The 72,089-nt window shown below is 39.7% G+C and overlaps 1 protein-coding gene and 2 non-coding genes across 12 annotated transcripts; all 3 read right to left on the bottom strand.

Moving 5' to 3' along the window:
- Positions 1-38,920: 38,920 nt before the first annotated feature.
- On the bottom strand, positions 38,921-68,282 carry gmeb1 (glucocorticoid modulatory element binding protein 1). Of its 10 annotated transcripts, none has more exons than XM_028461784.1 (11): positions 68,221-68,282; positions 64,168-64,365; positions 62,096-62,148; positions 61,882-62,000; positions 54,453-54,556; positions 54,148-54,296; positions 53,081-53,206; positions 49,704-49,841; positions 49,407-49,544; positions 43,829-44,658; positions 38,921-40,330 (listed from the first exon to the last, which is right to left on the bottom strand). In XM_028461784.1, the coding sequence occupies exons 2-10, from the start codon at positions 64,302-64,304 to the stop codon at positions 43,853-43,855; spliced, it is 1,770 nt and encodes a 589-aa protein (XP_028317585.1). In that variant the 5' UTR covers positions 64,305-64,365; positions 68,221-68,282; the 3' UTR covers positions 38,921-40,330; positions 43,829-43,852. The 10 variants fall into 10 exon arrangements, with proteins under 10 accessions (XP_028317585.1, XP_028317587.1, XP_028317593.1 ...); XM_028461786.1 differs by having other exon boundaries at positions 38,921-40,089; XM_028461792.1 differs by having other exon boundaries at positions 49,407-49,529.
- A 2,300-nt stretch (positions 68,283-70,582) lies between these two features.
- LOC114472720 (U11 spliceosomal RNA) lies at positions 70,583-70,714 on the bottom strand. Its single transcript, XR_003675191.1, has one exon. It is a non-coding gene; the product is annotated as a U11 spliceosomal RNA (small nuclear RNA).
- Positions 70,715-71,429: 715 nt separating this feature from the next.
- LOC114472719 (U11 spliceosomal RNA) lies at positions 71,430-71,561 on the bottom strand. Its single transcript, XR_003675190.1, has one exon. It is a non-coding gene; the product is annotated as a U11 spliceosomal RNA (small nuclear RNA).
- Between the last annotated feature and the right edge of the window lie 528 nt (positions 71,562-72,089).

Below are 72,089 nucleotides of genomic sequence, written 5' to 3'. Positions count from 1 at the left end.
AAAAAGATACTCATAATACACAAGTTAGCAAAATTAGAGCATATTCAGCTTTGTAGTACAGGCCTAAAATGACCCAGAAAACAGTTTAGCTTGTAGGACTAGATAGTACAATCCCTTAGACAATCAGTACTTGGTCTAGAGGTGGGGTTAAAGGGGGGCACCCTCCTTCATTGGTGTTTCATGGAAAGGCCCACGACACCCCCAAAGGGCTCAATGGCGACACCTGGCGTCCCAGGTGTGCCCCCCTCTGCTTTTACCCTTCGATGGTCACTTTGCAGCCCAGCTGGGATCCTTTCTTTTGATCCATAGCCAGCTGCTGCTTTGTTCAGCAGCATCTGACAGTGACTTGACAGCTTGCCGGAATGCTTGTCCTCGCACTCCCATTCCCTTGAGAAGCTTGGTTGTGGACGTGGCAACAAATCCTCTACACCCAACCTCAACCGGAAGCACCTGGGCACACCAGCCATGTTGTTTTGCCTCAGTTGCTATGTCGGAGTACTTCAGTAGCTTACGCTCATATGCTTCACCAACTTCAGCTTCCCATGGTACCATTAGTTCCACGATGAAAAGCGACTTCTGAGAGGTTGACCACAAGACCAGGTCTGGCCTGAGGTTAGTTGTAATGATCTCAGGCGGAAAGGTGAGTCTCTGGTCTAAGTCAACCTGCATTCTCCAGTCCCGGGCAGTGTGTAGGAGTGTTGCTTCCACTCTTGCAGATGGCTTTGCTGTAAGTTGTCTTGCTCTTGCAAACGGGGAGGTGTTTCTGTGCCTAGGCATTGGAGGAGGGAGGGCGTTGTTGGTATTTCTCCTTCCTTCCAGGGTGATTGCCAATTGTCGTGGGACCTTGTTGTGTCCCAAGTAAAACGGCCTTGAGACAAACTGGTTTTGCAGCCAGTGAGGATGTGTCTCAGTGTTGCAGGGGTTTGACACAGCGCACAAGAAGGATCTTCTCCAAACCATTGGTTAAGGTTTGAGGGTGTGGGAAGAACATCACATGTGGCTCTGATGATGAAGCTGATTTTGTTTCCTTCCATCTCCCTTAGCTCCTTCCATTTGAGCTTATGATGCTCCAGGTTTTCCCAGCTAGTCCATTGGCCCTGTTTGGACTGCGAGACTGCCTTTCAACATCTGTCTGCCTCCTCTTGTTGGCGCACCTAGCAGCCACCAGCTTTCTCCTCTGGGTTGATGTTGCCTTGTTCCATGTGGGTCTACTTGTCCCAAGTCCGAAACCACTTCATCCATGCTGCACCTGTCCCACAATGTCTCCGTGCCTGAGAGCAGATTTTGCTTGCTGTATGGCCTCAGATAGGATCCATTTCCTCCCAATTGCCATTCTGAGAGCAGCCACTCGGATCATGTCATCTTGGGACTCGGTCATGGAGATCTTGTAGACCGTTAGGGTCACATCAGGCGGGGGAGCAAACCAAACTGCAGGCACCACAGTTTCAACTTGCCAGGAAGCAAGGTCTTGTCTATGCTGATAATACCTTTGATGGTTTCTTCCCTCAGCTGATCACACTGGTCTGCGTCTTTGAGGCTTGCATTGTACCAGCGCCCTCGGGACTTAACTGGCAGTTCTGACACCAACGGGATGGGTGTATCTTTGATGTGGAACCTCTGGTCCACCAGTTTCCCTTTCGCGATGGATAAACTCCTGGATTTACTAGGTTTAAACTTCATCCTTGCCCATGCAATGTTGGCCTGAAGCTTTCCCAGTAGATGTTTGGTGCATGCAACTGTTGAGGTCAAGGTGGTCATGTCATCCATGTAGCTACAAATAGGAGGCAGACAATGTCCAGATTGCAGACGTTCTCCTCCCACAACCCATTTGGAAGCTTAAATAATCAATTCCATTGCCATGGTGAAGGCTAGAGGGGAGATGGTACATCCAGCCACTATTCTCACCTCCAAAGATTGCCATGATGTTGTGTATTCTGTTGTTTGGATACAGAATTGCAGATCTTGGAAGCAGTTTCTCACCAGGTTTGTGATTTTTTCTGGGATGTGGAAGAAGTTGAAGGCTGTCTAGATGAGAGAATGAGGGACCGATCTGAAAGTGTTGGCAAGGTCCAAGAATAAGACGTACAGGTCTCTTCCTTCCCTTTTGGCAGATTGGATTTGGTGCCATATTATGCTGGTATGCTCCAAGCATCCTGGTATACCAGATTTCTGCACAGATGTGTCAATCAAGTTGTTTTGCTTCAAGTATGTTGTCATGCTTTTAGCCACAATGCTAAAGAAGACCTTTCCTTCCACATTCAACAGGTTGATCTGGCGGAACTGATCAATGTTTGAGGCATCCTTCTCCTTGGGGAGTACCACTCTTTCCGCTCTTTGCCAAACTTTTGGGATGGTTTGTTTCGTCCAAATCACCTTCATTTGTCTCCACAGACTGAGTAAGATGTTTGGGAGTTTTTATACAGCTGGTATGGAACTCCGTTTGGTCCTGGAGCTGAAGCTGTCCTGGCCTTCCTTAATACATCCTTGACCTCGCTCCACTTTGGGGGACTGTCGTCCAGTTGGTAACCTGGTTGAGGAATAGGTGACATGTCTGGTGGTATCTCCCTCTGTTCATATCTTTGGCTATCTGTGTATGTTGTTATCAGGTGGTCCTCTAACTCCCTCGTTGGCACCTTCAGTGACCCACTCTTCTCCTTTGTGAAGACTCCTTTCACAAATCTGAAGGGATCCTTGTAAAATGATGTTCTCGCCCTTTCCTTTATTTTGCGTGGAGTCCTGAGATTTTCAGCTCTCCACAGTCTTCCTAGGCGTCCCTTCAGGTTTATTTGCAGGAGGTCGATGCCCACTCTTTTCTCCGCTGAGGCTCTCTTCCATTGCTTACTCAGCTCCCTTCTCTCTTTGACAAGGCACTGGATTTATTGCTGCCTTCTGGACTTGGGAGGGGTTGTTGGTTTCCTGTCCTTCTTTCCTGTCTTTTTTCCAAACACATACAACAACAACAAAAAAGCTGAAAGTGCGAGAAAAAAAGGAGCATTGACCACCCCCCACCCCCATTGGTTAAAAGTATTCATTACAGTTTTTCCAAATTTGTACATAATAGACAAATATTTTAAGTGCCATAAAACACAGTGACTGTACAAAGTTAGCTCTACCTCAGGTGTGTAGTATACGTTTTCTGTGAAATGGTTTTGAGACTTTAGGTTGGTTCTTCTTCTGTTGCACAATTCTTCTTCACAATGTAAATGATGAAGTGAGACTGCACCCAGCAGTTCATGTCTGGTACTGCTGTGAAAATTAAGCAAAAAGCAGTTTTATCATGAATTTACACCACAAAATGACATGTCGATACAAATTTTTGTAGTCAACATTATCAATTGTGTTACTAATCATTTTTACATTATTGTAGATGTTACACACATTGTGGTTGGGGAGAATCTTTCATACAAAAGTTAATTCCTCTTTAAAATGGCCGTGTAAACACTTAATTCCTAATGCTAATTTAATTCCTAATTAAACTTTTAATTCCGAATTAAATAATTCCTCTATCTTGTAAACACTTAATTCCTCTTTAAGTCAATTCCGGTCATCTGGATTTCATTAGGCAGTAATGCTCCCTACCTTTGTTGCCAACTGCCGTAAAACTACACAGAAGAAGAAGAAGTAGAAGAACACGGATATTATGAAAAGAGTGGATGGATGGAGGCATAAACATTTGAACAATCACGTGGACATCATCAAATGGAGAGGCTTCATTGGGACACGAAGCACCAGAGCTTCACTTATGACGCACGAATCATTATAAAGTTTTTTTTTCACCCAACGTCCTGTGTCGTGGAGACAGAACAGCTGTTACATTAACCGCTGGCTTTGATTGGCCAAAGTATGGACTTCTATCTCCCTTCTCCTGCTCTATCTCTCACTTTCTGCTCTGCAGGTGAAAGCAAAACCTTATGCTTTTGTCGAGCTGTTGCTTCAAAACTACAATCAAAATAATAGTGAAAACAGTTCTTATTATGTGGTCTTCTATGTTGGAGCTGAAAATAAAAGGTTTGTTGTGTGTTTTTCCCGATCATCGTGAATACGTCACGTTCTCCCTCTGTCCAACCAGAGCCTTCCCAACCCCCACTCCTAAAGCGGAATAGAATAAAGGCAAATAAACCGGTTAAACCTCAATTCGGGAATTACTATTTCCATGTACACACGAAGCAGAACACTTTAATTTGGAATAATTAATTCCGAATTAAAAAACATCATGTAATTGTGGCCATGGAGAGACAGACGGGGATACACACACAATGTGTCTGTAAACACACAAAGCTTGATAAAGCCTCTGATTAGAACAGAATCAGCTCTTTATAGAAGCACGGAGTCAAAAACATCACAGCTGATCTTTCCTGAGGGATGGTTATGATGATCAAACGAGAAAAAATAAAAATAAAAAACATCACTGCAGACCAAGCTGCTCAGTGAGCATTGTCAATCAATGTGATTGAAGAAAACCCACCTCCCTCCTCCCAGCTTTTATAGGAGGGGCGGGGCCAACAGTGACAGTTGGTGATGCACAATGATCCAAATAATCTGTCTCAGCCAATAGTAAAATTCAATTCAATTATAATAGTCGGCATTCAACCCATGGAGGGCAGTCACTCTGACATTTTGCAACTAAATACGCAAAATTAAAAAACATTTACTAAAATGGTAAGAGGTACATATGTATTCAGCAGAAAAAGCGAGTTTGGGGTTTAATTACTCTTTAAATAAAAACACTGAAGGGAAAACAAAAAAAAATTGTTTTGTGCAAATTGTGCAAGAAAGAGTTTGCTGATCATAAGGGCTCTTCTAGTCTCAGCTACCACCTCAATGCTAAACATGTAGCAGCTACCACCTCAATGCTAAACATGTAGCAGCTACCACCTCAATGCTAAACATGTAGCAGCTAGCACCTCAATGCTAAGCATGTAGCAGCTAGCACCTCAATGCTAAAAGTGTAGCAGCTACCACTTCGATGCTAAGCATGTAGCAGCTAGCATGGATAGCTAGCACAGACAGTGTCTCCAATCCACACTGGACTAGATGACAGGGTTCAGAGCCAAAATGAATAAATCCATGGTTAATAAATGAACAATGTCAGTGGATAAATGATTGTAGTGGACAGTCGACCACTTTTGGTGGTAGAGGATGTGGGCGGGGCTAGAAGTGCTGCTACAGATAGCATTGTCTGACCCAACTTATCAACTGCTATGTAGAAAGACTATTTTAAACTAAATTCATCAGCTTCATCAGTTGCTCTGTTTATTTCATGCCACAGATATTCTAACTATTTTACACTGTTCAGTTTCCACTTCTCTGGAATGTTCTGGACTAAGTGCTTTTTTCTGTAAATAATTAGTCGTAATTAACGCGTTTGCTGAAGCTTGTAATTAAAAGTCATTACAGGTACCATTTAACACATTTTTTTCATAACTTTTGTGATAAACAGGGATGTCCATACTGTCATTATTTTTCCATTTGTCCTCATGCTTTAGGTTTGACAAGTGCACAAGCACACGCACACACGCAAAAAGTGGGGGAAAAAAATGTGTTTGATGGAAATCTGTTTGGTAACTCACTGAAAAAGACATTGTCTGGTGACCAACAAACTGTTGGTCCTTGACCCGATGTGGGTGAGAAAAGCTGTATTGAACTGAGCTGTAGCGTTCTTCCCAGCGAGGACATCCTTCTCCTCAATAAACTGTCTGGAGGCTGTGATGTACAGACGCTTTGGAAAGAACACCTTGTGTTACAGTGTCGATCAGAAAAGCACTGAGTGCTACTCAAAGTGTTTTTAATAAATAGGTCAATCCATTACAGCAGCTCAAGAGGACCGTACTTCATGTAAGTGTTTACGCAGCTACAGAGAAGTTTCTTAATTATAAACTCAAATGCTCTGTAGGAGAAAAATCGAAGCACAGTATTCAACTGGCATTTATTTTCTAATTATTGTTAGAATTGGAAGGGTTTCAAATTCATTATTTAGTTGAAATGTTTCTTACACAACCTGTTGAATCACACTGTATTTGAATAGAAATTGCAATAAAAGGAAGGACACAAGAGGACAAAGCATTAATACACGGAAAATCCAAAATATGTGACATTAGGCACTAAAGCTTGGAGGATAATGAAAATAAATCAATTGTACAGAATATATATTATATGCAAGAGGATAATCCTTGACATTTAGTGGAAGCTGCTGTAGCAAGAGCAGACTGTGAATTCTCCTCATTCAGTCACACAGTCCCCATTAAGGCCCTGATTACACCTTTTGCTTCTGTTTCCGGTTTAGTTTGCGAAAAGTATTGCATTCACACGGCTACATTTTTAAAATGATCTCTGTTTACATGAGAACATAAAAAACGATGTAGTAAACATGCCAGGGCAATAGATGGAGGTGTGGTTTCTGAATGAACCAAAATAAGCACAGAGACGCTTCCTCTGAACACAAGTAAGAGTAGAGCTTTAATCTGACCTACAGAATACGATCTGAACCAGAATAAAGAATTGATATTTGCCTGAACCTGGGGTTGAGGTTAATTTCTATCTTTTTAACACAGACTGGTTGGGTTTAGAAGCTACATGGTGAATGGAGACTGTCCTCTGGTACATGAATAAATAATGGTAAAAAATGCATAAACGACTCGTTCTTGACTCGTTGTGGAGCTGTGTGTGTCACACATGTAGAAGCAGGTTGCTGAGTTGTGTGTGTTACAGCAGTGTTAGCACAGTAAACTGCTATGTAGCATCTATAGCGTCACATGAAGCTGTCATGCTTATAGTTGGATGCAGTACGAGTGACTACTAAATAAAGCTGTTTAAAGTTGTTCAAGACATATTATTGCATTGGTAACTTACATGATCTCAGTCCCTCGTCGGTCATCGTGAGTTTCTGTAAGCGTGGTGTGTGTGTCCCTTTAAATGTTGTCGCCGAAAGGAATTGTGGGTCAGCATTATGTGGTCTCCTTTGGTAAAAGATGCATCAGTGTTTCCTAGGCTAAAGGAGGTTATAAAGGAATCATTGAGCCTCCTTTCCTGAGCTTTAAGAGAATTGGAACATTCATTATCACTTAAACACTTCCGGGGTCAAGGAAAAGTGGCGTGTGAATGCAGAACTTTTTGGAAACAAAAACAGAAACAGAAGCAAAATGTTGTCGTGTAAACAGGTCTTCAGACTCCTTCAAATAAGAAATAAACTATATTCAAACTGTATTCAAATATTCCTCTCAGCTTCCTGCACTTCCACTTCTCCCTACTAAGCCATAAATCTTTCCTTCGCAGTCTGCAGCACACATCATTCAGTCCCCATCCAAAGGCTTTCAAACAAAACTCATTCGCTGTGGCAGAAATCCCGCTCAATTGTCTGTTGCATCATCGATCCATCACTCTAATTGCGGTGCTTTGGGTGGACAATGTTTTATTCCCACGCATCCATTTACCAATACATTTGGGCGGGATTTGCAGAGGAATTAGAGACATGTGGAACAATAAAAAATATAGAATGTGGGACCAAAAGGTTTATCTATGGAATATTATAGGCTGTGAATCAAAGTCTGCTAATGCTTTTATACAGTAGGTGTGAAAAGGACAGAATCACAAACAAGCCAATATCCACCAGTGATACTTTAATTTGTTTTTTGACATTTGACACACAAAATAAAAAGATACTTTTGTTCTCTAAACCCAAACCCAAACCGTGGCCCAAAAACCGATGTATGGACCGTCCCGTGGGTTACCTGTCCCGTTGCACTCCTAATATACAGTATAATGTAACCTAAAATTAGGTTGCGGAAAGGAGGGTGTGTCGGTTAAAATCGGAAACGGAAATTTTTATTTTGGGCATTTCGGATATTGGCCAAAAGATAATATAGAACACTTCTAATAATAACCAATGAACTCCTCATTAGGAGAGAGATCAAACCTTGAAAAGCCATTTATTCAGGCGGCCTGTAATACTTTTCTGTAATAGAATGACCTATCTACTGTGTTTCTGCATAATGTGAGAGATGGCTATAGTTTTAGCAGGACTATATTTGTATAGGGAGGTGAATTAATTCAGTTCTTATACCACTGATGCCGAGCCAGCCACTATTTATGGATATATGTGGCCAAAATATGCCCGAGAGGAGTCGGATTTCTGACCCTAATGCTTTTTCAGTCCTCCACAGAGGACACTTTTCTACTGAAAGTCAAAATAAAGACATCTTCTCTCACTGCAACATAGTTTTAGGACCAAACCAGTAGACAGTTAGAACAAGATCACCATGACAAAAATACTCATGGAATTCTACTAAGATTCTTAAAAAGAAAAAAACATTTTCAAAGACAGACATAAAGTGAAAATTAGGTAAATGTGTTTAAAAAAGTAACATGAACCACATTAGATCTTAAACAAATCAATGGCTGATGCTTTTCTCTCTAAATGTGTTTCCTGTATGCGTATCCGCATTGAATCCAACACAAGCCACGTGATCAATGTCTAAAGAACAGTGAGAAATACTGCTGCCTTTATTTTTAGTTGGATGTTCTACAAGGACACAAGGCACTGGTTGTACCCTTTAAATCACACGATACTGCTGTAATTTGCCAATGTAACACCTCTAGTCATCACTATTAATGAAGTGAACAATGTGACGCAAACTCAGCAGGGTTGTGATTCTTTCTGAAATCAGGGAAGTAAATCCTCTGCAAACATTAATATTTAGTTACAAGTCATACGTTGACTTACATGTTACACCAATGTACACAAAATGTTCTCTAACCCAGTGGTTCTCAAACTTTTTTGGCTTTCGTACCCCTTTTCTCTTATTTCTGAATCCAAGTCCCCCTTTTGTCCGACTACAACATTTTGCTCAGAATTCTATTAAAAAACATCTATAGAGCATAATGATGGAATAAATGAGTGATAACACACATTTTGAAGGAACACATTTTGTAAATAAGTGGAATGAAACAGTATTTAGTGGCTCCTGAATAAATGTATTTCTCTCGTTTTTATAATTTCTGGTCATCTCCCGACTGGTGTTGGACAAAGACTGACCCTTCTATTTTCAGTTCATTTTATAATGGAGATGATTTCTATCATCATTTTGTGTTTTGGTGTCATTTTACATGTTTCTCTGTTATTTTCGTGTATTTTCTAGTGATCTTGTGTATTTTTCTTTCATTTAGTGTGTCTTTGTTGTCGCTTTGTGTGTTTCTGATAATATTCAGTGTGATTATCATTTTTAACTAAAAATAAACATTATAAAACCCCATATTTTTGATGCTTTCAATCGTTATTGTTCCTCTCTGTCTCTGAAGTACTCCCTGTAGTGCCATTGGTCAAATAATAAAGCTCCACCTACTCTCTCAGAATAAACAAAAACATCTCCTATACATCATATCTAGTGGACATGCAGCTCCTCAAAATTGGAAAAAAGTGAGTGTGTGTTTGGGTCTGGAACATGTTTGGGTCTTCAGTAAACAACTTAGCATATGTCTCAGCTCCATGTCATTTATTCAGCTTTGAGCTATGAACATAGACTGTTCACATCACTAATGATTAGTTACATATATGCATTGGTTCTTGGGTGAAACGCTCTGGAAATAAAAAAAGAAAAAAACTATTTTCATTGGCCCATAACTGCATGTGGGAATATAAGAAAAAATCTGATCTCTGTTTTAATTTAAAGTATAAAGATTACTCTTTTTTGGGATATAAAACAATTTTTCTTCATGCAACTTATTTTGGACACCAAGTCTGGGTCATTTAACCACTCGTGAATATTGAAAATCTTGTTTATGAAATTAGTTTTTCACTAGTAACATAAAAATATATATAAAAACCATTGCATTTGAAAACCTTTTCATTTCTTAAAACCTAATGATAATTATTACGAATAAATTTCTCATGTTCTACATTTTCTCTTTTTTGGAGGGGGTTTTTCCTTCAGAATACATTAATGTATATCATCATCATTATTACAACAGTAATTGGAGCCCAAAATGCACGGGCCGATTTGATTTTATCACAATACTGATGTAGTGTGATTCTATAGTAACCATTATTGTGATTTTTAATGTTTTTTCCTTCTCCCAAAAAATAAAGTTGAAACACACAAGTCATAAAATACTAAATCACTGTCACAAAACAAAATTTGCAATTCATTGTAAATCAATACTTATTCCGACCCCTAAAATCTACAATAAAAATGTACGAATAAATATATCAGACGCAGAGAAACGATGCATGGAGCGACAACAAGGCTAAGCTGCATCTATGTTTCTCAAAAGTCATTATTGACCAATGACAGGTGTTCCCAATATGTTGCTAATGATGGACCAGTTGATGGCCACCCTCCTTAGTGTTCATTTACACCACAACTTCTGTGCTTTGCATTAAAAAAAAAAAAAAAAAAAACATCTATGCTTTGTGTAGCAATCTGCTATCTACAAACGACCCGCTTTAAGAGCCAATTCTGTGCAATCATCATAGATCAAACTAGAAGTTTTGTCTGGGTATGTTCTTCAAAAGTCCTTGTTCGAGCAGCCAGGAGGACTTAAAACAGTTTATTTGACAGACACAATGGCCGCCAAATAAATACTGTAGCGTTCCAGCTGTTTGAGGTTATTTTCCATTTCACGGGTCCAGCCGTTCACGCCCACTTGTCACCGTTCAGCCAATGATCACACACTGCCAACCCGTGGAGCGCTAGTAAAAACACCCACAAGCATCCACGTTGGATAACTGCTGAGAGACAGACATGCCAGCAACAGCGTGGATCTCTTACCTGCTGCTGAACTGCTAGTTATTTTTCGATCGTCGCCTTGGTAAGAGCCAACAATGTTAGCACCGGTAGCATGCCAGCGTTCTCTGTTGCCCTGCGACGAACTTATGATTTTATAATTCCGCAGAGTACCGAGCCGTGACTACCGTGGCATTCCCCAACTGAACCCAGACTCTACTGACGGGAGGTACAGTGACTGAAACTTTAGTTAGTGAAGAGTTTTCTTGTGTTTTGTTTTTCTTATTGTGTCTTCCGGGTTGTTTATAGGGTGGGATCCGTGGTAAAACCCGGAGTGGAGTTTCCTTTTCATTCGAGTGTGAGCAATAAGGGAACGGATTTACGAAACCGATGGTGGCGTAAAATACGAACTGGATTTTCATGGAATGGACTGATTATGTAAACTACCTGTGAAATACACAAACTGAATTGAACTTGATTTCTGGTGTATTTTGTGGAAATGTGTATTGATTGTTCATTATACTATTTCTGTTTTGTACGGGTTATAGTCATTTTGTTTTGAGTTGAATTTATTTTTATTTGTCAGACCTGACGCTGACTGGCACCCTTTCCTTTATGACATCCCTTTACAAAAATGGCACCCACTGTGTCACTCCTCAGATCATGAGAACCATTCTTCAGTGAACACTGTGACCCATTCAGAACAATCAACGTCATGCGTCTCCTCACCTCTCTTTGTGCAGGGCCCAAAAAAACTCAACATCTCCGGAGGATGCATGGATACTGCCCTTCCACGACAGCTGAAAGTGCCCTTGACTGTAAAGAACTGGACAGGTAAAGCGGTTGTTGATACAGGTTCCACATATACACTACTAAATGAACATGTCTGGAACAATGCAAAAACTACAGATGATAAGCTTGCCCCATGGATTGGTGACCCACTTTACCTTGCTGATGGTCAACCCAGGAAACCCCTGGGGTGGGTAGAGCTGGAGGTGAGCCTGCAGGATAAGACCTGGTTTATAGCTGTGGTGGTCCTAGACACCAGAACTCTGGCTTTTCCTGCCCTGCTTGGTTTGGATTTCGTGTTTTTTACTGGTATGCAAATTGATGTTGCAGGTGGTATGTACTGGTTCCGAGATAATGTGGAAAAGAAATTCTACTTTTGTGTAGGGTCTTTTTCTGGGGAGTGGGAGACTGGCGCCTCCATTTCCTTCTTTTCTGTGGTAGCTCCATCAGCCACTGTACTGTTGCCTACACACAGGCCTTTGGAAGACTCAGACCTGATGCTAAAGGCAGTTGAGGAGTCTCACCTGGAGGAGCATGTAAAACCTCAATTACACAACCTGTTACGTAACAATAAAGATGTGTGTACAACCAAAGTAGGACGTACTGGGATACTGAAGCATCAGCTCTTTCTCACCAGTCCTGTACCAATTCGACAGAAACCCGATCGAGTCTCCCCCCCAAAACAAAAGGTGATGAAGGAACTCATCGAGGACATGCTGAAAGATGATGTCATTGAACCTTCTTGCTCTGCATGGGCCTCGCCTGTGGTCCTGATTCCCAAAAAAGTAGGGAAACCCAGGTTTTGTGTCGATTACAGAAAAGTGAATGACAACACAGTCACGGATGCTTATCCCATTCCCACAATCCAGGAGATATTGGATAGCCTCTCGGGTGCTGCTGTTTTCTCTTCACTAGACCTAAATAGTGGCTACTGGCAAGTGGAGATGGATCCAGAGGTGAGGGAAATCACAGCCTTTATATGCCCTCATGGACTGTTCCAATTTAAGGTTATGCCATTTGGACTTAAGAATGCCCCTGCCACCTTCCAGAGACTCATGGAGAGAGCCCTGGGAGAGCTGAAGGGAATGATCTGTTTCGTCTACTTAGATGATATTATCATCTTCTCGTCGTCGTGGGAACAGCATTACTATGATGTCCAAGCTGTCCTAGACAAACTCCAAATTGCAGGCCTCTCTGTGAACATGAAAAAAAGTAAACTGTTCAGAAACTCTTTGAAATTCCTGGGCCATATTGTCTCTGCTAAAGGAGTCCATGTTGACCCAGAAAAGATTGAGGCGGTGCAGAATTTCCCTGCACCCACCAATCTCAAAGCCCTACAAAGGTTCCTGGGCATGGCTGGGTGGAATCACCGATTTGTCCCCAACTTTTCCCAGATTTCTGAACTACTCAATGCGCTAAAGAAAAAAGGTGCACGATTCAGCTGGTCACATGCATGCCAAACAGCATTTAATACCCTAAAACATCACTTGGTTAAACCGCCTGTTCTTGGCCATCCAAATTTCAACGCTCCCTTTGTGGTATACACCAACGCCAGTGAGATTGGACTTGGGGCTGTGCTTGTCCAGATATCTAACTATGGAACAGAAGAAGTTCTTGCTTTTGCCAGCCGCAGTCTAATCCCTGCAGAGACAAACTATGCTGCCACTGAGCTGGAATGTTTGGCAGTAGTGTGGGCAGTGGAGAAGTGGAGAACTTACCTGGAAGGTAGACTGTTCACAGTCGTTACAGATCATGCTTCTCTTCTTTGGGTCTTCAAAACCACCAAACCCAGCACACGACTTATCAGGTGGGCTCTCCGGCTTCAAGAATTCACATTCACTGTCCAATACAGAAAGGGAAAGTACAACACTGTACCGGATGCCCTTTCCCGAGCTCCTACAGAAATCATCCATACAACCATACCTGTGTGCTACCATCACATCTGCTCATCCAAAACCAGCAACAGATCTTCCTGTCTCAATTGAGGCCCTGTGGAAGGCACAACAGGAAGATCCAGAATGTCAGGTTCTGTATCAAAAAGTAGTAGAAACTGGACAAGTCATTAAATCCGACCCTTCATATACAATCATGGATGATCTCCTCTACCGTCTCGTCACTCTCCCATACAAAACCATCTACCAACTCTACATACCTCCCGGCTTCCGCTCACAGTTACTGGACTACTTCCACCAAGATCCCCTCTCTGGACATTTTGGAAGGCACAAAACCTATTGAAGGCTACAACATCTTGTCTACTGGCCAAAAATGAGCTGGGATGTCAGAGAACATGTAAAAAACTGTTTCACATGTTACCATTAACGTTACAAGCCAGAGAACAGAAAACTAGCAGGAAAACTACAACAAACCCAAATTCGCCGTCCCTGGGAAATGCTGGGAGTGGATTTGATGGGACCCTTTCCCAAAAGCTCCAACCAAAATGTTTATCTCCTTGTGTTTGTTGATTATTTCTCCCGGTGGGTTGAACTGTTTCCCATCAGGAAGGCCATAGCTGAAGCCATCTCTCGGGTCATGGTTAAAGACATCTTGACCAGATGGGGCATTCCTGACTACATCCTGTCGGATCAGGGGACACAGTTTGTTTCATCAGTTTTCCAAACTGTATGCAAGACCTGGAATGTGGGACACAAGTTAACGTCTGCGTACCATCCACAAACTAACCTTACAGAGAGGGTGAACCATACTCTAAAATCAATGATAGCATCCTATGTTGGTGACAATCATAAACATTGGGACAAACACTTGGCTGAGTTCCGGTTCGCGATTAACTCTGCAGTCCAGGAGTCAACAGGAGTTTCTCCTGCAGAGCTTAATCTTGGTCGCTCCCTCAGAGGACCTCTGGATGTAATGTTACAACCTCAAGATACTGCTCCCGACACGCCTCCATACACAAAAATCACACAGCTAACAGATCTCTCTTCCTTTGTTGGAAAAAATCTGGACTCTGCACGTCAACAACAGAAAAGAAACTACGACAAAAACCGACGTCATCTTGAGTTTCAGGAGCAAGACAGAGTCTGGTTGAGAGCCCATCCTCTATCCAAGTCTGAAAAATCATTTGCCGCTAAATTAGCCCCAAAATAGCAAGGGCCATATCGAGTAGTGGAACAAACTGGACCTGTGAATTATGAAGTTGTTTTAGAAGATTCCGGCAAAGACTTAAAAGTTGTCCACATTTCTCGTCTCAAGCCTTGTTATCCGACCGCTCGGGACCTACAGGAGCAGGAGACAAAACGCCTTCTTGAAATCTTCAATGAGGAGTCGGATGAAGAGGAATTCCTTGGGTTTACAGACAGCCCCTATTCTCCTTCTAATAAAGGATGGAGGAATGGATCTGCAGTGAAACTACAAAATCACAATTCTGACAATGCCTCTGATTCTGACGGTGACAATTGTTACAAACTCAGCATTCAGTAAACAAATAACAGAATGTGATTAAGTGTAAACGCACACTATGACAACTACTGCGCCTTCCCTTTGGTCGGCTTTTGCGACGGGGGGAAGCGTGTAGTGTTCCAGCTGTTTGAGGTTATTTTCCATTTCACGGGTCCAGCCGTTCACGCCCACTTGTCACCGTTCAGCCAATGATCACACACTGCCAACCCGTGGAGCGCTATTAAAAACACCCACAAGCATCCACGTTGGATAACTGCTGAGAGACAGACATGCCAGCAACAGCGTGGATCTCTTACCTGCTGCTGAACTGCTAGTTATCTTTCGATCATCGCCTTGGTAAGAGCCAACAATGTTAGCACCGGTAGCATGCCAGCGTTCTCTGTTGCCCTGCGACGAACTTATGATTTTATAATTCCGCAGAGTACCGAGCCGTGACTACCGTGGCATTCCCCAACTGAACCCAGACTCTACTGACGGGAGGTACAGTGACTGAAACTTTAGTTAGTGAAGAGTTTTCTTGTGTTTTTTTCTTATTGTGTCTTCCGGGTTGTTTATAGGGTGGGATCCGTGGTAAATCCCGGAGTGGAGTTTCCGTTTCATTCGAGTGTGAGCAATAAGGGAACGGATTTACAAAACCGATGGTGGCGTAAAATACGAACTGGAGTTTCATGGAATGGACTGATCATGTAAACTACCTGTGAAATACACAAACTGAATTGAACTTGATTTCTGGTGTATTTTGTGGAAATGTGTATTGATTGTTCATTATACTATTTCTGTTTTGTATGGGTTATAGTCATTTTGTTTTGAGTTGAATTTATTTTTATTTGTCAGACCTGACGCTGACTGGCACCCTTTCCTTTATGACATCCCGTTACAATACATAAAACAGGACAAATAAAGAAACAGAAATACAAGTCATGTTTGTTTTGTGCATACGTCAAAGCTGTTTCATTGGCTACACTTTTTTTCTTCCCATGTCACTCCATAGGTTTAAGACGTTTCTTGTGGTTTCAACTTTTTAAAAGTTGTAAACAGTTAAAATTGGTGTCATTCAGTACATTTCTGATAGCAGACACACATCATGGATCAGCTTCATAAATGCTCCAGTTGCTGTGGTTTCACTCCTGTCAGCGTTCAACGAAACATGAGCATGCAGTAATTCTCTATTAAACATTAAATCATTGTTTAATACGTGCGTGTTTTGATGAATAGTCTTTGAAATTCATGTGGACGGAGGGAACGCGAACGTTACTGTTGATAAGGAACAAGATATTTGTATTAAATGTACTTTTCATACACACATCTGTGCAGCTGCTCACTGGACTTCTCTAAATCCAGACTGATATGGGTTTAGAACTTAATGAGCAGAAGGAAATAGTGAAAATGAAACAAATATTATTTAGACAAGTGGTTCTCAACTTTTTCAGCCCTCGACCCCCAAAATAAAAGTTCCAGAGAGCGGGGACCCCCACTGTAGCTGAAGGTGGTTGAGCACAGATAAAAAAAAAAACAGGGTAATGTATAAGAGGGAATAAAGGGGGAGCTTTTTGTGGCCCATCCATAAAGTCTCTGATCAGCAGAGGTGGCAAACGTACTAGTCTTCAGTACTCAAGTAAAAGTATAGATACTTGAATAAAAATTACTCTGTAAAAGTATTGAAGTTGCTCCCTTACTTGAGTAAAAGTAAGAAAGTACATGCTACTAAATGTATAATGGTAAGTGATGATAAGACAGGGTTTTTAAACCAGCAAATTCCATATCTTTTATTTTTTTAGAAAACTGGTACATAGAAACAAGATAAATATGTTACCTTTCAACACATGGAGAATTGTGCACTCATTATAGATCAAATTTGTAAAAAAAAAAAAAAAGTGAAAATGTCTAAAAAAAAATGCAAATACTCAATTAAACCCAGATGAGCTTTGAGTTTAACAATTTGAAAAACTTGAAAATGTTAACCATAATGGCGGGTTCACACCAAACGCGTAGAAAGCAACAAAAGCGGCAGGTTTACGTTCACAATACAGGGTGGGCGCGCTTCTAGGGAGCGTCGGAGGCCCTGTTGTGCGTCCCATGCCTCCTGTGCGGCGTGTTTTGAAGTTGGGATTGTTGAACTTTTGGGGCGTATCGCGGCGCATCGACCAATCAGGAGCGTTCTCCAAACGTTACGTATTCAGTACAATGAGAGGAAAAAAACACTACCTAAGGCAGAGACAGATGGACAGGCTCCTCTGCTGGCATAGAGCACCTGTCGTTGGGGTCCTGGTAGGAGATGAGAGCGCCGATGCCGGTCAGCAGGTCGTCAAACTGGGCACTGGAAACACGGAAGTAGCGCTCGTACGAGCACAGCTTTGGTAATTCCAGAAACGGCGCAGAGGCGCAAATAAAGCCAAGCCACTCTCTCGGTAATGTAGAGCCGATGGACAGGAGTCAGAGGCGGCGTGTTCAGCAAGGAACTCCAAACTTTATTCTCCATTCACCACACTTCTCTATAACCCTCTGACATCACAGTGCACACACTGAGTCACACCAAAACACATCAGACCGGAAACACAGCCTTATCATTATGGTACGTTCACACCAAACACGTTTTTGGACTCATTGAATACAGGCGCTTGTCACCGCGTGCAGCGCGTCGAGGGGAGGGGCTTCTCTGTTGCCCGTGGTGTTCATACAAAGGATGATATTGTGGTGATCAGTTACGTTGATAATTCACCCAGTGACTGTAAAGTGGTGGCGAACAGTATGTTGAGAGGGCAGTGTTTCCGACGTCCTTTCAGAAACTCCGGACAGCAGCTTTAAGTACAATAACAAAGTATTTGTACTTTGTTACTTGTCGCCTCTGCTGATCAGTTCCAACTAGGATCTTCTAACACAGTGGTTCCTAAACAGGGGTACAGGAGAACGATGCAGAGATTTAACAATAACTTTTAAAATAATCAGGAAATGTTTGTAGTTCCTGTGTGGCAATTGTTTGGACAAACTCACCACAAATTTACAGCACTATTGCTCAATAAAATACTATATTTTCTTGTAATCTATTGAGACAGGATTATTTTATGCTGTAGAGGCCATTTTATTACACTTCTGACAATAGGAGACAATAATAAGCTACATTTTGCAAAGTAGACCGTATTGAACTTAATACTGAAGTAATCACATAAAAGTTGGCATCATGGTTACGTGCAGCTTTTTCTGCCAATGTGTGTCTTTGTTTACATTTGTTCTGAGTGTTGATTGGCTGGGAGGCTGGGGAAAGGGCGGGCGTAAGCGGGAAAAGAGGGAACAATTCTGTTCCCATGGTAGTGAGTGTATGTCGGTGTAAGACGGTTCTTTGTGTGTTTGTTTATTTTTGGCGTATTACTACGACCTCCATTAAAGCCTGTAAAACTGTGATAACGACTCGAGTCACGTCATTAAAATACCTTTTGGGCTGCGGTGAGTGTGTGCGCACCCCCCTACCCCCGAGGCACCATGATACTAATCTACTGGCTGCAATACGTTCAACAAAATAATAATTTACGTCGGGTTTGCTTTGGGCTTGGGCCTACAATTTACGTTTATGTGTCGCGCTCGGGTCGGGCTGGATTTTTTGGGCCTGATCCAAACTCTAAACCACTGTTCTAACAATGGGCAGCTCAATTTCCAAGAGAAGTGATTGGTCAGGAAATTTGACTTTAGTACTCGCTCAGATCTGATCCACTTCATAATCTTAGTTACCATGGTGATTTAGCCCCGTAAGAAGTTAGCCAGCGTTGTAGTACAGCACACAGAATACATTTCTGAAGTTAGCGCAATAAGAGGAAATCCAGCTTCTGAGTACAGGCCCTTTGTGGTCGTTTTGTGTGTTTTGGGGGTAGTTTTGTGTATTTTTGTTGTCGTTAGGTGTGTTCGGAGTCATTTTGATTACTTTTTATTGTTTTATACATTTTCCTGTTACTTTTACTTTTGAACATTTGCATTTGTTTTGTATATTTTTGGATGTATTAATTTGGGGCTGAACAAAGTTAGACCGAGGCAGACCAATTGTCCATTTACGGATTAAATCACTTTCTATGTCCTGAATGATTTAGTTTCAGGTTTGACCTTTACAACCATTTCTTTGTGGCAAAGTATCCAAAGGAGCATCCTCTGATTATTTCTATGCTTTGTGGTAAAAGAACCTTGAAAGGAAGAGACCAAACCTTGAGCATCTGTCCTCTCTGTCTGAGCTGTACGCTGAATGATTGAGCTCGACAGTCTGCTGTGCTGCATTTCTGAACACAATTGAATTCACCCTCGTCATTGCAGAAAGCTGGAAAATGGAGTCATTGAAAAGCAGAAAGAAAATCCTACATTTTCTGGAGCTGTTAGGGCAGCAACTCATAAAAATTTCATCTAGTGCAGTTTTATTGGGAGCGATATGAGTAACTAATGGAGCAGCTTGGGAAAAAGGGCCACTCTATAGAGAAACCAGAGTGTAAAAGCAAAACAATAAAAGCGTTTGGAGAAGTGACAAAGCAGGGAGTAATGGTCGAAGTAGATTGGAAAAGCTTGATAAATAATGCTTCCCCTGAATCTACAGGTCACACTGTTATTCCTGCATTATTAGTCAATGCAGTGATAGACTTATGAGCCAGTTTATGGCGTGAACAGCCTTCCTTCCTCTCTAATACTGCATTTTATCTCTAATCTATTTGTGAGATAAAGAATACTGTTGTTTGGTGCTATTAAATAATCATATTTCATCTCGCCCCTTGAATCCAACACCGATCCATGTCAATGCACAACAAAGCAGTGTTGTCTGTGTGGGCAGGAAGTGAAGACGGACACGTTTCTTCATAGTTCAGTTACTGGGTCATTGATTTTGTTGGTCGGAGCAAATATTGCTAAACTTGTGCAAGAGGTTTAGACTTTTCTAAATACATATCTTATTAATAATTTGTTGAATGGGTAAGCAAAAAAAAAAATGGAATAAATAAAAACACATGTAAAAAAATAGCAGAATAACGACGCCAACTTAGACTCTCAAATTAAACTATGTAAACAATAGATTCAATAATACAATTTCTAGAGCCTCTGATTATCCCTGATCCGGGAAAATTGAACACATTACAAGGACTTTTTAAAATGATTTTATACCTTGGGGTATAAGAGCTGCTATTTTGGTCAGTATATGACACACGTTCGTTGATCAGCATACAGTAGCCCATAGCATCGCCTGTAAGCAGAAACGTTGTTGTCCTCTGAGCAAGTACGTTTACAAGCTGCATTGAAGGACTTTCTGTGAAGGAATTCTGTTGGAACCGCGTCTGGTTTCAGACGTAACTTTGGCTTTCTGCCCATTAGCTTAGAACATTAGCCCAGGGGTGCACAATACGTCAATCGTGATCTAGCGGTCAATCGCTGAGGGATTTTGTGTCGATCGCGCACGTGGGCTGCAAGACCTCATAATTGAATGAGAACGGCACAGTCATGTATACCAGAAATGAAACGGAACACTTCAGCTTTTGACTTCAGTTTGAGGGGGCGCTATAACGGACTAATGTGTTCAATTACAACTTCTAATAATCAGGGCTTTCACCTTTATTGGTCATTAATGTTTTTTACATCTATGAAATTTGTCCTCTGCATTTAACCCATCCCTGAAGAGGTCTTTACACTCCGCCATTGTTCATGAACTGTAGACCAACGAAACACTGTTGCCTAGCAACAGTTAACGAGAATCAATGAACGTGCATCATATCCTGACCAAAATGTCAGTTCTTTATAGTTTATGCCTCAATGTATAAAATCATTCTGAAAAGTATTTTTAACGTGTTTTTTATAAAGAAAAAGCACATAATTTGTTTATTGATAATACATTAAACACATTTTTTGGTAAATACATTTCCACTATAGGTACCCTTTAAAATATGTCCCCAATATCATACAAAAATGCATTTTTTGCATGTTTTAAGACAATATCATGCCTTTACACACTATTTTTTGTCTGAAAACGTGTGACTGAATGTCAAACAACTGTAGTAAACTCACCATCCTGTTCAAAATCTAGCGCTACGTGTAACAGTTCAACTAGTGAATAACCCGTCAGGATTCGATCGGCCGACTTCATTTTGATTGTTATACCATTGGATTGTGCCGGGTTTGGACGCTGCGTGGTAAATCATGTGATGTGTTTCTATTAGCGTGAGAAAGACACACAAATGGATGCTGACTCATCGATATGCGCATGCACAAATGTGAATAGTGTCTGGTCGAAATGGGTCCAAAGAGACATCAGCTTCATTCAGGCCAGGTCGAGTCTTCTTTCCTTCCTTCTTTTACCGCCACCTTCACGGTCTCTCCCTGAACAAGTGTCACTAAAACAGCCACAGCACCCCCTATTGTTTAAGTAGAGTATTGAAGCACTTACTGTGCTGTAGCCATTTTAATCCCCTCTTATTTGTTTCAATTTTCAGCCAATTTAGAATAAATTCCTTCTATCCCTAGTTGTGACTGTCCAGATGGGAGATGGGAGTTGACGGCTTATGAATTAGTTGCACAACAGGCTTTGTTTTGCAGGAAATGAGCTAATATTAGCTCTTTAAGGATGACTGGGTCCAAAGGGGCTGGCAGAAGGCCACTTCAAATATTCAGCAACAGTCAGCAGCTGAGAGTCAGGTGCAAAGAGACAAACATGTTCTCATGCTACAACAGGCAGAGAAGCCAAGCTGCAGATGTCAGAAGGAAAGTGACAGCGACGTGACATCAGCACCTGTCACAGATCAAAAGGACAACAGACAGACTTTATCTCAATGCAGAGCAGGCGCTCCATCACGTGTAAAGAGTACTGATACTGTATATCCTACTCAAGGAGAAAAATTGTTACTTGATTGAAATGTTACTCAAGTACAAGTACAAGTAAATAATATATAAAATGCTCATTTACAAGTAAAAAGTAAGAAAACAGTACTAAAAGTAATAGTTACTAGTTACTTTCACCCCCCACGTTTATTGTTGGTAAAATGCAGTGACGTGCAGTCATGTGTTTGCACATGCGTAGAGAGCTTTTTCTCCGTGTCTCTGTGTTTCCAACACAAACAACAGATGTGCTGCCATGTCATGAGAAACATCTTGTTGGGAGAGTATGGAGGCTATATTTTATTTAATTATTTATTCAGTTTATTTCCGACATGGTTGCATTCACAGAAGTTTTGTTATTTCTTTTTGTTTTGTTTTGTACATGTCGAAAAAGGAGACGAGAGAAGCAGTTGCTTATCTAGGTCCCGTTCCCTGTATTTAATAATTGTTTATGTTTCTTTAATGGTGTTTATGATGTTGATTTTGTTAGATGGCTAAATGCTTGTTCATGTGGAGCTTGTTGGGTTTTTTTATTTCTTACTATGAATTTTATATTTTGATAAGCGCATTGAGATGACTTTGTTGTAAATTGCTTTATACAAATAAAGTTGATTTGAATTGAATTAACATTTGACAGCAGAAACATATGAAATTGTCATTGGTGGTCTCTATTTGCAACGTGTCTACCCAACCCTAGTGGTCACGCCACGTCACTGGTAATATGGTAATAAATCTTGCCACGGTTCCCTTACATACAGTAAACATCTCATGTATAAGCTTAAAAAGGAAGAGACCAAATCTACCACACTTGGAACTAAATTTATCTTCCACAAACGCATCTATATAAAATAAAAAGTTTGTAGAAATGTACAATTATTTTTTAAATAAAATAACACCAATGAATGTATATCTAAATTTATAAACTCTAAAACAGTGCCATGCCAAAAGTTCCATGTGGGTAACAACATAATTGGTAGAAACCCAAACATGAACCATAGAAAGTTGGGTTGATCAGAAATGGCATGACTAAGAACATATGGATTATGTTCATTGTGCCTTAATGTACTGCAGAGCTCAGGACTATGAAACGGAAATAAAAAAAATAATCATAAAAAATAATAATGTACTCAGTAACGGTTGGGTGTAAATGTAACAAATTACTTCTTTTAAAACATACTTAAAGAAGCATAGGGCAGGACCTAGAAATCAGACTCTACAGTAACACCATGGTGGTTAGTGTAACTGCAGTCATCAGCCAAGCCACTGCAGGGCACACATCAACTGTTTAGTACCAGAGCACAGCTGATTAGATACTATAACTAGAGAATGGATACCCAACAGAAGCCCGACGGGAACCGATGGCACCAGACTGCTCGGGTTCAGACAGATTTTCAGAACTGGTCGTTTGCGTGCAGCGTTCTTCCTTTCCTGCTGCAGCTTTAACTGTAACAGTGAGAACAGGATCCCAGTGGATGGAGAATGGAGCAAAAGAGAACAATTGATAATTATAAAATCACACCGTTGAAACATACATTTTTCTGCACAACAACATAGATTATCCTTGTCTTTGAAAATAAATCTGATGGGTCTCATGCGTGCACTGCGTCCCTGTTTGTGTATCACTTTCGCTGGTTACCCGTGTGCTGATCTTATGCTGACATTAACAAACATAAATATGAGGTTTTCACTGTCGGGTCGGACTCGGACGAGAATTTGTGGCCCGATCCGCAATCCAACCGTGACACGGTTATTTATTTACTAATGTGACTGTTTACTGCAAGACCTGTGCACATGCCTCTGTGGAACCAAGCAGTAGTTTAGTCCACTGTGCCTGTCTTCTTGGAGTGAGACTTGGAGACCTGTCTCAGTCTCCAAGCTGTCTTCTTCTCATTCTTCTTTATTTTCGGACGCCTCTCCAAGCCATCGAGAATGCGCACGTCACCATCAGTGTCATTTGACTTCACGTCGGCAGAATTGAGCGGGAAATTTGTAGCCAGAACAGCAAAATGCATCACACAATCTACTAGAAATGGGTAGAAATGTGTGTGGGCTCATTATCATTAAAAGACTTAAAATCCAAGTTTATTTTTTCTCAAATCCTGCCCTAGGCTGCTTTCAGTACAACTAAAATTACTAATTTACAAATACACTCAAAAAACTACAAGTACCCATAAAAGCAACTCAATTACAGTAACGTGAGTACTTGTAATCCATTACTTTCACTTCTTCCTCCACACTCAGTCTCATCCTATTTTCCCGGAGCAGCAGGATTCACCACCAGCTTTTTTCCAGTTTTGTGCAAAGGACACTTTCAGATCATCTCTGAACACCTTCCTCATCCTGAGCTTTGAAAACTTTACCATAAAAGGCTTCAAATGTCAGATTTTCACTTCAATCGCCCACAGACGGAGGATTACCTGCTTAAAAAGTCAGCCATCCCCAAGGTAATGGCTGACTTTTAGTCCTCCAATAGCCCACCGTGCCCCAGCCAGGAGAGGCAAGGCCGCAGTCTTTCACCTGCTGCACCCTGCTCCCCCTCCCCCCCACTCCTTCTGCACGGACGTAATAGAGCTACAAGATGGAGCTTTGAGCCGGAGCTGTTCTCATCAGCAGAGAGCAATTCCACGTGGCCCCCAGGGTGCTGATAAACGCACGGATGAACTCTGCACAGTCAGGTGATGGTGGTGAGGCTACAGCAGACCCCACATTAAACAGAGACAGTCAGATTAACACACACACACACACACACACACACACACACACACACACACACACACACACACACACACACTGTTGTGACCTGCAAATTGCTTTTACAAATAGCCAAGTAGTTTGCAACTTCTAGCCCAGTACCAGTTTTGACATCTTATTTTATATATATATATATATATATATAAATACATATAATTAATTAGAGACTTTGTAATTAATTAATTTTGATTAATCTAAATTACTGGACCAACAATATTTGACACGAGAAGCACATTTTTTCCAATTTAAAGGGATTTGGTATATGACTGAATAAATGAAAACAATAAATGATCTTAAACAACAAAATAGTGTTCATTATTTCCATCAGAATGCTAACACATTGTGTTGTATATTCATGTTATTCTGAATTTTTTTGTAAACTTCCTAAAACAGCACTTAGCGCAGAACATTCCAGAGAAACGGACACAGTGTAAAAGAGTTGAAAATTCAGTGGATATCATGAAATAAACAGAGCAACTGATGAAGATGATGAATTTAGTTTGAAATAGTTTTTCTACATAACAGTTGATAAGTTGGGTCAGACAATGCTATCTGTAGCAGCGCTTCTAGCCCCGCCCACATCCTCTACCACAGAGAGTGGTCGACTGTCCACTACAATCATTTATCACTGACTTTGTTCATTTGTCACTCATGGATTTATTCATTTTGGTCCTGAACCCTGTCTGAGTGTCAGTGTGGATTGGAGACACTGTCTGTTCTACTAGGACCATTGTCCCTGCTAGCTGCTACATGTTAGCATTAAGGTGCTAGCTGCTACATGTTTAGCATTGAGGTGCTAGCCGCTACATGTTTAGCATTGAGGTGCAAGCTACTATATGTTTCATTTTAAGGTGCTAACTATTACATGTTTAGCATTGAGGTGCTAGCCGCTACATGTTTAGCATTGAGGTGCTAGCCGCTACATGTTTAGCATTGAGGCGCTAACTATGACATGTTTAGCATTGAGGTGCTAGCCGCTACATGTTTAGCATTGAGGCGCTAGCTGCTGCATGTTTAGCATTGATGTACTTGATGCTACATATTTAGCATTGAGGCGCTAGCTGCTGCATGTTTAGCATTAAGGTGCTAGCCGCTACATGTTTAGCATTGAGGTGCAAGCTGCTGCATGTTTAGCATTGACGTGCTAGCTGCTGCATGTTTAGCATTGAGGTGCTAGCTACTATATGTTTCATTTTAAGGTGCTAACTATTACATGTTTAGCATTGAGGTGCTAGCCGCTATATGTTTAGCATTGAGGCGCTAACTATGACATGTTTAGCATTGAGGTGCTAGCCGCTACATGTTTAGCATTGAGGCGCTAGCTGCTGCATGTTTAGCATTGATGTACTTGATGCTATATATTTAGCATTGAGGTGCTAGCCGCTACATGTTTAGCATTAAGGTGCTAGCCGCTACATGTTTAGCATTGAGGTGCTAGCCGCTACATATTTAAGGTTAGTTAGAATAATTGTATTTTGTAAAAATTCTTGTTAGTTTTTATTTCTAATTTCTGGTTAATTAAAACTAGCATTAGGAGGCCACAGTGCAAGGAGAGCCGCTGGCATGGAGGACAAGTATGTCACTCTGCAGAAGGAAAGCGACACACTCAAAGAAAAGGTAGCGGAGCTAGAGGTACGAAGTAGGTGCCACAACGTCCGGATAGTGGGCTTACTTGAAACTTTCGGAGGTTCCCGCCCATCTGTCTTCTTTTCTGAGCTTTTGGTTGAAGTGTTTGGTCAAGACACATTCTCCTCGCCTCCAGAAATAGATCAGGCCCATTGGACGCTGACCACCAAGCTTGCCCCAGGAAAGAAACCGCATCCTGTTCCCCTATGTCTACATCGATACCAAATTAAGGACCTGATGATCCATGAAGCCCGCAAAAAAAAAACCTGTCTTACAAAGGCCATCCGATCCGCGTCTACAAGGACTAAAATCTGGACGTGATGAAGCTATGAAGTGAAAACCGAGCCCCCATGGCAGAGCTGTACAAACGACGATTCCGCCCTGCGCTGCTCTTCCTGGCCAAGCTGCGCATCAGTAACTGATGTGATATCGGACCACAATGAGCGCTACATTATTGTTTTAGGCAAAATAGGTGCTAACAAGGTAGCTCTAATAAATGTGTATGGGCCAAACTGGGATAATGATGATTTTTTTTTTAAGAAGTTGTTTTTCTCACTTCCTGATCTGAATAGTAGCCAGTTTATCCTGAGTGGCGATTTTAATCGCTGCCTCAACCCACTAATGGACCGCACTTCAACCAAAACCACAATCGATTTCTAAATTGGCAAAAGTTATTCAACTGTTTATGCAGCAATATTAAGTCTTAGATGTTTGGCGTTATTTAAATCCCACCACCAAGCAGTTTTTCTTTTTTTCTCCAGTATGTAACACGTTTTCACAAATTGATTTTTTTCTACTTCATAAAAAACTTCTCCTTTTGATTAGTTCTTGCAATTATGCTCCCATAGTCAAATCCGATCATGCGCCTGTTGTTTTGGATATCTCATTTTCGGGTAATTCCTCCATGGTGCTTTAAGTCAATATTACTCAATGACACAGACTTTGTTGAACACATGAACAATTGTATAGATCTCTACATATGTTACGCCTGATGTAACAGCCACAATCTGGGATGTTTGTAAAACCTTTTTGCAGGGTGAGATAATAGCTTATACAGCCTACAAGACAGCTTCCCAAAAAAGCCAGGCATTCTATGATTCTATGGCCACTGATGTAGCTGTCCAGTCAATAACCAGGAACAGACATAGACCAAGCAAAGTTCTTGCCCACCAGATTCGTCAATCAACTTCAGCTCAACACATCACTGAAATCTATGCCTCTGATAGGCTTTCCGTTAACCCTCAAAATATTAACATTTAGTTTAAGGACTTCTATTCATTTTTATACTCATCCAAAAATGTAGCTGATGAAAGCCATTATGAACATTTCTTTAAATCTTTTACAATCTCTCCAATTGAACCAGGTGTTGCAGCTGATGTAGATAAACCATTTACTGTGACTGAATTTAAGAACGCTGTGATGTCAATGCAAAATGGAAAAAGCCCTGGGCCTGACAGTTTTCCGTCAGAATTCTATAAGGTTTTTATTGATAAATGATCTCCCCTTATGCTCAACATGCTCAAAGAGGCTTCTGAATTTGGTGTTTTACCACTCACCCCACGACAAGCTACAATTTCCTTCATTTTAAAAAAAGATAAAGATCCACGTGTTTGCAGCAATTACCGTCCCATTTCTCTGCTGTGTGCGGATGTTAAAGTCTTGGCGAAAAAACTGGCAAAATGTCTGGAGCGCATAATGTCTACAATAATTAGCCCTGATCAGAAGGGTTTCATAAAGACCAGACACTCATACTACAATGTTAGACGTTTGCTGAATATTTTACATTCACCCTCATCATCAGACACTCCGGAAATGGTCATATCCTTGGATGCCGAAAAGGCTTTTGATAGGGTGGAGTGGCCCTACCTATTTTATACCCTACAGCATTTCGGTTTCCGCTGCACATTTATATCTTGGATCAAATTGTTATATTCCTCGCCATTGGCACGTGTCCGTACAAATAACAATTATTCTCAATAATTTTCCTTAGGTCGTGGAACCCGGCAAGGCTGCCCTCTTTCCCCCCTTTTATTTGCAGTAGCCATAGAGCTGCTGGCAGCAGCCCTCAGGTCTAACAGTATGCGTGGCATTTCAAGGAGCAGTTCGGTCCATAAAAAATTCTTATACGCTGATGATCTGTTGCTTTTTGTCTCAGATCCAGATAATTCCATACCCCCAATTTTATCTTTGTTGAAGAGCTTTGAGCAAATATCCGGTTATAAACCTAATTTTGATAAAAGTGAAACTCTCCCCATTAATCCTGCGGCAGTAGCCCACCCGCCTGCCAGTCTACCTTTTAAAGCTGCTTTGCAAAGTTTCAAATACCTGGGAATTCATTTAACTATGGAGTTTTTGAAGCTCTTCAAAACCAACTTCAACCCTTTGCTCGAATAACTTGCTCAAGCTATACATCGCTGGTCAATGTTGCCTCTCTCTCTGGCAGGAAGAATTAGTTGCATCAAAATGAATGTGCTGCTTTTTTTTTTTTATCTTTTTCAACGCATTCTGGTGTTTATTCCAAAAAGCTTTTTTCAGACACTTGACAGTTCTATTTCACAATTCCTATGGAACAAAAACCTCCCAAAATGCGAAACAACCTCCTACAAGGAACTTGGAGGCCTTGCCCTGCCAAATTTTTTGTACAATTATTGGTCCATCATTATCCGCACAATGTTGTTTTGATGTAATACTAATAACAAGTGGATGGCAGATTAGCCTCATTTGCTCAATTATCTTTTATTACGGCAAATTTGCGGTTGACCTCATTTGGAGACATGAATTATTGCTCTGGTTGAGTGATGGAGTCCAGGCGAGGCATTGATGATTTTATAAAAAAGGTTTATTATAAAACTAAATAAAAGAGTACAAAGATGGACAAAATTAGTGACCGCCCAAGCGGACGTCCGATGATCGAGAGGCCCACAGTTCTAACTCATCACGTATATTCCCCCTCAGTCCCCCACCCTCCTCCCCCCAGGAGATAAAGAGGACAGGGTGGAGGTGAAAGAAGAGGGTGAAAAGAGACAGTTTCTTCTTTAGGTCAAAACAACCAGTTCTCTGGTATCTCCTGATTGTCGTGAGTGTTGGAGGTGTGTGCGTGTATGGTGTTTGTGTGTATGAATGGATGTGTATTGGGTGTGTACGTGTGACTATGTGAGTGTGTGTAGGCATGTGAGTGTGTGATGCCTCCGTGTCTGAGGGATAAGATGTGTTTTGGGAAGATGACCTCGAGAAGAGAGCAGAAAACATGAGACAGCAGAAATGAAAAGTCTCAACTTAAAGCCTTAAAAAGAATAAGGTCTATGAGTAAATATATGAGTAAATATGTTAATAAACATAACCTGACACTTTAAATTTCAGTTTGCCCAATGCACACTTTTTAGGTATTTGCAGGTTAGAGACTTTATTGGTAAGCATTTCCCTGGCTATCCCACCGTCCCTGAAAACACTATGATTGATGCTGCAATGGAAATTAAGCCTTTTTTGAAGGGAGCTATATCTACATTTATCATTTTTTTCTTTCTAATTTTTCTGTAACATTTGATCACCTCTGTGCTGCCTGGTTTGAAGAACACAGAAATTAATGAGGGTCAGTGCCAGTCTACTCTGAAGCGTATTCATTCCTCATCGATTTGCGCTAGGCATTGAATCCTCCAGTATAAAGTGGTGCATAGGGTACACTGGTCTAGGAGCAGGCTGACTCGGATTTTTCCAGGTACTGTCTCTAACTGTGTGAAATGTAATTTAGGCCCAGCTAATCTTACATGTTTCTAACCTGCCCTGCCTTGTTTTGGGATTCAGTTTTTGATTCACTTTCAGTTGTTTTGTCTGCAAGAGTCCCACAGTCTCCAATGACTGCCCTGTTTGGGATTCTTCCTGAAGGTTACTCCTTGCCATCTCATTTTTCTGAACTTGTAGCTTTCCTTACACTGTTGGCCAGGAGAGCCATTTTGATGCGCTGGAAGGACTCTCATCCACTCACCCACTCTCACTGTATAAAAGATGCTCTTTATTTTATGAAACTGGAAAAAATAAAACTCCCTCAGAGGCTCAGACACTAAATTTTCCAAAGTTTGTTTACCTTTTATAGAACATGTGATGTCCACAATCTCCACTCTACAATGTACTGACATACCCTATTGTAATTCTTATAGTAGCGCATTATTTTTTGTTGTTTTGTTTTGTCTTATATGCTATTGTTTTTTGTTATTCTAGGCTGACTTATTCATATTTCTTTATTATATTTATATTACAATGTAAATAAATCATACTTCAAAAAAAAGTCCCAGCTCTAGATTTAATGCCATCTTATTCTATGAAATAAATCTGGCTGATATTCAGAAATAAAATTGCCAAATGATCATCGGTTTGTCTGTAATCTTTAAAGGGTACTTGTAGTGGAAATGTATATAACAAAAAATGACACCAGTATTGCAGGAAATGACATTTTTTAATTGATTGGATCTGATATGAGTACAACATGGCAACAGTGAAACTTCCAAAGTTTCTGAAAACTGAAATGAAGCTCATTTTCAGCTTCACACCCGACTCTGTGATCTGTCTGATCAGACATCACATGGCCCGCCACTCCCTACAGCAGATCGTTTCACACATGTCGCCTCTGTAGAGCGACTAATGGATGCACCTGTCCGTCCCACTTCATATGAGACGCGTTACAAGGTCTGAGAGACATTAGCATTTAGCAAACACCACGACTGAATTGAGCTTTATGTCTCAGATGATTTGAAAAATGAGAAAAACTTCTACAGTGTGTGTGCGTGTGTGTGCGTGTGTGAGTCTTCTTTGAAAAAGGTTTTTTAGTTCTCCATTTCAGCTTTAAAGAATGACCCATCTCTGATCTTCTGCTGCATTTTCTAAGATTCTGTGTTAAATTTATGAAGTTTATGACCAGGCTGAGATGAAAGGAACGAGAGGATCAGCAGAAAACTAAAATAAAATACATTTAAAAAAAAATATTCGGAATGACCCAGTATGCCTTAATGTGGATATAAATGTCTATTCTAGCTTTTTATCATAAGCCGTACATCATTTGCAGCCTATAGATGGGTTTCAATTTCGTAAATTACCCATCATCCCCTTCATGCGTTGCCATCTGCTGTGTCACCGATTTCACCCGATTTTAGCCGTATGTCATGTCGCATACATGCGTTGTTTGGGGTTGCAAAAACAGAGCAAAGCCAGGGGAAATACAAGACAGTTTTATTGCATTCCTAAATTAATAACTAGTCAAGGAGAACAAACAGAACGTCTGTCCACGGAATGGAGAAACAAATGGCTAGCCGTTATCAACAGGAAAGCTTTCCAACGGGACCCAGAAAAGCGACACTATAAAGTCTGTAGCGATCATTTCATCACAGGTAAGTGTATATATTATAGATGCATCTCTTGTCGGCCTGCCAGCAGAGATGTTATGATGTTTTCATATGAATACACAACTCGTATGTTTACGTTATCATTCAGGCTGCACGTCATTGGAAAGCTACGATTCTTACGATTGAAGCCATATAAACCATTTAACGATCCAACAACCACAGCCAAAGTTATCAATGCTTCTGTCAGATCAATAGAAAAGTACAGTAATACGTCACCTTACCTATCCCACTAAACATTCAACGTCCATGGACCTCCAGATCATGTTCATGACGCGTCGGTCGGTCTGGACCACATCTGCACGTCTATATGACGTCCAAAATAGGTCGGCGTTTGAACGTCATGACCACGACCTCATCTGGACCTTGATGACGTTCAATGTTTGAGGCAATTTCACATGAAATTTAAACAACCTTGTAATTCGACAACCAACAACCGAGACAGAAATGATAACACAACAGTAAAACTAAACATGCTGGAACTACGACCAGCATATAAGCACAATATAAAACATTCAGACACATCAACACAATATACACTTTTTTATCTAGTATAATAACATGTACACCAAAACCCAAAGTGAAATCTAAAATCTCTGGAAAATATTACGGAAAAAGCATTAATTTAGTTTTTAGTGCAAAGCTCACTTACTCACCATTTAATGATTGACCTCATTAGCCTCCCTCATTCTTGAGTTGACTGTTTGGACACAGAAAAGTTACCCATCCCTGCTCTAACCAAACAACAATACAGTAGTCCCTCGCTATATCGCGGTTCACCTTTCATGGCCTCGGTGTTTCGCGGATTTTTTTACAGTTCAATTTTGGATGCATTTTTTTACAGCGTATGAACGCGCATTGTGTTCTGCATCCTGATTGGCTAATGCTGCGTTCACCCACCAGCGACACATCCAAATCCTCTCATAAACATAAACCACCAGTGAAAAAAGCTGGTGTGATTAGTGGCTAATGCTATGCTAGCTCAGTGCTACAAAGAGAACTTTAACCTGCTACTACCACCTCCTCGCTGATTCTCCTCCATGCCTAATCCTTCCTAGTCTAGTCCTGGTTATAAAGGCCGTGTCATGCAGATCCTGGTGGTCACACACAGCTTTTACTACATGATTGAATGGGTGAACAGACCAGTGTCTGTGTTGGCATGTGGTGAGGGGGTTTACAGGCTTAAAACATGTATAATAATTGTAAAAATAAAGCTGACTATTTTGCCTATTGCGGGTTATTTTTAGAACGTAACCCCAGCGGTAAATGAGGAACATTTGACAAACATTTGAAGTGAGAAAGTGACCAAGTAAAATATCAACATGTGATCATTTGATCCATAAAACTCACGTAGACACATTTCATTCATACATTTCAGAGATTTTCAGACACCTTCCATTATGCTACTGACAAAACTTCCTGTTAACTTCAAAACAAGAGTCCCTATTTACAAAATAGTTCAAAAACTAATGGAAGACAAGAAGAGATGCTTTTATTTTGAAAAGAGGATGTTTACATTCCGCTCGCAATGCATCATGAGTATGACCAGTGTGCCCACCGTGCATACTTAAAAAATGTCCCCATATAGTAAACAACTGGGTATTTCTCATGTACTAAATCTTTTCATACTATCTAATGCAAACGCACAACATAATAATTTTGATGTCAAACTTAGTATGAGTAGTACGTTAGTACATGGCCAATGTTTGCTCTTGCAAGTTAATGGACACGTCAGCAGCAGTAACTGAACACTGTTAGCTTCCATGCTAACATTACATTAGCTGGGTTTCCATTACAGACTTTTTCGCAAAATAAAAATTATATTTCTAAATGTTGACAAAGTATCATTAAGTTCTGAACGCGTTTCCATTGAACATTGTTTTGTAAAATCTCATCCTGCGAGACTTCGCTGCAGAAAGATGGACGCTCAGAACCTCTTTTTAACATTCTGTATTCCTTTGTTGTTTCATGTCTAATCTGGCAGTAATCATTTTAAAGTATAATGCTAAGAAATTTCCCGGTCTCCTCCTCTGTTTACACATACAGCGTCATGTTTCTCAGACAGAAGTGGTCATGTGACCAAGTACTTCAAGTTCTGTGGCATGAATTTGCAGAAAATGTGTTTCCATGGCGTTTTTGCGACACATTTCAATATTGAAACGTCTGATAAACTTCCTCATGAAAGCATCAAAACTGTTGAACGATATTTGAGTGTTTTTCCTAAATTCAGTTGTTTCCATTACTAGTTTTTATTGCACAATTTGGATTTTGCACATTTCCAAGGGTAATGGAAACTCAGCAAGTGACATTTTATCAGCCAGCAGCTTATCATGCTCGTTAGGTTTATGAAGTAACACTAAATGATATGAAATTACATCTACCACAACATACTTTATCCTTTAGTCTTTGAGCTAAGCTAAGCTAGCTCTGTATGGGCTCATGTTTTCAAAGCAGTCCTCTGTGAAATGCCGGACACACAAACAAATGTTTGGGAAAGTCTCAGGCTGAGCTGAGGCTCCTCCTGCATTCACTATGTCTGTTTACTAGCAAAGTAAATAATAGAGGTGGAGCTTACCTCCCTGTGGGCGGGGGCAGAGGGAGGAGTTATTTTTCTTATGACATCACAAACGGAGCAAACTCAAACTCTCCGGTCTGAGCACATATTTCACTAAATGTGAAACAAACAATGGATGGAGGAATCCAACATTTTCACTTTTGGACCCTCATAATCAGGGTATGGAGATATATATCATTGTTACAAAACCAGTAAAAAGTGACATTGGTCTAATATTGTCCTTTATTGTTTGAATGCTGCTGAATCACACAGAGCTGCACACACTTACTAATAATTTGCTAATTACATTGATGGGAAATCATTGCTCACTTGGTAACAACCGTGTTTAGTTGTCCTGAGGATCCTAAAGTGAGCAACATGTGTGTTTTCTTTTAGCAGAATGATGAAAATCTCCTGTGCTTGTCTGTGCTCGTCGAGCTGTTGTCTGAAACGACAAACTGTGATCCTGAAGGTTATTCCCTGTAATAAATGTATGGTTGGAAGCCACTGAAAAATAAGCAATTATTTTGTCTCGGTCTGCAGATAGTGTGTAGATGTGCTATAAAAAAAGGGGGAAAAGATTGGACTTCACAGTTGAAATGTTATCTCTCAAGCTGCAGTATTTCATGAAAATGTAAACACTTGAAGGCTTCACAGGCACAGAGGGAGCACAGGGTCATTGTCAGTTGCACGTCAGAAAGTTTGGGAAAGTTCATCAAAGGCCAATTCTTTGTAGACATAGGAGGACTAGATATTAGCTGGAGGAGGAAATGAAAAGGAAATAATTGATGCCGATGTGAAGCTGCAGCAGGATGATCTGATTGGTCGTCTCCTCAGACGCACAACGATGTGTGTGTGTGTGTGTACACAACCAGGGTCTGACCACTGGGGTTCGGTCTCTACCCTATACATGTGGAGGCTCACAGAGAACAGAGGGGGTTAAGCAACACTACCAGGGTTTACTTCACACACACACGCACGCACGCACGCACGCACGCACGCACGCACGCACGCACGCACGCACGCACGCACGCACGCACGCACGCACGCACGCACGCACGCACGCACGCACGCACGCACGCACGCACGCACACACACACACACACACACACACACACACACACACACACACACACACACACACACACACACACACACACACACACACACACACACACACACACACACACACACACACACCGTCAGAGCTCCAAATCCCTTCAACCCAGCCCTGGTGAAGTGTGTGTAAGATCATACAGTCGTCTGGATTAAAGGCTTCAAATGTCAACTTGACACCAGTTATTTATAACCCATCACTCAACATATACCAATTTATAACTAGTCTAACACATGTGTTAAACTAGTATATAACCAGGGCTTTAAATTATCACCCACCAACCCACCATTTGCGTGTAAAAACTTTGGGGGGGTAGCATTGCAGCGTTACTAGCCATTTTGGCTGGTGAAGAAGTAAACAAATACCACTGCGTCTGTTTGAATCTGCAGGCTGCAGAAACAATGCGACAAGTCATTGTTGCCAGATTGAGGTGTTTTCCACCAAGAAATGTGAGGGTTTTTGTGTAAGTTTATATTTTAAAATGTAATATGTATCTGACAACACTGCTGGTTGTACTAATCCTACATTTCCCATGAACACTATGTCATGATGTGTCATACAACAATTGGCTACTGAACGGTGCAAAACAAACAACAGGAGCTGAAATTAAGTTGTAAAATGAGTTGGGGGAAAAAACAAGCAAACGTGGAGATATTTATTGGGTGTTGAAAAACCTGAACTGCGTAAAAGGAAGGCTGCTGCTGACACAGAGGAAAATGAAGATGAAAGAGGATCTGAAAAGAAGAAGAAATGGAGGAGTTTTATTACTAAATGGATGTCGGATCGTGAGTGGCTGGTATTCAACCATTTGTTCACCTTTAAAATGTGCACTATACAGTTTCTGGGGAGTGGGATTTGTGTACATTTGAAGAGCATGCCTGGTGGAAAATCTGGTTGGCTGGTAACTTTAAAAATCCACTAGCCATGCTGGCTGCTGATCTAAAAAGTTAATTTAAAGGCCTGTATATAACTATTTAAAACTAGTTTAGCACATGGGTTAAACTCGTATATAACTATTTAATAGTGATGCACTAAATATTGCAAAAAAGCAACATTCGGCCTTTGGTTTAGTGAGTTAAAAGCAAGGCCGAAAAGTAGCGTGTGACACAATCAAACAACGTGCAGTGATTTTGAGTCGGAAAAGTGTGTGCGCGTTGCTGCAGCAGCTCCTCCTTTCCGCACAAAAACACAGCCAGACTCTCTCCTTTCCGCTTACCGCTCTGTCGTCCGTCGCCGCATAAAAGTTGGAAACCGTCCAATTCCACAACCGAGTCCGTTGTTAGCGCTGTGAGCCACGAATCCGTAAACATCCCCATCGTTTCCTCCTCAGTTCACAAGCGATGTCGGTTCTCGCTGCATAGACTGCTGTAGCATTAGCACAAAGTGCCAACAGCTGATGTCTGTAAACAATGGGTTCGTGGCTCCAAGCAGTGACTCCCAACACAATCGGCAGCAGAAAAAGTAGTGCAGTTGGTATTTACATATATGGCAATAAAGTATAATATATATTCTATATTAAACAGCAGTGTTGTTTTATCTGTTAGATAGTTGGAGAGGGAGGAGCTCACATTCTAGGAGGCGTGTTAGGTGACGTCACCTGCCAATGTGGGCAAAATCCAACTCGCCCGTTTGGAGCTGACTTTTTACAAAATGTGGAATAACAAGGGAGGGAGGAAACATAATTTTTTCAACTTTGTTCCTCTGAATGAGGCTAAAGAATGTATATCACTGTAGCAAAACCATTATAAAGTGATTTTTTCATCATACCTCCCATTGCACTTTAGCTTTTTTTGAAATGGATTTATATTTATTAGAAAGGAAAAAGTGCAACTTATTTGGATGAAAAGTGGCAAAAATGGTTAAAGAATTTACAAAAATTGAACTTTCAAAAATGGACAAAAATAATAGGGAAAATGAATGTTTATTGGCAAAAGCAGCAAAAATTTGAAAAAAGTGTCAAATGTTGGAAAGCGGCAAAAAGGGAACAAAGGACGTTGCAAAACGACCCAAAAAATAGGTGAAAAGGGATTAAAAAGTTTCCCCCTTAAGGTTTTCTGGGAAAATCTTTAAAATTAAGACATAAAGAGCCACATGTTGAGCATCACTGACTTAATAACAGCTTTATCATGGTTTTAGTAAATATTTGCCTTAGAGCAGACAAAGCCTCGCACTCCCCAAGGTCTTTGGCTGCCCCCTGTGGGGTCACGGACCCCAGGTTTTGCAATAGAAGCCTGCAAACAGCATCTTGCTTTGGGCCCCCACAAAGCTAGAAACGGCCCTGCACGTTAGTCTGGTCTCAGCCCTAGTGATGACATCAATTCTGCTGTGATCTGACACAATAATCAATAAAGATTGATTGCTTGATCAGCTTTAGCTGTTCTCTGCTATTAATGAAGGACTCTGCTTTGTAGTTTGCATGAGAGAAGACAGATTTGTGGACTGATAATGTAGTGACTGGACTGGATTGGACACAAAATACCAGGGCTGAGTTTTTGACCCAGTCCACCCCTGTGCAAGCCTGACTGGAAAAGAAAGAATGCTGTATTTTTTTAGAGTAAATCTTTAGTATTTTAACTACAGTCAGCATTCTCACGGTCTCTCACTTTCATCACACCACACCATGCCAAAAATCAAGAACCCGGGAGGTAAACAAGTAGGACCCTCCGATAATGCCAAAGGAAAGATGCAACACTACCCTTTGAAAAAAGTAGTATACTTTAAGTTCATATTATTAAGTATGCTTGAGTATAAGTATAGCAAGCATACTATGGACCATGTTGTACTTGTGGCGTACTAGAAAGTACACTAATTTAATAGTTCTTCAGACAAAATTAGAACATTTTAAGTTTATAAATTCATACTTTAAGTATATTTCACAAGGTCATTTTAAGTTTACAAAAGTACACATTCAAATATACAAGTACACTCATCTATATACTACTAGTATACTAGGTATATACAGTACTTCTAGTAAACATTTAGTTAATTAAAGTATACTTATATTTTTATGATTTTTTTTACTAGTTTACTTGTTGTACTTTAAGTATACTTGTAAGTTTGCTTAGCATATTACTTGTAGCATACTAACTAATACTGCACGTACACTCGACTGCAATGAACTTCATCAATGAAGTCAAGTCAAATTTTTCTGTTTTGAATGTTTTTAAGGGACATAAAGTTAATGCAGTTGAGCACACAAACTATTTACTGTAAACCTTAAAACTCCAGCAGTACATGATCTTGAACATGTAAGTTTAAAACAGTGGTTATACCTCAAAGTAAATGTGTGTAGTGAACATTTTTATTCTGCTAAATCAAATGTAAACACAAGTCAATGACTTGACCTTTTTCTGTATTTGGATCAGTATACTAAATATTAATACTTCATAGCAGAAAGAAGTAAAAAAGTATACTAATGTACAAGTATAAGCTTTAGTATTAGTGTAAGTCTAAGTATTATGTACTTATGTACTATTCTTTATACTTTTCAGTATAAGCCAAGTATATTTCACTATACTTCTCTTAAATATATAAAATATACTATACAAAAAGTACACTTCAAATATACTGCCTCAGTTTTAGTATTAAATAAGTATACTTGTACACTTGAATAAACTACTTTTTGCTAAGCGTAGGTTCTTCTGTCATTTTGTATATTTTTCTCTCACTTTGTGAATTCTTGGAATATGTTTGTTTTACGTGATTTTGGAGTCATTTTATCAATTTTGTTGCCGCTTTGTACTTTTAGTTTAATTTGTGTTGTTTTGTATGTTATGAATCATTTTGTGCATTTTCATGAGACATTTTTTATTCTTTTTCTGTGCATTTGTAGTTGGTTTTTGGAGTACATAATTATCATCCTTGTGTTCATGTTTTCCTTTTGTGCAACTTTTTGTCATTACCTCCACCAAGGATTTCCACAAACATAACCTAAGGTATTATTCCCTTTGTGTGAAGACTTCTTATTCTTACATTTTCAATAATGTTACAGTGTCTGTAAAGGTAGAGGTGCAGTTAGTGCTAAGTGTAGGTTATTAGTTATTTAATAATGATTTAAAGGTTTGGTTGTTATTCTAATTCCTGCTGATAAATGTTGATCATGTGACCCTCAGATCAGATACAATCACATGTTTGTGGCCCCGCCCCCTGTGATAAAAATGTCCCGTCTCTGCAGATGATCCAACATGGTGTCACTGCATCTCTTCCTACATTCCTCTGAGGAACTGGAAGCGTTAGCATCATGTCACTAATGCTTGTGCTCTATATGTTCTGTCAATTGAAAGGAGGAAGTCCAATCTGCAGGCTGTGGAGAACCTGTAATATCCTCAAACAGCATGCAATCACATGACCAAGCCTCTTTCCATTCAGATAGAAATAGATGTTATTTTATTCTTGTTTTTCTGCATCTATTACTGAAGCCTTCCTCTGTAAGGCTACCAGGGGGCTGCAGGAGGTAAAGGTAATAAAGCATGGAAAACCATGATGTGCTGTCAGCACACCTCATCCTCCAGAGAGGACGGGGCAGATTACCAGTATGTCCTGGCATCCCAAGGAGATCCAGATGAACTGAGGCCGACTGACAGTGGACACACAGCGCCCTCTGCTGGAAACAAACCAGTGCTGCTGGTTTTTCTAAAAGCTTTAATCTTCTAGTAAAACACATTACAAAGTCCGTATTCAAATATGTTTTCATGTTAAATTAAAACTTTGAAAAGTGTTTTTCACCATCAAAAAACAGGCTTCGCCAGTGGAAACCAAATAAATAAGACATGACTTTACAGAACTGATTTACAGGCAAGTCTGACACATGAAGCAAAAGTATTTATAAATATTTACATCACAACGACCAGCAGCAGCTCACAGGGGGAAACGTCACCATGTGCAGCACAGGTCTTCATCCAAGCCCTGCCATGACGTCACACAGTGCAAAGAAAGATTCAAAAACAGCAAAGGTCACCACATCACACAGTTGCTAGTCCAACGCTGCTTTGTTCTTTGTTCTCAGGCTCAGAGATGGTTTATGACATCAGAACAAGAGTCATTGTTCCCACAATAGTTCACGTTTTATGGTCATGAGCAAGAATTTTTTTTAAAAAGAAGCTTCGGAGCATCCACGTTGATTAGAGACCAGTTTCTGTCCAAACATCTAAAAAACAAAAAATAAAGTGCTTATTTGAAGAAAAGAGCGATTCATTTGGATTTCAAACTAAAATACATCAAGACTGGGTGTGTTTTAAATGTCCCACTAACATACTATACACTCCACAAAGTATATACTGTCTACTATATACTACAAATATGGTTAGGACCATGAGTGTTCACTGAAGTATACTTCCAAGTTTCCCAAGATGCAAGTGACCAAGTAGAATACCAACATGTGCTCATTTGATCCATAAAACTCATGTAAACATATTTCATGTTTGATTTTTAGCTTGAAGCCAGTCCTAGGACCAATTTACATTCCGCTCGCAATGCATCATGGGACGGTTGAGTATGACTAGTGTGCCCACTGTGCATACTTTAAAAAAATGTCCCCATAGAGCATACATCCTGGTATTTCTTGCATACTCAAAATTTCATATTATCTAATGTGAACGCACTACATACTCATTTAGACGTCAAACCTAGTATGAGTAGTACGTTAGTATGACATTTACAACACATTGGCTGTGTTATAAATGCTAACCCACTACTCATACTAAGGCTGACCGGCTAAAAATCAAACATTCCCTTTTCAAAATAAAAGCCTCTTCTTGTCTTCCATTTGTTTTGTTTTTTCACTCTTTTGTAAATAGGGCTCTTGTTTTGAAGTTTACAGGAAGTTTAGTCAGTACCACAATGGAGGGTCTCTGAAAATCTCTGAAATGTGTCATGATTCTCTGTTATTTTTGTGTATTTTGTAGTGATCCTGTGCATTTTTCTCTCTTATTTTTGTGTGTTTTTGTTGTCGTTTTGTGAGTTGCTGGTATTATTTAGTATGATTATAATTTTTAATTCAAAATAAACATAATAAAACCCCATATTTTTAATGCTTTTATTTGTTAATTTTAATCTCTCTCTCTCTCTCATTTGAAAAACAGTGGTATAGTAGACAGTATATACTTGTTGATTTTGTAGTGTATAGTAAGGAGTATGCCATTTACAACACAGCCAGTGACTGAAGCTCAGTACAGATAAAGCCAGTGTTGTTCTATGTTTGAGCAGCTCTATTATTATCACATGTAGTCAACTTTGGTTTACTAATGTACAAGAACACTTTAGTCCAGTAAACAGCTTCACTAGTACTACTAGTTAAGTATTCTATGTTAATTATGGGGGCGAGAACGTAAATTCAGGCTTCTCATTAGCTTTTGAAAATATTCCAACCAATCAAAGAGCTGGATTTAATTATAATCCCTCCTACTTCTTTTACAACAGGTATTTTGGCTTTACTAGTACTACTAGTGAGATGTTAGGTTTACCAGTGGTACTAGTTTTACAAATTTAGATTTGGTGCACTAGACCAGTGGTTCTCAACCTTTTCAGCCTGTGACCTCCAAAATAAAGGTTTCAGAAACTGTAGCTGAAGGTGGATGAACACAGACATGAACATTGAAGAACAGTCATGAGGCATCGTAAAGATGGAAATTCTTGTTCTAATCAGAAATAAAATGGGTTAAAAGTGACCCAAAAATGGTGGAAAAGGTGTAGAATTGTGATTTTAAAAACTACAAAAATTGGATAAAATTTGCAGATTAGAGTGGCCAAAAATGGAGGGTGTAACATAAGAAGTAGGAACAATTAGTTAAAACCGGCAAATAATGGGCATGACAAATCGTGAATGTGGTTAAATTGGCAAAAATAAGCATGAAATATGGTGAAAAGAGGTTAAAATTGACACTAATGAGTCAACATGTGACATTAGGTGGAAAATTGGTGGAAAGGGTTTAGAAATGCTTAACTCGTCTTGAAAGTGGAAAAAATGTGCAAAAACAAGATTGAAATTTGATGGAGAAGTGGCAGTGATGGGAATAATGTAACAAAAATGCATTAAAAGGAGCAAAAATATGGCAAGAAAAAGTGATGGAAATAGGTTAAAATATGGCAAGTTTGGTCATGGTGTAGTTGCAGAAAAAGGGTAAAAATAAGCAAAAATGTGCTCAAATAATTAATAAAATATTCTGTTTCTCGGTCGGCATCTTCCAGTGTCTTGCGACCCCAAATGGGGTCCTGAGTTTAAGGTTAAGAACACATGCACGAGTGTACAAGTAGACCTTACTAGTGACACATCATCTACTACGAGACAATTTTGTGCAAACAGTAACATCTACTCACCTCGTGCATCAAAGACCTTTCAGAGTAAAACAAGCCAGTAGTTAACTTAAAGTCTCACTTGTCGTAGTACTCATTGGCTGTTTTTAGTCTACTCGTAGTACTAATACTGCCAAGAGACTCGCTAATGATACGAGTAGTGCTAATGTAAATGAAGTAGGAGGGATTATAATCAAATCTAGCTCCCTGATTGGTTGGAATATTTTCAAAGGCCAATGTGGAGCCTGTATTTGTTTTTCTGCACCCCCTTATTAGCATAGAAGACTAAGGCTAAAGTAGTCGTACTGGTGACATTAATGGTAAGCCGTTTGAACATAAATGTGATATCAGACATGTCAACCATTATTAAGCTCTATTAGTGCTCAATTTAAGAAGACATGTACTCAATTTTGGTTCACAACTGCGCAAGTAAAAAGTGTCACTAGTTAGCATCATATGCTAATAAGGGGGCGAGAAAAGTAGAGTCAGGCTTGCCATGGGCTTTTGAAAATATTCCAACCAATCAGAGAGATGGATTCATTATATTCCCTCCTATTTCATTACATTTGGCTTTACAGTACAGTTTAACTAGGGTTGATATCACTAATATTAAACGGTTATCTATAGTCATGGTAGGGGTCAGATATAATTGTAAAATTGATAATTATAACAATTATAATTGTATTTTAAAAAATCTGTTGCAATCATAGTTGTAATTAAATTGTAATCGAGTTTAGATAATTTACTTTGTAATTGTCATGAAAATTCTATAAAAATTGTCCATTATAATTTAACGCTAAACTATTGAACCATGTTACAGTTCTATGTACAGTTCTACACATATGTAGTTAAATATTAAAATATGTTTCATTTCAAGCTTTCCCACATTTGACCATTAAAAAAAATTAAAACCTATGTTTTCATTGATTAGGAAGCCTAACAAGGTAACCAAGAGACAGGACCCGTTATCATTAAAAATATATGTAACTGGAAAAAATGCTGGTCACTGTAATCATAATTTAATTGTAATTGAACATCGATAATTGAAAATGTAATTGTAAATAAAAAATGATATTAACTCCAACCCTGTTTATATATAGTTGTTGTTGAACAGTCACTCATGAAAGTCTGTCATAAACCATCACTTTCTTTCTAACTTCTTTTTCTGTTCAATGTCTCATTTAATCTAACCCGACGTACACACACACACACACACACACACACACACACACACACACACACACACACACACACACACACACACACACACACACACACACACACACACACACAAGAATAGACTCTATAGATGTGTAAAAGTAGAACACGTAGTGGGGTCCACGTCGCCCCCTACCTGCTGTGCTGGGTAAAGTCAGACTCATTGCTCCTTGTGTTCCTCCTGTGTGTTTTCTTCTATCACCACGATCTGAACTCCCGACAGCTGTCCGTTGGCATCCAACTGCAGGCCCTGAACGCCCTGAGTCTGCGCGTCCGTCGCCATGGTTACCTCCATCCCACCGTCCCTGCCCATGTCCCCGCTCAGCTGCACCTCCATCACCCCCATGGTCTGGTTGACGGGGGCCGGGTTGATCTCGATGACGGTGTGCTCCTGACCCGCCTCCACCTCTCCTCGCACCACCTCCTGTTGCACCAGCATGGTGCCGTCCACCATCTGGCCTTCCATGGGCACCACCTCGGCGCCACCCCCCACCTGCTGGCTCATCTGCAGCAGCTCCATGGGGTTCACTACGGTGCCCAGCTGGCCCGAGTCCTGCACCGCCGTGGTCCCCAGCAGCGTGAGGCCCGATGACGGGTGCAGGGTGATGGCATCCGTCTTACCATCACCGGACACCATGTAACGCGTGAAGAACTGGGAGCCGGCAGGCAGCAGAGTAACGGTGTTGGAGGACTGGCCGAGGGAGGCGATGGGGAGGCCGGTGACGGTGATGGGCTGACCCACGGAGGGCAGGGAGATGGGGGAGAGGACGGTGAACTGCTGCGGCTGCAGGGCGGCCTGCTGGCTGAGGGTGGAGGTCAAGAGGGTGGTGGTGGATGCAGGACGCTGCAGACGAGGCCTCTTGGATGGACGCTTGGTGGGAGTTTTGTTCTTAGCCGGCTGTGGGGAGAAAAGGAGCGCTCGCACCTGCTGCTGCTTCCTCTGCTCCTCCAACTGCACCTCCAGGTCTGCAGAGAACACACGTCTTGGTTAGAAACACAGAACAGGAAGCAGACTTTCATTAGGGCTTCTGATTTTGGACAGAAAAAGTAAAATCAGGCCCCGACATGACAAAGAAATGCCTCACATGCATTGAGGCTGCAACAACAAATCCATGAAATCGACTATTAAAAGCGTTGGCAGAAGATTTCATCATCGATTCGATGCGTCGTGCGATTAATGTGTCACTGACGCAGAGCCGTTCACTTCATCTGCAGAGCTTTGTGTGTGGGTGCACGAGTGTGTGTGTGTGAGCGCACAAGTATTTGTATGTGCGTGCGTGCACAAGTGTGTGCGAGCACGAGTATTTGCAAGTCTGCGCGCATGTATTTCTGTGTGTGCGTGCAAGAATGTGTGCGCACGAGTGTTTGTGTGTGCCCGTACAAGTGTAGTGTTTGTGTGTGATTTGCGTGTGCACATGTTTGTGTTCGCATATGTGAGAAATACTTTATTTTAGTTCTATCATTTTAAGCAGGTTATAAATATGCTTTATACAGGTACATCTAAAAAAATTAGAATATCATGAAAATGTCACTCATTTCTGAAAGTTCATGAGAGAGTGAAAGCCTTTATTTCTTGATATTTTGATGATTGTCTTATATGTAATGAAAACCCAAAGTTCAGTATTACATAAGATCAATAAAAAAAGGATATTTCAAACAAAAATGTAAGGCTTGTGAAAAGTATTTTCATTTCTATGCACTCAATATTTGATTGGGCCTCCTTTTGCATGAATGACTGTATCAATTCAATTCAATTCAACTTTATTTGTATAGAATACAGAAGATGGGAACAGCCAAGCAGCGCATCTCAGACCTCGGACACGTCGGAGGCAACAGCACCTCGGCTAAAAGGTCTGGAAGATGAGCTGCACAAGGTATTGGATCGTCTGTAAAACTTTGAAAACCAAAGTCGACGTTAGAACCTGAGAATTGTTGGTCTTAACGAAGGCACGCAGAGCCGCCGCGCACCGGTTGAGTTTTTTGAAAAGTGGATATCAGTGGTCTCGGGCATGCAAACCGGCCGCATTAAGCTCGACAGAGCCCATCGCACGAGCCCACCGATAAGACTTTTTAATAAAGAGGAGCCAAGAGCTGTCCTGGTGAGGTTGCATGATTATACCAAAACACAGAAAATCCTGCAACCAGCCAGAAACAGAGGCACACTAAGCATCAACGGCAACAAAGTATCATTCTCCCAGGAGTTTTCTATGGAGGTTGTGAGGAGGAGGAAGGAGTCCGCCAATGCTCGTAAACAGCTGAGAGAAGCTGGGATAAGATCATTTCTGTACCCCGCTGTCAAAGTTTTCCATCCCGACGGCACCAGCTCCTCATTCTCCACCACAAAGGAAATTGACAAACAAAATGACTACATCTGAATAACCTCTGATTGTCTGGTTAACCACATTTGGACAGCTCCAGGTATGACCTAAATACAACATGAACAATGTCCTAAATGCCTTAAGACGAGTGCTCTGTATTTCAAGGTAATTTTTTTTCTCTCTTACAATGTGATATGCTGGTCCTACGGGGAAAGCTGTTCTCTCTTGTGCTTTTTTTGTTCATTAACAGTACATCTAGGTACATTTATTTATTTTTTTACTTTTCTTCTAAGTTTTATTCTGAGGGGAGTGTACATTCATAATGCACTCTTCAGCGCTTCTGGGCTTTTTCGAGTTCTGCTCAGAACACTTTTCTGTTTGTTAAACTTTATTCTACATTTCAAGCTGCAGACTGGTTAAACTTGATGGTGACATACAATTCATAATATAATTGGGGGTTAATGGTTATTAAGATATGTACATGGAATATCCGGGGCTCTAATAATGTAGTAAGGAAGAAGGCTGTCCTAAAGTATTATTATTATTAGGTACACATGACATTACAAATATAAACAAAGCACTATCAGACTTTATTTGGAATGGCAGGAAACCAAAGGTTAAACTAGCAAGATTACAACTTCTAATGGAGCAGGGCAGATGGGGCCTTCCTAACATAGAATACTATGTGCTATCTTTACAAACCAGGATTATCTCAGCGTGGGTGAATGGAAGCACAGACTCCCCCTGGTTAGACATAAAATCATTTTTATGTAAACCCCTCTCTCCTGTGAACCTACTGGGCAAAAGCCTGAAGGAAATTCCACACACAGCTAAGAATAACCCATTGCTAACCAATGTATTGTGGGCATGGAAGAAATGTGTGAAAATATTCAATAACATTCATCCTCTCTCCCTCTTAACAACATTGGTAGATAATACAGAGCTCTCACCACAGGGAACAGGACCAAACTTTACACTTTGGCAAAAAGTGGATATTGTTAGAATCCTTGACCTCTTTGAGAATGGAACATTTAAAATGCTTGAGTCATTGAAAGATCAATATCATATATCAAATAAAGACTTTCACAAATTTTTACAGGTAAGGCGCTTTATGTATACAAACAACAACTCATTGGAAATCATAAACGACTCACACTTACTGGATCGATTTTTTATTGGGTGTAAGCAACAAATTTTATTCTGAGATATTGAGCTTGAACCTGAGTAAATTGTCATGCTTAAGGACATCCTGGTGTACTTTGCTTAAATGTGTAATATATGATGATGTGTGGGATGAGATCTTATGGCTACCTTCCAGAATTTAGATTTGCAACAGATAAAGAATTACAGTATAATATCTATAGTAAGTATAGAACGGGAACCAAATGTAAACCTTGCATAAGCACAAGGTTGCACTGTTTGTGGAAATGTAAAAAAATTTAAACATTCTGGAAGCAGTATGTTTAAGTTTTAGCAAAGCAACAGGTCAGCAGGTGTCAGTAAACCCACTTATGTGTCTGCTTGGGAAGATCCCTTCCTCTCTAAAAAACAATGAAAACGTAATCCAGTCGCTTTTAATGCTAGCAAGAAAAGCAATCATGGTAAAGTGGGTCGGAGAGGACCCTCCTCCTTTCTCTGTGTGGAAATCTCTGATCTCAGAGGTTGTGACTCTGGAAAAACTTGGACACTGCATCAATAGAAGGACTCGTCTTTTTCTGCAGGAAAGGAGGAGCCGCTGGAACTTTTGGGACTCAATTACTGTATAACCTGGATTTAAATATGTAACTTTATTTAATCTTTTTTTTTTTATCACTGAACAGAAGACACGAGTTTGATTTGGGTTTGAACATGAACATATTGTATTGGTAAATGTCACCATACTGTATGGGCAAATACGTAAATGTTGCATTATTTCATTGTGCTATTGATGCAACATACTTTATTATATAGACCAGTCTCTATTATTGTTGTTGTTGCAGTATTAATGTTTGTTCACTGTGTAATGTTTGAAAAATTTGTTTCTATGAAAACTAAAATTGTAATGCACAGAATATACACAAAAGAAAAAAACCATCATGTAAACGTGGCCAACCTCTCCAATTTGACGCTACAGATGCACAAAATACTTTTATCACGTGAATTCGCACTGCTTGAGTTTTGCAGCACAATTTGTGAAACGTGTGTTGCAAAACAGATTTGTACTTGTTGATGTTCATAGCTCTAAAAGTAATAATGCTTCAAAATGAATGTTCCTATCAATTATTGATGTACTCAAGTCTGTAATAACTTCATACCAAATATTGAATTTTGCACCTTATTTTTGAAAAAAAATGCATACTTGGTGTTTTTGTTATTGAAAACAAAATTGTGTTTTTATGACAGAAAGGGATTAAAAACATTAGAAAATACAGAAATACAGTATAATGAAAACTTTTATATTTATGGTTAAGTGTGGGGTTGTTGAAAAGATATGATGTGAAATACTTTGTGTTTTTATCAATAGAAAAAAAATGATGTTTTTATGACAGAAAGGGCATAAAAAACATTTTTAAAAATACAGAAATATCATGAAACTTTATATCTATGTTAGATCTGGAGCTGTTGAAAATATCTGATGTGAAAAAAAGTGGGAAAAAATATTCATAACATTCACAACATTTTTACGACAGTTTTATGAATGGTACCATTTTGGTACCGAAGCTCAAAGAGTAACGTTTTTTTAAAGGTGCCCCAAAGGTTACGTAGAGTATTGAAACACATACTGTGCTGCATCCATCTTTTATCCTCTCTAATTTGCATCGATTTTTAGCCGATTTAGGATATATCCTTACATCCCAAGAGATATTCTCCCAAAACTTCCTGATTTTAAATAAAGACAGATCAGAGAAAAAGTAACGAGTCAGATTGATTTTTTTCATCTGCTTCCTGTGAAGGCAGAGGATCAAAGGCCCTATCTACAGTACATAGCTGCAGTAACAAAGGCAATCTCAGGTGACTGGACCAACACAGTCCACCTGATGACCTTTGATGACACGCCTGGTTTTCAAAGACCAACTTGAAGAGGTCCAGATACAGGCTCAGTTTGTCTGTGAATCATTGCTGCCACTGTGTGATGGTAAGTGTGACCTTTTCTAAAGACAATTCTTGATTATCCTTTGGAAGTGAAACAGCAGAATGAGCATGAGCATCACTTTCCTGCAGCTACATCCCTGATTCTGTTAATGAATGTCACAGTGCTGTGATACAATAGGTCTGAATGTTAATTAGAAACACTTCTATTAAGTCACAGTCACGCTTGCTCGCTGTCGTAATTAAAGTGATGTATTGTGTCTGAACAGATGAAGACTCTACATTCCAAACATCCAAACTAAACAGACATTAGATTGAAACACTCACTGCTGAGCGTGCTGAGGACCTGCTCCTGGCTCGGGTCCGTCTCCTGCCTCCTCCTCTCCAGGATCCTCTTCACTGAGTCCAACAGGCCGAACACTTGAGCGAGGTTACTCAGCACCGCCACCTCTACCAGACAGGAATCTGGGATCAGTGCGGCAATCAATCAAAGGGTCACTGGGTCAGTCAGAACCAAGGAACTCATGAAGCTGGTAATAGTGGGAAGCTTTAAGCCTTCATTTCTGTCTGTGCCTTGGTCACGCCTTTCAGCCATCAGCACAAACTGGTGAAAAGTTGATGTACCTGCGTCCTGTAAGGCTGCCGCGTCCCTGCGCTGCTGCACGCCGTTCAGCAGCTCCAGCAGCTCCGAGTTGATGTTGGTAACCACCTCTCCCAGAAGACCCACGTCAGCGATGCCTTTCCAGAAGTTCAGCGTGTCCTCTGCAGGAAAACCAGTGAGTCTGAATTAGTTTCAACTCTTAGGGGCAGATTCAATAAAGGTTTAGGGGTATTAAAACATATGCAAACGTCATATGTTTTAATACCCCTAAAACGCTAATAAGCCGTACAAACCCGAGGGAATCAGGAGTGCACGGCTGCTGCGCATTGCAATGCACCTTCAATTCATTTAGCGCGTTTCCCTAATGAATACGTATAGAAGGCGAAGCTCAAAAGGGGAGGGCGGAAATGAAAAATAATAATGCAGGAGAAGCAATGCAATTCATCAAAGCTGGACTTCATGGCTGCCTCTGTATTTCCATATAAATTAAGCACGGCCCACGACCAGGTGGTAACTGTCAAAGCTTTTTACGCAGTGATGGCAGCAGTGATATTTGTGAGGGGAGAGGAAAGATGACCGAGGGATGGCATTTTCAGACCTCGAGTTAATATATTTGGGATGAATTAACTCACAATTTTGAGGTGTTAAAACATTTCCTGTTTCGTCTCCCCACCGTGGCTGGGGAAACACAACGAAGATCCGCACTCTCCATGGCCGGAGGCTGCTTCTCCTCTGGGGATCACTCCCATACACGTCACGCTTGTTAAAGATGGTACCGCATAGTGAGAACAGGCCATTTTGTTGTTGTAGAGCTGCACTTTATTATCTGGCTGCACTATAAACATAAGCTCTCTAGCTGTCCCGGTCGGCGTGTCGGACTACCCATAGGCACACGCGCACACATCTCCGCTCAGCAGCTCACTCTCACACACGCAAATCGGACGCACGCATGCATCCCTGTCACTGACATTCACGCACATTTCCCCACTGTGAGATGAATAAAGAATCTAACACCTCCAATTCTGCTGCTTCAAATTTATTTTTTTCGCTTCCTCGCACTCAGCTCTCCTTTACGATCCATGTTCAACATAACACGTACAAAAGGTTCATTTAAATAGGGCGGTCTCCACCACTTCTGCACGTGCACTAATGATAGCTGCAATCTTAGTGAATTCCTCACAGCAGGTGAGGAAACTGCATCACCAAAGGATTTAGTAAAGCAACTGGTTTACCACCCTTTATTTCACATATTAGTGAATCTGCCCCTTAGTGAGCAAGGGATGGAGTAAGAAATAACTCTTTAAAGGGTATCTGTAGTAGAAATGTATATAACAAAAATGTGTTTAATATATTACCAATAAACAAAATATGTGCACCTTTTTATAAAAAAAAAAAAAAATCACATGTAAAAGAATACTAGAACAAAGCTGCCAATTTACAATAGTAAAAGTGTATAAAATTATACTATATAAACAACAGATTAAACAACAACGGTATAACCTTCAGGGAAAACATTCAAAAAAATGTAACTTATATTCTGAATCAGAAAAGGTAGTGAGAATACTTTTTTTCAAAGTGTACCTATAGAAATAATGTATAACAAAAAATGTGTTAAAGGTATTTCCAATAATCAAAAAATGTGCAAGTTTTTATTTAAATATGATGCATGTTCATTGATCTACATGGCCTTAAAACAAATGGTGCATTGTGGGAAGTGTAGTTTTTCTGTTGGCTCTGGGCGCTAAAGGCTGGGATACAAGGTGTGATTTTTTCAGTCGTTGTACTCAGCTCCAGCTCAAACTGTGCGACTCAGACTCAGAGCCCGAATGTGAGCAGCTCATGATGCATGTTCTCACACTGTACGGACCGACACTCTGACACAATCTGACTGCTCACACTGTACGTCCATACACGACACATCAGGGTCTTGTTTCCGGAAATGCAACGTACAAATTAGAAGAAGAAGAAGAACACTGAAGCGTCACCATTAAAACAGACGAAGAAGAAAAATCCGGAAGTGGAGAGATGCTCGCAAATCTCGGCAAAAAGAGCTTTAAAAAAGAAAAGACGGCAACATGATGGACCAGGAGCTGGACAGACGTGGGCAGTACAGTCCATCAATTTTACAGCGGTCCTACGGTGTTCAAGCATGCGCAGTGTGAGCGTTTACGGTAAGCCGGTCCATGGCACTGCTTCAACTGTGAGATACCCTCACGAGGAGCGACTGGATTTCAAACATGTTTGAAATCCTTACGACCTACGATTGCTGATCAGGAGCTGGTCGTGAGGTGTTAATTGCTTCTCGTGACCCCATGTATACTACACGATGCACAACACACGATCTAGCAGAGACTCGCACAATCCCACAAAATAGTCGCCCGAGTCGAAAATCGGCTCAAAATGGGCCAAAAATCGCACAGTGTATGCCTGCCGTAAGCAGTCGTGTGTAACCTCTCCCTCAGTGATAAAGTGCAGCATCCAGGTTGTATGATAGGAGAGGATTAAATATCACCTTTCTCACCAACTACCTGCTTCTTGTGTGAATTAGCCTAATGGCCAGAGCTGTTATTAGCAGCAGAAATGAGCCATGGCTGAGTAGTTAGGTGTTGGAAGTGCAAAAATATGTCTAGCACCTGCGATTAAAGCTGCATGAAAGGATATCTGTTCATTGACGGGATGATGCTCTACTACCTCTGAGGACCAGCACCTGATGAACTCCTGACAGAGTTTATCATTTAGCCACAAGGAAATAAGAGGGATCAATATGGTGGAGGTGGGGTTTGTGCCATGACACCCCCCGGGCCCATAGTATCCCCTGTAAGCAGACACACAGTAGTGCTCTGAACGTTTAGAAGTTGCATTGAAGGACTTTCTATGAAGGAATTCTGTCAGGACCACGTCTGGCTTCAGACGTATCTTTGGCTTCATGCCCATTAGCTTAGCCTTCAGATCCCTCTCATAGCAGCTTGGTTTGAAGCGGTCCTCACGTACCACTGAATTTGGTCCGAACGAAAACTAGTGTGTATCCCGTACCGATATTATGGAACCAACGTCTGGATAACTCTGACTTTACACTTCGCCATTGTTCAGAAACTGTAGACCAAAAGAAAACTGTTGCCTAGCAACAGCTAACAGGAATCAACAAACGTGAGTCATATACCGACCAAAATGGTGGCTCTCCATAGTTTATGCTCCATGGTATAAAATCGTTCTAAAAAGTCATTTTAATGTGTTTTTTCATAAAAAGGTTCACAAATTTTGTTTTTTGGGAATATACAGTTCCACTACAGATACCCTTTAATGTCATTGCACATAAATAAACAAAGCTATTTCATTTGCATAATGCACGTCCATTATGAACCTTTGCAGGTTTTCCTGACAGAAAAAAGTTTTCTCAGACCTGAGATCTCACTGGATTCCTTCTGGTCTGCAGACTCCGATGAGCTCGTGCTCCACTCCGTCTTTAAGCCCAAGACTTCGGCTTTGTCATCACCCGCTGAGCCGCCGTTACCCAGGACTACGTGACCTGGATCAGGGACCAAAAAACAAAGATTTAAGCACAAAAAACCCCACAATGATTCAAGCCCAGTTTATGGGAGGACAAACTTTGTATATAATTGTTTTGTAAATTCTCCTTTACAGAAAAAAAAAGTGTTTTTGTGTATTTCTGTTGTCCTTTAGTGTGTTTTCTTGAGTCATTTTGAGTCCTTTTGTAATTTTTTTCTTGCCCTTTTGTGTGTTTTACTTTTGGTCTTTTTTGCTGTAATTTAATTTGTTTTTAGAGTAATTTTGTGTATTTTTGTTGTACTACCTTTGGAGAGTTTTTGTGTGTTATTTTATGGGTTTTTGAGAATAATTTTGTGTAATTTGTTGTCCTTTTGTGCACTGTCAAAATTATTACGTATTTTTGTTGTACTGTATTTTCTGACATATAGGATGCTTTTTTTTCATTTAAAGTTGAGGGTTTGGCCGATGTGGTGGTGCACTATGTGTGGATTTTTCAGTCAGTCAAACGTGTCCAGTGAAAGCGGGCGTCAGGAAACATCATGTATTTCTGTTGTAGCTTTGTTCATTTGTTGTATTTTTGCTTGCTTTTGAAGTCATTCTGGGTGTATTTGTGTGTCTTTGTTGCACTTTTGTTGTAATTGTGCGTGTGTATTTTTGTTGTTGTGTATTTTGTACTTGTATTTGTTTTTTGAGAAATTTGTATATTTCTGTTTTCGCTTGTGGGTTTTTGGAGCCATTTTGTGTTTGTTGTGTATTTTTGTTGTGCTTTTGTGTGATTTTGAAGTCATTTTGGGCCTATACTATGACACTGGTAGTACAGTGTTCTTTGTGTTTCATGTTTTGTGTGTTTGTGGTCAGTCGCTGGCTTTACTTTTCCTTTCCTTACGCCCTCTGCAGGCTGGAACAGGCAACAGCACCTTCCCCTGAATGTGACTGTGGAGGAGGAAGCTCTGTTCTCACCTTGGGAGGACGTGGGTGAGGTGATCCCGCTGCCATCCGGGGGAAAGCGAGCGTTGCTGATCAGAAGGTCGAACTTGGTGCTGCGACATGTGTTGGTGCACAGTGTGCTGTGCTGGTAAAAGTCCAGCTGCCCTGAATCCATCATTTTCCTGGAAAGCCAAAGAAGGGAGCGACATGAGAGAACGTTGGCTGGGAGTTCCATCGATTTCAACACTTTCAACAATTCTAAAGCCTTCCCTTTGTTCTAATTATTGATATGAACCCACAGTGTGTGCTGCACATACTATCAGAGTAAACCCTCCCACCTCAGCATGACTCCGCCCATCCTGATGGCTCTCTTCCAGTCTTTCAGAGTGGCTTTTCCTGAGATGTGCACAAACTGTTTGGGGCTGATCAGCTGCTCTTCATACTGATAAGAAACACACAGAGGAAGAATTAAGTTCAAATATGGGTTGGAAACAGCTAAATCTATTTTCAACTGAGAATTTCAGTTATTTAAAACATATTTAGAGTGATATTATAGACAAGAAAAAGGAAATATATAGACTTAAAACAAGCCAAAATATTTAAAGGAATCATCCACGGTCTAAAACCTTTGAAATGTCCTTATTAGACAATCTATTCCTAACAAAACACATTATTATACACCATATTTGTTTTATTAACTGTTAAAAATGGGACTACTTTACACTTTCAGAGCCTGTGTTCCTCCAGCTTGGAATCACGTGATTGATGATGTCACACGGCCACACTGCCTGTAAACATCTCATTTTTTTTTTTTTTGGAGTGAAGCGTTCAGCTGGATTATTAGATTATTTAGCAGCTTTTTTGGTCAAAATGACAACTTGTGCTGCTTTTAGTTGCTCTAAATAATCAGGAAAAGTTAAAGATGTCAATGTGAGGATTGCAAGATGGCGGCGTGAGGATAGGTTGTGCTTGTGGGTGCTGGCGAGACTTTTCACTTACATTATCACTTAACCCAACTAAAAACCACAGAACCAAGTGCTGATAAGCAGATTAACTTAAAATGAGCCTGAACAACTTCTTTTTGAGACAGGCAGACAAGCTACGCAAGAAAACCACTGCAGGAGACACTTCCGAAGAGAATGAAGAGGCGCAGAAGGCTAGTCAATCTAGCATTGATCAGGGTAGCTTGGAGGCTAGTATGGGTCAATGTATACGGGAGACACTGACTACAATGACGGCCAATGCTACCAAAGCGATCGACGAGAAGCTGGCACCACTACTGGAGCTGCTCAGGAAACATGGCTAGGCAAGGCAAATTTATTTGTATAGTGCATTTCATACACAAGGCAACTCAATGTGCTTTACATGATAAAACATTCAATTGTTTAAAATCAATAAGAACATTTAAAATCATCAGTAAAATCAATTCAAATCATCAACAAACACATTAAATCAACAACATGACCATTAATCTCTCTTAATCATACGCAGTAGAGAAAAAAAGTGCCTTTAACTTTGATTTAAAAATGTTCACATTAGATGCTGACTTCAGCTCTGCTGCAGTTTGTTCCACTTCTTTGCAGCATAACAACTAAACACAGCATCACCATGGTTACTGTGAGCTCTGGGCTCCACTATCTGACCTGTGTCCATAGATCTGAGAGACCTGCTGGGTTCATACCTGACTAACAGGTCACTGATGTATTCTGGACCAAACCCATTCACAGATTGATACACCAGCAGCAGAACTTTAAAGTCTATTCTGAGGCTGACTGGGAGCCAGTGTAAAGACTTTAAAACTGGAGTAACGTGTTCTGGTTAAGACCCGAGCTGCAGCGTTCTGAACCAGCTGTAGCTGTTTGATGGTTTTTTGGGGGATTCCTGTCAGAAGACCATTACAATAGTCCAGTCTGCTGGAGATAAAAGCATGGACCAGTTTCTCCTGATCTTTCTGAGTCATTAAACCTTTCACTCTGAAGATGTTCTTTAGGTGGTAGAAGCTGTTTTTGTGATAGATTTGATCTGACCGCTGAATGTCAGATCTGAGTCAATCAGAACACCAAGGTATTTGACTTGGTCTTTAGCTTTTAAAGATCCAGACTCAGATAATTGTTGACAGCAGTCCTCTTTTCCTTGATACCAAAGACAATCACCTCCATCTTGTCATGGTTTAGTTTAAGGACGTTTGCAAACATCCAGCAGTTTACTTCTTCTAAGCAGTCACACAACACCTCAATGTGACCATAGTCATCTGGGTTCAGTGATAGATATAGTTGTGTGTCATCTGCGTAGCTCTGATAATCAACCTTACAGTTCTGTAAAATTTGTCCTAAAGGAAGCATATAAAGACTAAACAGAAGGGGTCCAAGAACAGAGCCCTGAGGAACCCCACAGGACAATGATAATCTGTCAGATTCAAAGTTTCCAATGTTACAAAATAACTTCGCTCCTCCAAGTATGACTTAAACCATTGCATTACTTTTCCATTTAGTCCAACCCATGTTTGCAATCTGTGCAACAAAATTGTATGATCTACTGTGTCAAATGCAGCACTTAGATCCAATAGAATGAGAACAGATACTTTTCCTGAATCAGTGTTCAACCTTATGTCATTGATCACTTTGATAAGAGCAGTTTCAGTGCTGTGATGAGATCTTGGCCATGAATGGAAGGTTGCTGATTGGTCTATAGTTAGCCAGTATAGAGGCATCCAGTGTTCTCTTTTTTCACAGAGGTTTCACAGCAGCTACTTTTAGAGATTCTGGTACGGTGCCTGATTGGAATGAGCAGTTAATTATTTGACACAAATCAGTGACAATTGACTTTAGTTTTAAAGAAGTTTGAGGGTATTGTGTCAAGGCAACACGTTGATGGATTCATCTGCTGAACAGTATACTCTATTGTTTTTGGGTTCACTGTAATAAACTAACATTGGAGTTGACTCAACCCTCAGTGGTTGAAGCTGTTCAAGCTTTTTGTTATTTTGCTGGTTTGTTCTGATGTTTGACCTTATTGATTGTATTTTTTCATTGAAATATACAGCAAATTCATTGCAATTTCCAGCTGACAGTAATTCAGGGGCTATCTGATCTGGGGGGGTTGTGAGCTTTTCAATTACAGAAAACAATGTGCGGAAGTAGGCTGAACGAGTCTGAGAGGAGCATCACGACCCCTGAGGATGCAGCTGACTGACCAATGCAAAAGTAACAACCCTGGAGAAGACCGTGAATTACCTGGTCGAGCAAGTCGACGACCTGGAAATAAGGGGTAGTAGGAAGAATTCCGGATCGTGGGGCTCTCTGAAGGAACAGAGGGGACTAACCCGACGCAGTTTCTCGAGTGCTGGCTCCCTAAGTGCTACACATTAATGCTAAAGAAGGGCGACTCAAACTTGAGAGAGCACACCGCACTCTCGGCCCCAAACCCCACGCCTCACAGAGACAAAGTATATTTTTCATCTTTCACAAGGAGCAGAGAGGTTGCTGTTCTGATTTTTAAAAAATATCCCATTTAAAATATTGGATTGTATAAAGAGCGCATTGGGGTGCTATATACTTTAAAATGGCAATTTCCTCGCCAAAAAGTAGTCCTTTTAAAACATCTATAATCCACCAGGCCATCCAAAAAACCTTTTAACTACTGCTTTTTCCAAAGTTATTAACCTAGGTATTAGACACACTCTAATATGAGAAGACTTTAATTACCATCTCAATCCTATCATTAACAAATCACCTCCTGGTAAACTATCACTTTCTCCCCATGCCAAGTGTGTTAATGCATTTTGCGAAGACATGGATTATGCTGGTGTCTGGTGGGCACAACACCTCACAGATAAGGAATATGCTTTTTTTTCCAAATATTTAATTATCTACTAGGATTGACTATTTTTTGCTTCCTAAAACTACTATATTCAGTGACTTAGAGCTCAATAGGCCCAATTATTATTTCTGACCATGCTGCTGTTTTTTTTTTTTTTTTTTACAATATAATCGTTCGAGCCATTGGCGAATTAAACCCATTATATTAACAAATTAAAAGTGTCTTTCCTGTTTTAGTTTTTCTAACTACTGATTTAAATTCCACTAAAGACTCGTCATTATTGTGGAAAACATCTGAAGCCTTTTCTCGTGGCCTCATCATATCTTATACATCAGCTAAAAAGCGAAGGCAGGGTGAACAAAGGAAGATTCTTGAGTCTAGGTTGAAACGTGCTGCACCCATCTGCACAAAATAATAAAGAAGTATCTGCACTCAGATGCACCCTAGAAGCCCTTTTGACAGAGGAAGCCAAAATTCACATACGATTTGCAAAACATAAACTGTATGAATACGGGGACAAAGTGGGAAAGTAATTGGTATACTTAACATAAAACAAAAAAATGCAGATTCACAGTCAATTTCTTTGGTGATAAACAAACAAGGTGCACAACCATTTTACACCTTGAATATTAATAATGCATTTAAAAGCTTTTATGAAGACTTCTTTGAATCTTCCACGTTTGTCAAGAGGAGCAGAGAGCATGTTTGGATGTGCCAATATCAAAAAAATAAGTTATCGATGCAATTACAGGGTTACAATCTGGCAAGTACCCTGGTCCTGATGGTTTGAGTGTAGAATTTTACAAGGAATTGCATGATGTGCTGGTTGATCTTCTGCTGAACATGTATAACGATTCACATCTCAGGGGGACACTGCCTCAGTCTTTGAGAGAAGCTAATATTTCCCTGATTTAAAAAAAGGCAAACCCCCTGAAGATTGTACTTCATACCGGTCAATCTCGCTTTTAAATGTGGACATAAACATTTTGTCTAAGGTTCTAGCCAGCTGATTGCAGAAACTGCTACCAATTTTAATCAATGATGACCAATCTGGATTCATCAAAGGTCGAAATTCTGATAATAATATACGACAATTACTTTACACGATCCAATATTTTCATAAACACTCTAAAAGCGGTCTTGTGCTTTCTCTCGATCCGGAGAAAAATTACTACTTCATTAAGATACGATTTTATTCTCGAATTATTACAACTTTATTCTTGAAATACTCTGCCTTTGGTAAGTAAGAATGTAATAAAACAAACATTCCATCATTATTAGTAGTATATAGCATTTTCCATCTCTTCCTTAATCCGCTTCCCACTTCTTAACACACCCACAGTCAAGCATTCAGCAGACTGTGTGTGTCTATAATAAAGTTTATAATAATTGAAGTATCTTCACTGTTGAATCATCTGTCTCACATGTTACTGTCGGTCTAATAATGTAAAAGATCTCTTCTTTTCCGTGTTGCTGGTGGTGAGTGCAGCTTTTTCTGATCAGGCTGAGGGGAATCCCCGGTGCCAATCTCATTTAAATATGATTTGCATTAGTAAATTTGGGCGTGGACACAAGTGCGCTCACATTTTAATTGTAATTTTCATCATAAGTATACCTCAACTATGAGAGACAAATTGAGGAAAAAAATCCAGAAAATCACATTTATTTGCATAATTTATTTGCAAATTATGGTGGAAAATAAGTATTTGGTCAATAACAAAAGTTCATCTCAATACTTTGTAATGTACCCTTTGTTGGCAATGACAGAGGTCTAACATTTTCTGTAAGTCTTCACAAGGTTTTCACACACTGTTGCTGGTATTTTGGTCCATTCCTCCATGCAGATCTCCTCTAGAGAAGTGATGTTTTGGGGCTGTCGCTGGGCAACACAGACTTTCAACTCCCTCCAAAGATTTTCTATGGGGTTGAGATCTGGAGACTGGCTAGGCCACTCCAGGACCTTGAGGTGTGTTTGGGATCATTGTCATGCTGAAAGACCCAGCCACGTTTCACCTTCAATGCCCTTGCTGATGGAAGGAGGTTTTCACTCAAAATCTCACAATACATGGCCCCATTCATTCTTTCCTTTACACAGATCAGTCGTCCTGGTTCCTTTGCAGAGAAACAGCCCCAAAGCATAATGTTAACACCCCCATGCTTTACAGTAGGTATGGTGTTCTTTCTCCTCCAAACACAAAGAGTTGAGTTTTTACCAAAAAGTTCTATTTTGGTTTCATCTGACCATATGACATTTGCCCAATCCTCTTCTGGATCATCCAAATGCTCTCTAGCAAAATTCAGACGGGCCCGGACATGTACTGGATTAAGACGGAAGACACGTCTGACACTGCAGGATTTGAGTGCCTGGTGGCGTAGTGTGTTACAGATGGTAGCCTTTGTTACTATGGTCCCAGGTCTCTGCAGGTCATTCACTAGGTCCCCCCGTGTGGTTGTGAGATTTTTGATCACCACTTGTGATCATTTTGACCCCACGGGGTGGGATCTTGAGTGGAGCCCCAGATCGAGGGAGATAATCAGTGGTCTTATATGTCTTCCGTTTTCTAATAATTGCTCCCACAGTTGATTTCTTCACACCAAGCTGCTTACCTATTGCAGATTCAGTCTTCCCAGCCTGGTGCAGGTCTACGACTTTGTTTTAGTCGGTGTCCTTTGACAGCTCTTTGGTCTTGGCCATAGTGGAGTTTGGAGTGTGACTGTTTGAGGTTGTGGACAGGTGTCTTTTATACTGATAACGAGTTCAAACAGGTTCCATTAATACAGGTAACGAGTGGAGGACAGAGGAGCCTCTAAAAAAAATTTACAGGTCTGTGAGAGCCAGAAATCTTGCTTGTTTGTAGGTGACCAAATATTTATATTACCAAGGCATTTACCCTTGATACCCTTTGATTTTCTGGATTTTTTTCTCATTTTGTCTCTCATAGTTGAGGTATACGTATGATGAAAATTACAGGCCTCTCATCTTTTTAAGTGGGAGTACTTGCACAATTGGTGGCTGACTAAATACTTCTTTTCCCCACTGTAAATCTATTCAGGAGGCACTATATACTTTTTTTCCCACTTACATCCAAAATGAAATTCTTTGAAGTGTATGTTATCACTCATTTCATCATTATGCTCTATAGTTGTTTTTTCACAGAATTCTGAGCAAAATGTTGTAGCCGGACAAAGGGGATTCAGAAAGGGGCAAAAAACCTTAAGAACCACTGCTTTAGAGGATCTGTCTATGCAGGAATCCTGAGGTTCATTTCAATACCTTTTTCAGACTTTTTAAAAAACCTTTCTAAAATATTTAAGACCGCGTCGCCACTTTAAGCTGTTGTAAACAACACATCTTAAACAGTTGTAGTTTGCAATTTCACAGAAATGACGTAAGCTGTTGAAAAGTTGAAAGAATAAATTAAACTAAAGGCAGGTTTATAGACTCCAGGTGATCGTGTTGCTGGTGGACCACAGAAATATGCTGTTGACAGCTGCTGCCGTCTGCGGCCAACAGCAGTCTTCCTCCCATTTTTGTTTTCTTCTCGTCTCTTTTAGCGCCAGAACATTTGCTGTCCCGTGACGTTGCTCCCGTACGCGTGCGGTCCCGAGGCAATCTAGCTCCAAGTACGCAACCAAGTCAAAGCTTGAATACCAATAAAATTTAATACCTCATAAAATCGCGATAAAGATTTTTAATACTTTTTAATGGCCTTAATTTTCCCACAACTGCTTTATCAACTACTAATACTTTTTAAGACGCCGCAGACACCCTGTAAATAATTAATTATTCAGAAACAGCCTGGCAATGCAACAATAAAATGCAAAATTCAACTTTAAGCTGAACAGAATAATGTAAAATATTGAGTGGACCCACTCTACTCAGGGTGTGTTGTTGCCTTTAGCATCAACATGAACAATGAACAGTGACATGAGGACTTTGAGGCTCACCTTCACACACTTCACATTGATTCCTGGACACACAAACTTCTTCAGCATCAGCACAGCTTTACAGTCTCCACATGTTATAGGACATCCGACTTCAACGTCTTCTCCCTCTGTTTGTTCTGCTGGGATAAACACACACACACACATGCACGCACACATCGATTTCACAAAAAGTGATCAAACAGAAACTTTAAAGTTGTGGATGAGAGTCTGTTACCAGGGAGAGATTCCACAGAGATGACTGCTGCCTCCGTCTCAGCGGATTCCTCCCTGTAAAAAACAACAACAAACAGGTGTGTGTATGTGTGTGTTAAGGCTGCAACATTAAAAATTTATGATTAACAGCGTTGGCAACAAATTTCATCATCGATTAGTTGCATCGTGCAATTTATGCGTCACGATCAGCCATTTGCTTCAGCTGCAGAACTTTGTCTCCCCCTGCCGAGCGAGTCAACAGTGAGAAAGTTTGATGCAGAGCAAAGGCTGAGAACAAAGTTCGGCCCAAGTTCACAAATGTTCTCCCACGTTTCTGAATAAAAGAGCTCAACAGCAGGTAAATCACAACAACATTCTACATCTGTTCTGTTTGGAAAAGACCAAACATCTCGTGAGCCTCTCTGGTAGCTAGCCTGATGCTAGTGTGTGTGCACACGAATGTTTGAGTGCGCAGATGCTTGTGTTTGTGTGCGCACAAGTGTTTGCGTGTATGAGTGTTTGTATGTACGCACACGAGTGTGTGCGCGCACAAGTGTTTGCGTATACGAGTGTTTGTGTGTGTGTGCATGTGTGCACAATTGTTTGTATGTGCACACAAGTGTTTGTGTGTACTCGTGTTTGTGCGTGTGCATGCACGCATAAGTTTTTGCACTTGCGTGCGTATGTCTGTGTGCACACACAAGTGTTTGTGTGAGCGCGCACAAGTGTTTGCGTGTGTGTGCATGCGTGTGTTTGTGTTCGCATATGAGTGTTTGTGTGTACACACAAGTGTTTGCGTGTACGCGTTTGTGTGTGGCACGCGCACAAGTGTTTGCGCGTGTGTGCGTATGGCTGTGTGCATGCACAAGTGTTTGCGTGTGCGTGCGTACGTTTGTACGCGCACAGAAGTGTTTGTGTGTGCATGTGACTTGCGTGTGCACATGTGTTTGTTTGTGTGTGTGAGTGTTTGTGTGTGAGAGAGGTGTTTTGCTCTTTGGGCTACTAACTTGCCTTAACCTAATACTGCAAAAAAAACAAGTTAATTATTGAGTTGTTGTAAATTGCGCTATAATACATACTAATGCTATATTAAATATTTCTCATTTAATCAGAAAACATCAAACAATGACAGGTTTCATGATGTCAAACATCCTGTAACCACAGAGAGAAGCTGTGACTGAGAACATCCTCTACATGATTATCAGCAGTGTTTGGAATAATGGTGTTTAGAATAACAGCGTTTGTTTTTCAGTGACGGGGTAATCTAACGAATTACTTTTTACGCCGTTACAACGCCGTTAATGTTACTGAACGTTAAATGAGGTGCATTACATGCACTGATTGAATAAACTGTTTCATACACAGCTGTAGTGAGGAGGTGGGGTAAAAACAAGGTGAGCGATTATGATTGGCTAAGCCAATCAGAGCCAGTGTTTTCACTCATGTGCCAGCATGTGCCGCACGCACACATCCGTTGTAAGCAACTCGAATTTAATGAAGCACCTCACAACGACACACGCATCTAAAAAATCTGAATTCTTTGACATATAGCAACTATTTTTTTAACAGTAATGCAAATAGTTACTATACTTGGTTATGAGTTACTTTTATTATAGAGTAATTCAATTACTAACTCAGTGACTTTTTGGAACAAGTAGTGAGTAACTATAACTAATTACTTTTTTAAAGTAACGTTCACAACACTGATTATCAGTGACATGAAGCTTCACTACAATGATCCTCACCTTTAATCCAGGTCACACTCTGCCCTTAAGGACACATTCTACATTTTATAAAACTCATGGAGAGAAAATATGAAGAGACTTTAAAGGAAGTGATGACTGTATTTAACACAAACAGCAAACATGCTCTCACTGCTGATATATGGACACGTGTAGCTAATGAAGTCTACCATAGGGTGACCTGCCATTACATTCACGAGACCAATAAAGAGGCTGAAATTAAAAATGTGTTGTTTTGTCCGATTCATCGATTAATTTATTGACTGATTAATCGATTATGAAAACAAAACGTTTGTTGCAGCTCTAGTGTGTGTGTGTGTGTGTGTGTGTGTGTGTGTGTGTCCCAACTTACCTGGTGGTAATTGGCTGTAGCTGGAGAATGACTTGTGTCTTACTGGTGTCAGTGGGAGAGCTTTCCCCATCAGTCTTTACCATCACCACCTCCCCCATGGACACCGTCACCTCCTCAGATGTTGCCATGACGCTCATTGAAAAAAGATCAAAGAGGAAGGCTGGAGATCACGTGACTGCTGCCCAGGAGTTTGCACATCTACAGGGAGAGCAGGATCACACAGCTGTGAGGAGCATGAGAATGTTTCAGTGCGCTCGTCATAGACGCCATTATTTTACATTTATCTCAACCTGTAGAGAAACACAAGCATCATGACTTTAACTGTATATATTTCTGTTTGTCAGGTCTATATTCATAATTTGTCTACTTTGGAATAAAACACATGGATACGACAGCCTGTTGAACAATTATTTAAAAACTGGCAACTTTTATCACAGCAGGACCATTAATTAATGTCAACATTTAGAGTCTGAGCATCAACACAGGAAAGAACAAAGTGTACAGTTGATTTTTGGACTCATTTTGAGTACTTTTATTTGATTTCAAATGTTTTTTTTTCATATTTATTTTGTGTCTTTCTGTTGTCATTTTGTGTTTTTTTCTGTTGTTTTGGTAGTTAAATATACAAAATTACTCAAGCAACTCAAATGTCTGTCATTTTTGTGTTTTGGAGTTTTTCCTGTGTATCTTTGTCGATATTTTGTATGTTATGGGTATTTCATGTTTGTCTGTTTTTGCATATTTTATTGTAATTGAGTTTTTAAGAGTCATTTTGCAGATTTTTGTTTGGATAAGTGAAGCTAATGAAGAGATATCAGGATATATTTATGCAGCTTCATAGCAAAGATCTTTGTGTTTGAGTCATTTTTGTTCTTGTTTTGTTTATTTTAGTTTGTGTCATGTGTAGTTGTCTTGTGTATTTTTGTTGTGTGAATTTGTATGGGTTTTTTTGTTGTCGTTTTGTGTTTTCTGAGTCTCTTTGTGTGTTCACTTTGGGGCGAGGGCCCGGGGCCCCATGACTGCTATTATCTATTATTCTATTAAATCAGGGATGGACAACTTTGACCCCAGTGGGGGCCAGAAAAGGGTGATGATTATTAGAATTCTACTGTATCTTAGCATTTAGTACTTTTTGTGCATTTTTCTGAAATGTATGTTTTTAGAGTCTTGTGTATTTTCTGATACTTTGTTTTGTGTTTTCAGTGCTTTTAAAAGTAATTGTGTGTATTTTGGTTGTCAGTAAGTGTTATGTGTGTGTGTTTTGGTAGTACGCCGGTCATTCTGTGGCCTTTTTTTTTATTTTTTTGTTATTCTGCGTATTTTTGATAATGTTTTGTATGTTACGAGTATTTCATTTTGTGTATTTTTGCACATTTTATTGTAATTTAATATGTTTTTGGAGTAATTTTGTAAACTTGTGAACTTGTAAACTTTGTAAACAGAATTGCGATGAAGGACCGTGACCAGTTGCCATGTCTGCTCTACATATTTACTAAATAAGTACATGTGTGCATTTGCTTATTCTACACTCTACAACCTGGAGCAAAAAGCAAATTAAAAAGTGAATTAGACTCAAAGTTCCGTAGCTGAGTTTCCCACTGCTCTTTTACTGCACTATAGTAGTTTTTTCTAGTATCTGTGCTTTACTATTTCTTTTTTTTTTCCTCCAACTTTTTAATATTACTTCTTACTTTTTAAAACAAATATCTGTACTTTCTACTCCTTACATTTTAAACATGAGCTCGTTACTTTTAAGACCTTCAAAGATGACATCACGACGTAAAAAGGTACAAAATGTTGGTAGTTTGAGCTTTTTTTTTTACGATTGACATTTTCAACTTTTTAAACATTTTCAACTCAAAGCTGCTCTGGGTTTAATTGAGCATTTGCATTTATTTCATTAAAACATTTTATTTACAAATTAGATCTATAATGAGTGCTAAATTCTCCAGGTGTTCATAAAGGGTAACAGATTTAACTTATTTCCATGTACCAGTTTTCTAAAAAGTAAAAGATATGGAATTTTGTGTAGCTTTAAAAAACCTGTCTTATTATTGAAGGAACATTGATTTTACTTAATTATATTTAGTAGCATGTACTTTTTAAACTTTTACTCGAGTACAGGAGCAACTTTAATACTTTTACCAAAGTAATTTTTTAATTAAGGTATCTATACTTTTACTTGAGTACTAAAGACTAGTACTTTTGCCACAGTTTTGTGCATTTTCGGTGTCGTTTCAGGTTTTATAGTCATTTTTGTCGTCCTTTTTTCTGTATTTTCCTGTCATTTTGTGTATTTTTGGAATAATTTTGATGCACTCCTTATCTTCATTCTTCACGTAATAAACGCTTTACACGTTCAAATATTAGAAATAGGATGTTATTGTAGTTGAATGTTGAACCAGTCAGGAGAGAGATAATCTAGATAATAGTGTAGAAATGAAAACTTGGGGAACATTGACGAAAATTAACTGACAAAACAAAATTATTATATACAGCTATAAGATGGAAGTAAGGGTACACGGATTAAGTAGCTACATGCCATTTATATTAACATTATATTTATGAGCTGTGTGGAGGAAAAACATATATGCATATACTTGGACTATATTTTGTGTATTTTTGTCGTCGCTTCACGTTTTCATAGTAATTTTTGTTGTCTATTTTGTATTTTTCTGTCATTTTGATTTTTTGTTTTTTTTTAGTGTTTCTGGAGTTTTTTTGTGTATTTATGCTGTTTTACTTTTTAATTTTTTTCTTCAGTACATTTAGTTGCATGTACTCGAATTTTTACTCGAGTAAGGGAGCAACTTCAATATTTTCACTTTTTTTATTAAAATATCTATACTTTTACTTGAATACTGAAGACTAGTACTTTTGCCACCTCTAGTTTTCACCTTCATTCAACAGTTAACAAACAGTAGTTAACATGTGTTTTAATAGTGAAATAGACATTCACAAGCTAAACTTTGTCCTATACCAGTGTTTCTCAAATGTGGGTACACGATGGCTCTACAGGGGGTACTTGAGAGCGCGCGAGAGAGAGTGGAAAAAAACAAATAAAGTGTCAGTCTTAGTCCTAACACATGTATGAGATGACCAAACATTATCAAAACTTTAGATATAAATCTACTCAGGAGGCACTAAATTAGTGTTATTCAACCTTGGGGTCGTTTGAAATTTCTGAAAAATGTAAATAGATTTTTTTTTAATTTTTTACTTCTTTTTTATTATTAAAATAATCTAAAATAACATGTTTTTTCTAGATTTCGTTTTTGATCATGTTTGAGTTATATATATATATATATATATATATATATATATATAAATATTTGATATTGAAAATGGGTCACGATCCAAAAAAAAAAGGTTTGGAACCACTGCATTAAATACTGTTTCATTCCACTCTTTTACAAAATTAGATCATTTAAAACGTGTTATCACTCGTTAACTCCATCATTATGATTTATAGTTATTTTTAAATAGTAAATAATCTCCGAAGCAAATGTTGTAGTTGAACAAAGGGGAGGTACGTGGATTCAGAAATAAGAGAAAGGGAGAAAAGTTCTAAATAAACGTGGGAATCGTTTTTCACGCACATGCAAACTTCCCGCAGCGCTCGTGTCTCTGTGCTCCTCCACGCGCCGCTGCTAGCTCGGTAGCCATTACAGAAAGAAAAGAAGAAAAAAAACACCCGGGCGTAACTTCACCATTGGCTTTAAAGGTGAAGCACCGCCACGTCCCCACGCTTACGTACGACGGTGTACTGACAGACTGACGGCTGCGTGCGTCGCTTCGTTCCTGAGCTTTTTTATCTCTCCGCTCCCCCTCAAAATGACGTCTCCCTGTGCGGCGGCACGTACGGAAAAACAACGGCGCGGCGGCGTTGCCCCTCCATTCCGTGCTGAGCCCGCCTGGCTGTAGCCCCGCTCCGCCTGCCCTCCCTCCGCCACACCGGGGGCTACAGCCGACCTCCGAGCCCTCTCAGCGGCTGACATTTCACACAGCGACGCGTTTAAAACAATAACGTGAATATGAATAAATGCTCCTTACCGTTTATGAAGACAAACGCATCTCCAGATTGTGGAGAGCTGCGGCGCATGCGCAGATGGTTGATATAGCTTGACTACTTCCTGCAGGACAGCGCTCGTGCTGTTTTCATGCTCGTGTACACGGACAAACTGAGCTGTGCTCACTTTTAGTCAAAAACACACTTATTACACGTATAATAGGTGAGTTTTATGATCTTAGAGCTTTATTTACGATCAACTTAAGTATTTTGGAGGATGAATGACGGAGGGAAATAATGGATCATTACGTAATTACATTATCATCATTCTTCACGTACTAAACTTTAGCTTTACACGTTCAAAGATTTAAAATATGATGTTATTGTGGTGGAATGTTGAACCAGTGGGCTCAAAATGGGGGTACGTGTACCCCTAGGGGTACGTGATGGCACTACAGGAGGTACTTGAGAGAATGTGAAAATTAACAAATGAAAGCCTTAAAAATATCGGGTTTTATTCTTCTTTTTTTTTCTTCACAAAACGACAATAAAAACACACCAAATAACAGAAAAAAATACTGAATAATAATAAGAAGAACAGACAAATAACAACAAAATACACAAAAATGACACCAACAAAATACACACTAAAAGAGAAAAATACTTACCAGCAACACACAAAACGACAACAAAGACACACTAAATGAGATAAAAAACACACATGATCACTACAAAATACACAAAAATAACATAGACACAAAACGACATAAGAAACAACCAAACGACAACAAAAACACACAATGCGATGGAATAGATGAAATAATACCAACAACACACAAAAATGACAACAAAAACATAGAAAAATACACTGGACAATAAAAAGGACAAACAATAACAAAATGACACAAAAAACACAAAATGATGATAGAAATAATGTTGATTAGAACATGAACTGAATATACAAGGATCAGTCTTGGTCCGACATCAGGAGGGAGATGATCATAAATGATAAAAAAATTTAAAAAAAAATAAACTATTGAAATAAATGTATTCAGGAGACACTAAATAATGTTTCATCCACTTATGTACAAAATGAGATTATTTAAAATGTGTGTTATCACTCTTTCATTCCATCATTATGTTCTAGTTGTTTTTTCATTGTAATCTGAGCAAAATGTAGTCGTTGGAGATAAGGGGTACCAAAAAGGTTTGAGAACCACTAATCTAGATAATAGTGTCAAATCATTGAATAAGATCAAACAAAAATTAACTAACAAAATTATTATATACAGCTATTAAATGGAAGTAAGGGTACACAGATTAAGTAGCCACACTATATTAGCTGCATGCCATATATATATATATATCTTGAGTTGTGTGGAGGGACAATATATATACATTTTTGTGTATTTATTTTGTTTTTTTAGTTTTTTGTATCTATGTTGTCACTTTAAATAATTTTTGATCATTTTGTGTATTTGTAGTTTTAGGTCTCATTTTTGTTGTCTTTTTTCTATTTTTCTATCATTTTGTGTGTTTTTAGAATTATTTTGATGCACTCCTTATCTTCATTCTTCACGTACTAAATGCTTTACACATTCAAACATTAAAACTAGGATGTTTTTGTTGTGGAAAGTTGAACTAGACGGGATAGAAATAATCTGGAAAACATTGACAAAGATCAAACAAAAATTAACTAACAAAACAATTAGTGGTGGGACTTGATTAAAAAAATATCTAATTTATTACAGACTTTGTTATTAATTAATTTTGATTAATCTAAATTATGGCCTCACAATATTTGACATGAGAAGCAATGTTTTCCAATTTAAATGGATTTTGGTATATGACTGAATCAATGAAAACAATAAATGAGCTTTAAGAATAAAATATTGTTTATTATTTCCATCACTGAGTGCTAACTTAATGTGCAATATTAATAAAGAATTCCGACATCATCAGAATTCGGAAAAGTGACGTTGTCAGAATTCTTCAGTGTACTTAAGAACTATTACTTCAGTACACTGAGGATTTCGCTGATCTGGGTAAGTACTGCTAGTTCTTTCTACCACACAACCACAACAGGGTTTTCACCAGGAATTTTTCACAGCATAGGGGGATCACATGGCACGCGAGCAAGCGTGGCGCTTAGGGTAGTTATCAAGAGTTTGCCAAAAAAATGAGTTATGGTTCAACCCAACCATCATTCATAGTCATAGCGCCACCTATCGGTAAAAGTAAATCATAGGCATTTTATTTGCACAGAACGTTGCAGGAAAGTTTGTGACACACCCCGACATGCAATGTGCACCACATCCCATCATGCGTGTGGCTGCTAGGGCCCGTTTAACACTGCTTGCAGCTTAGTTTTTTTAGATTTTTATTTTTGTGTAATACTTGTGTATCTGGGGCGCTGAGACAAGCGATCATCAGCTTCCCCGGTGTTAAAAATTATGCTTCCGAAATCTCTTGATTACGATTCCGCAGAAGTGGGAATCATCCCCCCACCTCTGTACCATTACAGCAGAAGCCCTTTTAATCAGTGCTTATGAACGTCACACTAGCTATACTAATGCCATACATTAGTCACTCAGAGGTGCATGATGTCAACATTCCAGATGAACAAATACAGTATATGTCATTTCTAGCTCGGTTTGCTGTAAAACCTAAAAACTATTACTTATACATGCTCTAATATACATACATCAATGTTTTAGGAGTCCTTTTTGTGTATTTCTTTTGTCATTTTGTGCGTTTTTGGAGTCATTTTTGTTTAGCGTTTTGGGAGGTGTTTTGTGTATTTATGTTGCCACTTTAAATAATTTTCTATAATTTTGTGTTTTTTTATTGTCATTTTGTGTAACGACGTTTTTGTTTTGTTTGTTTCGGTAGTCATTTTGTATATATTTTTTGTCATATTGTGTTTTTGCCGCAGTTTTTGTTGTAATTTTTTTTATCTTTTGAATTATTTTTGTAATTTCAACGTGTTTTTTGATTGTCCTTTAATATATGCATTTTTGTGGAGTTTTTTTTTTTTTTTTTGTAATTTTCTGTCATTTTGTGTGTTTTTGGAGCCATTGTAGGTGTAGTTATGAATGTATTTTTCTCTCATTTTGTGTGTTTTTGAAGTAATTTAGTTCATGCGCAGTTCTGTTAGTTCTGTTTTCCACAATTCCTCACATTTATAGACTCATAAATTGTAAAATTCTAATATGAACAAACGACTACATATTTTTACTTTAACATGTGAATCTGGGGCGCTGAGACTAGCGATCATCAGCTTCCCCGGTGTTAAAAATTATGCTTCCGAAATCTCTTGATTGCGATTCCGCAGAAGTGGAAGTCATCCCCCCACTTCTGTGCCAGTACAGCAGAAGCCCTTTTAACCATTGTCTTTGAACGTCACACTGAATATACTAGTGCCATACATTAGTCACTCAGAGGTTCACGATGTCAACAGATGAATAATATTTGTCCAGATGAACAAATATTACACAATATTCACACAGTATGTGTCATTTGTAGCTCAGTTTGCTGTAAAACATTAAAACGATTGCTTATGCATGCTCTAAAAAAGGAACCGAACTGCATGATGGATCAGAAAGGGGCGGTCCTGACATACGTAGATGGCGCTAACGTCACGTGATGACGCGGCGCCATCTTGTATGGGTCCCATGCACCGTAGACATTATATACGATAAAAAATACACTAGACACGTTACAAAAAGCGACAATGCTGACTCAAAGACCTCATGGGCTGATATTTTATGTAATATATTTGTGCATGTGGGTCACTCTATTAGTGTTAGTGTATGCCATTCATTAATTTCCTCAGTTACAATGAAAATATTTTCTCAAAACAAAACAAAAAACACACGAAAAGCAAAAATAACTCCAATAGTATTTTTTAATG

This window comes from Gouania willdenowi, chromosome 11 (assembly GCF_900634775.1).
Source record: "Gouania willdenowi chromosome 11, fGouWil2.1, whole genome shotgun sequence".
NCBI classification, from domain to species: Eukaryota; Metazoa; Chordata; class Actinopteri; order Blenniiformes; family Gobiesocidae; genus Gouania; species Gouania willdenowi.
Note: the sequence above shows the minus strand (reverse complement) of the source record. Positions and strands in the feature narration are given on the sequence as shown.

Excerpts from the sequence above, each read along its gene's own strand:
- gmeb1 (XM_028461784.1), bottom strand. The coding sequence starts at position 64,304 with ATGAGCGTCATGGCAACATCTGAGGAGGTGACGGTGTCCATGGGGGAG. Across the intron at positions 62,001-62,095 it reads CTCTGTGGAATCTCTCCCTG|CAGAACAAACAGAGGGAGAA; the intron begins GTAACAGACTCT and ends TGTTTATCCCAG. Across the intron at positions 49,545-49,703 it reads GGCAGCCTTACAGGACGCAG|ATTCCTGTCTGGTAGAGGTG; the intron begins GTACATCAACTT and ends CACTGATCCCAG.